Below are 72,089 nucleotides of genomic sequence, written 5' to 3'. Positions count from 1 at the left end.
ATTTGAAGAACACGTCTGGAAGATCTCCTGATGCGCATATATTTATAATAAATGTCTGGAGGACAGCCTGATGTACATGTCTGGAGGATCTCTTTATGTACATATATAAATCACATAGGAAAAAATGTATAACAGAACCATATTTACAAACCAAGTATCAAATGTTTTTATGATACAAAGAAATCACTTAATTAAAAACATATAAAAAAGTGGGAAACCACAAGATGGCACCACATTCCCACACATGAACATCATAATAGGTAACAAAATTATGAGATCATCCGGACTATTGAAGGATCACACCTATACATAATACATATGACCTGCCAATATTTTTTATTCATTAGGTATGGCAAATAGATAAATAGCTTACCATAGCATCAGTTGCATATAGCATTTGACAAAGAGAGAAACAATTGTGAGAAGAAAAGAGGTATCCATCTCTGGAGAGAAAAGCAATCGTCTTTATTTTGACATGTTTAAAATAAGAAGCTGCTTACAAATAGCCAGTGTTTACCACGGAAAAAATGCCATGAACCACTGAACTCGTGGTAGTGTTCTTAATCCTCAGTATCAAAGTGAGCAGTCTAGTTCAGAATAAAAACGTTCCTGACTGGTGAAAAATATATGTGATGATTAACTAACCAATGTTATCCAGATTGTTACCTTAACATTGATGCAGGAAACGTGAATGCAGTTTTATAGATATAGATAATGAATAACATCATAAACTATGCAAAAATACAAGAATAATATAGTGCAAAAAGAAAAGAATAATTACATCCATATACTAATAGTGCAACATGATTTCGTTTTTTAAGTTTCAGCCTAGGGGCACCCTGGTATGTAATATGTAGATCCAAAAAGCCTCCCTGTCTTGCAGTTTTTTCTCTCTGTCTCCACCGCGGACATTCCTGTGTACCTGTTCTATTGTGAAAACTTTAAGATGCGTTGTCTGTCTGTTGTGTGCATTAATGAAATGGTTAGATGCAATTGAAACATGACGGGTTAACATTATGGCAGCCGGGACCCTGGGATGGAACTCATGCTACCAACACTGAGGATTGCGGCCCCTGGTTCAATCAAGATTTACTCCACCTTCTACAGCAGTTCCTACACCTTCTCCTCCTCTGAACCGTCCACATCAGCCGCAAGCTGGAAGGAGTGCAACACTTGCCAAATGGTAACAGGCTCTGCCGAAGCTAATCTGCTTAGGGGACAAACCTCACACTGCCGTGGAGTTGTTGAAAGCCCTAACAAACCAGACTGATCTGTGGCTCTCGCCCTGAACCTACAACTAGGCATGGTTGTGAGTTACAACAGCCTGATGACCTGATGGCTTCTCTAAAGTGTGGCAACCTCGCCCACTATGCCTGGTCCACCTGCTCAAGTTAGTGGGTCAGCGGTTGTCCAAACCTAACCAGATGTGCATGAGCTACCCTTGAAAGTACGCCTTGTGTGCCCATTTCTGCAAGTCAGCTACAGGTGTCGCCCTCCTAGCAGTGCTGCTGCAGCGTTAACAACTTCCAGCTCACTGACTGGTGTGCGATGTCACCACGCATTGGAACCCAACATTACATATTTTGGCTTGGCTTTATGAGCAGCAGTGGGCAGTAACTGAATACCAGCTGCACCATGCCTGTTGATATTCTGGTCAGCCTTCATACATAAGAGCTCATGAGTAGGCATTGATATCTGAAATCTGTGCGGTTCTCCAAAACTTCAGCATCACCATCCCGCTATTCTGTCTACTGAAATGCTCGCTGCTGAAAATTAAAAAGGAGGCTTTGTGGGGGGAGCAAGTTGAGATGGAGCAAGAAAGTATACGGGGTGATGCTACAAAGCACAGCCTCATCTCATGTTCTCAACGAGAATTGGGTGATAATGAGGAGGAGGAATAAGAGCTGGTTGCCTGCGTTGCAGATGGTACTACCCACACCACCTTCATCCCATCTATTCTGAAAGGATGGCATAAATCCAATGAGAAGGTCGAGGAGGAGAGGATAGAACGTTTTTGTTTTTGTGGTTACTGGGAAGCCTTGGCTGTTGGCAGTCTGGCACACAAGGCTGAGTTTATATTCTGCTGCCTTTCCTGGGACGCTCATGTTATACGCATTTTGGCCAACACTATTTATTGATTGGTCACCCTTCTAGGCCCATGCTACAAGAAGAATTTTCCATCTCTTTTTCCCATGGCGGAGAGGTTGCAGCACCAGAAGGCCCTATTTGAAGAATTATTAAAAAAAATTCTCATCTGACAATGCTGGCAGCAGAGGTCACAGTTCATTGGACAACCAAGGAGTGGAGACAAGGAAGACACACATCAGATGCAGCAGAGGCAGGTCAAAGGTCCGGGACAGTTTTCTCAGACCCTCCCAATGACCAGGCACTGATGCCCAGGTACTCTGACAAGGAAGGAAAAGTTTTGGAAGTTACAGAAGGAGTACCTTGCCTACAGTATCAGAGTCCTCCATCAGTCCTCTGTGCCTTACAATTATTGGGTATTCAATCAAGACATGTGGCAGGAACTGCCTCTACACCTTGGAGGTCCTGGCCAGCCCTGCAGCTAAAGCTTTGTCAGAGCGGGTTTTTAGTGCTGCTGGGGGTAATGTACTGTAACTGATAGGCGCATCTGACTGTCAACTTAAAATGCTAAAAGGCTGACTCTTATCAAAATGAACAAGGGCTTGATTGGCCCAGACCTCTCAACACCACCAGATGACAGCAGTGGAACATAAAATCAAATCCAGTGTTTTTTTTCAGGTCAATTCCCATGCACCCCCTTCCCACCCAAACTCTTCAGGATTTCGTCTTCTTTGTGTCGTCCTCTTCCTCCACCACCATATCAACAGGGTGACCATGTTACCCTTGCTATAAATTTTTTAAGGGTGTTTATGATGCTTGCATTAAGAATTTTGAGAGGCCTACCTCTAACATTTCTTAATATTTACAGTGGGTATGGAAAGTATTCATACCCCTTTAAGTTTTTCACTATTTGTTTCATTGCAGCCATTTGGTACATTCAAAAAGGTTAATTTTTTCTCATTAATGTACACTCTGCACCACATCTTGAGTTAAAAAAAACAGAAATGTAGTAATTTTTGCAAATTTATTAAAAAAGAAAAACTGAAATATCACATGGTCATAACTATTCAGACCCTTTGCTCAGACATTCATATTTAAGTCACATGCTGTCCATTTCCTTGTGATCCTCCTTGAGATGGTTCTACTCCTTCATTGGAGTCCAGCTTTGTTTAATTAAACTGATAGGACTTGATTTGGAAAGGCACACAACTGTCTATATAAGACCTCACAGCTCACAGTGCATGTCAGACCAAATGAGAATCATGAAGTCAGAGGAACTGGCCTTGAAGCTCAGAGACAGAATTGTGGCAAAGCACATATCTGGCCAAGGTTACAACAAAATTTCTGCAGTACTCAAGGTTCCAAAGAGCACAGGATAGCGTATTACAAGCATCTAGTCAGGGATTATTGCCTTATAAATTATAATCTTTGCTGATGCTTTTTTTCCATACACTCACTGACAGATTCACGTTTTTTTATGCTGATCTGTACTCAGAAATCCATCAAAGATGGCAGTGTTGCTTACTTTCCTCCAGTTTGTTGCTCCCATGTACAAGAAAATATATTTTCAGGGCCTGTTCAAATCCCTTTTAAATTCTGCAATAATATTGCTCTTATCTGCAATTCGTCTAGGGAGAGGTGTCGCAGTAGGGATAGCATATGACATGCATCTAATCAGGGATTTTTGCCTTTTTAAGTCTAAGCCTTGTTGCTGCTTCATTTTCCTTGCACTGAAGCCTTGTTGCAGCTTTTTTTCATGCACTCATTCATCAATTCATATTTTTACGGTGATCTGTACTCAGAAATGCATCAAAGCTGGCAGTGCTGCTTGCATTTTTCCAGAGATTGTTGCTGCCACGTAAAATATCTTTTCAGGTTTGATTGACACGGCAAGGAAGGACCTACCGACAATCTGCAAAGACTTTGAAGAGTTGGGGAAGAAAGTAAAGGAACTGGATGCACAGGTAGTTTTTTCTTCTATCCTTCCAGTAGACGGGCATGGCACCAGGAGATGGAACAGGATCCTTGATGCAAACAACTGGCTAAGACGATGGTGCAGACAACAAGGATTCGGATTCCTGGACCACGGTGTGAATTACTTGTACGATGGACTCCTCGTCAGAGACGGACTACACCTCAACAAACCTGGGAAACACACATTCGCCAGAAGACTCGCTACACTCATCAGGAGGGCGTTAAACTAGAAGAAGAGGGGACGGGAAGAAAAACATTAGACTTGAACAAAGAAGATCCAGGAAAACAAACTCAGAAGGGAGGTAAGAACATTTCTAAAACAATCCACAGCGAGGAGATTGGAACAAAACAAAATCCTCTAAACTGCATGCTTGCAAACGCCAGAAGCCTGACAAACAAGATGGAAGAACTAGAAGCAGAAATATCTACAGGTAACTTTGACATAGTGGGAATAACCGAGACATGGTTAGATGAAAGCTATGACTGGGCAGTTAACTTACAGGGTTACAGTCTGTTTAGAAAGGATCGTAAAAATCGGAGAGGAGGAGGGGTTTGTCTCTATGTAAAGTCTTGTCTAAAGTCCACTTTAAGGGAGGATATTAGCGAAGGAAATGAGGATGTCGAGTCCATATGGGTCGAAATTCATGGAGGGAAAAATGGTAACAAAATTCTCATTGGGGTCTGTTACAAACCCCCAAATATAACAGAAACCATGGAAAGTCTACTTCTAAAGCAGATAGATGAAGCTGCAACCCATAATGAGGTCCTGGTTATGGGGGACTTTAACTACCCGGATATTAACTGGGAAACAGAAATCTGTGAAACCCATAAAGGCAACAGGTTTCTGCTAATAACCAAGAAAAATTATCTTTCACAATTGGTGCAGAATCCAACCAGAGGAGCAGCACTTTTAGACCTAATACTATCTAATAGACCTGACAGAATAACAAATCTGCAGGTGGTCGGGCATCTAGGAAATAGCGACCACAATATTGTACAGTTTCACCTGTCTTTCACTAGGGGGACTTGTCAGGGAGTCACAAAAACACTGAACTTTAGGAAGGCAAAGTTTGACCAGCTTAGAGATGCCCTTAATCTGGTAGACTGGGACAATATCCTCAGAAATAAGAATACAGATAATAAATGGGAAATGTTTAAGAACATCCTAAATAGGCAGTGTAAGCGGTTTATACCTTGTGGGAATAAAAGGACTAGAAATAGGAAAAACCCAATGTGGCTAAACAAAGAAGTAAGACAGGCAATTAACAGTAAAAAGAAAGCATTTGCACTACTAAAGCAGGATGGCACCATTGAAGCTCTAAAAAACTATAGGGAAAAAAATACTTTATCTAAAAAACTAATTAAAGCTGCCAAAAAGGAAACAGAGAAGCACATTGCTAAGGAGAGTAAAACTAATCCCAAACTGTTCTTCAACTATATCAATAGTAAAAGAATAAAAACTGAAAATGTAGGCCCCTTAAAAAATAGTGAGGAAAGAATGGTTGTAGATGACGAGGAAAAAGCTAACATATTAAACACCTTCTTCTCCACGGTATTCACGGTGGAAAATGAAATGCTAGGTGAAATCCCAAGAAACAATGAAAACCCTATATTAAGGGTCACCAATCTAACCCAAGAAGAGGTGCGAAACCGGCTAAATAAGATTAAAATAGATAAATCTCCGGGTCCGGATGGCATACACCCACGAGTACTAAGAGAACTAAGTAATGTAATAGATAAACCATTATTTCTTATTTTTAGGGACTCTATAGTGACAGGGTCTGTTCCGCAGGATTGGCGCATAGCAAATGTGGTGCCAATATTCAAAAAGGGCTCTAAAAGTGAACCTGGAAATTATAGGCCAGTAAGTCTAACCTCTATTGTTGGTAAAATATTTGAAGGGTTTCTGAGGGATGTTATTCTGGATTATCTCAATGAGAATAACTGTTTAACTCCATATCAGCATGGGTTTATGAGAAATCGCTCCTGTCAAACCAATCTAATCAGTTTTTATGAAGAGGTAAGCTATAGGCTGGACCACGGTGAGTCATTGGACGTGGTATATCTCGATTTTTCCAAAGCGTTTGATACCGTGCCGCACAAGAGGTTGGTACACAAAATGAGAATGCTTGGTCTGGGGGAAAATGTGTGTAAATGGGTTAGTAACTGGCTTAGTGATAGAAAGCAGAGGGTGGTTATAAATGGTATAGTCTCTAACTGGGTCGCTGTGACCAGTGGGGTACCGCAGGGGTCGGTATTGGGACCTGTTCTCTTCAACATATTCATTAATGATCTGGTAGAAGGTTTACACAGTAAAATATCGATATTTGCAGATGATACAAAACTATGTAAAGCAGTTAATACAAGAGAAGATAGTATTCTGCTACAGATGGATCTGGATAAGTTGGAAACTTGGGCTGAAAGGTGGCAGATGAGGTTTAACAATGATAAATGTAAGGTTATACACATGGGAAGAAGGAATCAATGTCACCATTACACACTGAATGGGAAACCACTGGGTAAATCTGACAGTGAGAAGGACTTGGGGATCCTAGTTAATGATAAACTTACCTGGAGCAGCCAGTGCCAGGCAGCAGCTGCCAAGGCAAACAGGATCATGGGGTGCATTAAAAGAGGTCTGGATACACATGATGAGAGCATTATACTGCCTCTGTACAAATCCCTAGTTAGACCGCACATGGAGTACTGTGTCCAGTTTTGGGCACCGGTGCTCAGGAAGGATATAATGGAACTAGAGAGAGTACAAAGGAGGGCAACAAAATTAATAAAGGGGATGGGAGAACTACAATACCCAGATAGATTAGCGAAATTAGGATTATTTAGTCTAGAAAAAAGACGACTGAGGGGCGATCTAATAACCATGTATAAGTATATAAGGGGACAATACAAATATCTCGCTGAGGATCTGTTTATACCAAGGAAGGTGACGGGCACAAGGGGGCATTCTTTGCGTCTGGAGGAGAGAAGGTTTTTCCACCAACATAGAAGAGGATTCTTTACTGTTAGGGCAGTGAGAATCTGGAATTGCTTGCCTGAGGAGGTGGTGATGGCGAACTCAGTCGGGGGGTTCAAGAGAGGCCTGGATGTCTTCCTGGAGCAGAACAATATTGTATCATACAATTAGGTTCTGTAGAAGGACGTAGATCTGGGGATTTATTATGATGGAATATAGGCTGAACTGGATGGACAAATGTCTTTTTTCGGCCTTACTAACTATGTTACTATGTTACTATGTTACTATGATTGAAATTCCTTCTATATTCAACAATAATACTGCTCTTATCTAAGGGATTAAGACTTCATAAAGCTAAGTTCAGTAGCAGGAAAATAAACCAAACAAAGGATTGTTTCCATTAGGTCGGGGTCACACTAGCGTATAGCACTCAGACCAGTGTTAATTTATGGGGCAGATCACATTTGCGATTATTTTCTCATGCCAAATCGGATGCGAGAACAAACGCAGCATGCTGTGATTGGCACCAAGAATCGGCCGAGTCTCGGCTCACTCGCACCCTTAATCCGAGTGCTGTGCAATATATGCCAACGCCGGCAGTGGAGGAGATGGATAAATTAGTTTCTCCGCCTCCTCTGCAGCTGTGTTCTGATTCTCTCTGTGCAAGCGGCTTGGAGCACAGTAGCATGACACGCTCCTGCTTGCAGCAGAGCAGGAACCGAGAGTCATTAGCATATCGCATCTGATGCTCTCGCATCTGATGCCATATACTAGTATGACCCCAGCCTTAGACAGATTAACACAATTCAATAGGATGCTGTATCAGTGAGCATGTAAGAGGCGACCTGACCAGCGAGTAGTGGATCACATATGAGTTGTCAAAAAGGCTTAGAAAACTAAGAAAACTGATGTGATGGAAAATGCATTTGATGAAGTGACTGATGCTTTACTGGAGACAGCGAATTTGCACACACAGTGGTCCAGCAAAGGTGGAGAAGTCATTGTGCTGCTTGCGCTAAGCTGCCTATGCATCCTTGCTCTTACACATGATCCCACTGTATCGGTGGCGTCACTTTAACGTTGATGCAGTTCAAAGTGGACAACAGGCCAGAAGTCTGAGGAATGTGCGCTGCCCTTGATCTTCGCCATTGGTGACATTAGTGCTTCTTTCTTTTTTTATTTCTTTTCCTTTTAAAATTTTTGGGCCCTAAACATTTAGCAAACTGTCCATTGATCACTCTCCACGCTACGCTACACCACCGAATAGAAGTGCTGAGAACAAGTTTTGCCATCCCCAGGTAGGTGAAGGTTAAAATCTTTCAAGGCTGTCTCTGCCTGCCTATTTACTAAGCTTCTATTTATTAGCTTGAAGTAGCATGTTACAAGATACGACATGTTACAATGCATGGAGTTATGAAATCTTATATTACCAAGCTGGCAGCTGAAAATTAGACAGGTAGACATTATGGCAACTATTTAGATTCCATAGATAAACCCTGGCCGCCAACAGCTGGATCGGTGACCCAGGGAGCAAGCTAAACTGTGAAAAGGTACAGGGAAAACAAATCTAAAGGTCCTAAAAAACAATTTCTGTGCATGTATACATCTACTGCAATAGTACAGAGTAGAACCCAAGTGGAACCCTGGGATGAAGATGCCATGCTTCCAGCTAGGGCATTGAGAAGCGGAGGCAAAGTGTGCCATCAATTCCAGGAGACTCTCTTGTACTAGCATTAGCAATTCATACCCTGAGCCAGGACAGTGTCCGCACCCAATTCTGACTGCTAATCTGCCTGTGGGCTGGTCTTTTAGGTCATAAATGGGCCACCTGGCTGGTGATGTCAGTGTATCATTGTGAAGCAGTGAGTCCTGCATTGTGTGGAATCTGAGGTTATCGGCTTATTTACTTATCTTTATGGTAGGCAAATAAATGACTGGACAACTCAGTGTTCTACACAAGTGGTCAAAATTATTAGTACCCCTCGTTTCATGACAGAAAAGCCCACAATGGTCACAGAAATAACTAGAATCTGACAAAAGTAATAATAAATGAAAAATCTATGAAAATGAACAAATGAAAGTCAGACAATTGCTTTTCAACCATGCTTCCACAGAATTAAAACAAAAATAAAACTCATGAAATAGACCTGGACAGAAATTATGGTACCCCTGAAAATAATGTGACAAAAGGGACATGTTAAATCAAGGTGTGTCCACTAATTAGCATCACAGGTGTCTACAATCTTGGAATCAGTGAGAGGGCCTGTATATAGGGCAACAGACACTCACTGTGCTGTTTGGTGAGTGTGTATCACAATCAACATGGACCAAAGGAAGCGAGGAAAAGAGTTGTCTCAGGAAATTAGAAAGAAAATTATAGACAGACATGTTAAAGGTAAAAGTTATAAGACCATCTCCAAGAAGCTTGATGTTCCAGTGACTTCACTTGCACATACAGTATTATGCAGAAATTTAAGATCCATGGGACAGTAGCCAACCTCCCTGGATGTGGCCGCAGGAGGAAAATTGATGACAAATCAAAGAGACGGATAATACGAATGGTAACAAAAGAGCCCAGAAAAACTTCTAAACAGATTAAACGTGAACTTCAAGCTCAAGGAACATCAGTGTCAGATCGCACCATCCATCGTTTTATGAGCCAAAGTGGACTTCATGGGAGTCGACCAAGGAGGGCACTATTATTGAAAAAAATTCATAAAAAAGCCAGACTGGAATTTGCCAAACTACATGTTGACAAGCCACAAAGCTTCTGGGAGAATGTCCTATGGACAGATGAGACAAAATGGAACTTTTTGGCAAGGCACATCAGCTCTATGTCCACAGACATAAAAATGAAGCATATCAAGAAAAGAACACTGTCCCTACTGTGAAACATGGAGGAGGCTCTGTTATGTTCTGGGGCTGCTTTGCTGCATCTGGCACAGGGTGTCTAGACTCTGTGCACGGTACAATGAAATATCAAGACTATGAAGGGACTCTAGAGAGAAATGTGCTGCCCAGTGTCAGAAAGCTTGGTCTCACTCGCTGGTCATGAGCCTTGCAACAGGATAATGACCCAAACACACAGCTAAAAACACCCATGAATGGCTAAGAGGAAAACATTTGACTATTCTGAAGTGGCCTTCTATGACCCCTGACCTAAATCCTATTGAGCAACATTGTAAAGAGCTGAAACATGCCGTCTCATTGACAGTTACAGGAATCGTTTGATTGCAGTGATTGCCTCAAAAGGTTGTGCAAAACAATAGTATGTTAAGGGTACCATCATCTCTGTCCAGGCCTATTTCATGAGTTATTTTTTTGCATTCGGTGGATGCATGGTTAAAAAGCAATGTCTGACTTTCATTTGCTCATTTTCATAGATCTTTTCTTTTGTATTACTTTTGTCATAGGAAAATGAGAGAAAATAAAACCAAGAGACAAACCTAAACTTTTCAGTTGCGTGTAGGCAGAATTAACTTTAACCAATGAGATGTATGTATACTAATGCCAGCACACATTTAGAGATAAGATGAGCCAATTATATTGTTATAATGCATGAATAGAATCATAGAATCCAGCTTCTGTTTGAAGACTTCCATAGAAGGAGAGCTCACCACCTCTCGTGGCAGCCTGTTCCACTCATTGATCACCCTAAGGCCGGGATCACACATGCGAGAAACAAGGCCGAGTCTCGCATGTTAATACCTGGCACTGTCGCCGGCACTCAGGAGCGGAGCGTGCGGCTCCACGTATTGCTATGCGGCTGCACGCTCCGCTCCGGAGTGCCGGCGGCAGTGCCTGGTATTAACATGCGAGACCCGACCGTGTTTCTCACATGTGTGATCCCGGCCTAACTGTCAAAAAGTTTTTTCTTATAACCTATATAAGATGATGTTATTAGGCAATATGGAGAGATCTGCTTTGATGCTTAATGTATTAGAGTGGCTGTTCCTTGCATGTATTTGAATTTTACAATTTAATTTGGAACAGGCACAATGTCTCCGAACGTGCCACATTATGTGGCGACAACAAAACCTGGCGCAAAAAACAGGGACAGGGGCTAGTTCAAAGAACCGATTCATCCAAACGTTATTTTTCTGGTGCCTAGACAAACTGACGAATCAAAGCTGCAGCAATAGTTTAGAAATGGTATTCTTCCTTACATGAATTTGTCTTTCTCTCTTGGCCTAGTGTGTTTGGGTAAGTGGATCCACAGGTCACTTGATCTGTTTACAGTAAGTGGGTCCATTATAGTTAGACAAAGAACCCTGATGAGACCTTGTGTACTGTGTTAAACTGCTATGCTGTATTTTGTATAGAGAGTGTTGATTTGGAGGGAGTGTGGATTTGGCATTTCAATGATCATCTGTACGTGGGGTTGGATTATAAAGATTAGTTGATTGTACCCGGTGGAGCCAATGATGGCGATTGTGGACAGTAGCCTCCTGTATTGCTAAGGAAACCCATATGATTTTTGGATCCTCCACGTTCAATTGTTAAGTGCTTGATCAGTATTTGTAAGCCAAAATCAGGAGTTAAACAATCTGAGGAATAGTATAATAGAAACACGTCACCACTTCTGCATTTATCACCCACTCCTGGTTTTGACTCATAAATACTGATGTACAAAACTGAACCAAATACTGAACGTGTGAATGTGGCCTTATGGTCATTCTTGCAATTACCGTAACTTAATTGCAGTCGTTAATTCACTATATAACGGTTCAGTGATGAGTCTGGGTTTAAGGTCCTTGCTAATTATGTCAGTTCTATGTGGGCGACTGAAGTATCTTATCTTTGTAGACTATTACAGGTATAACATGTGATATCATTGTGTTTTTTCTCTTCATAATGATATTTATTGCTAACAAGTATGTCTTCTTTGATTGTCGTTCAAGCATGTTCAGAATTAGGAAGTTCTGATAATTAATATATAATACCTGTGGACTCTGTTGTGCAGTTCCTCTGTTACTCCTGGAAATGTGTGTATAGCACCTGGTCTAAGCAGAGACACAACTACCTATCTTACCTGTATGGCTCCAGCTGCTGTACTATGCCGTTTACTGGAGTACAGGCAATTCTCTGAAATACAGCCGTCGCTTGGTTAAAATCAATTAGTGGAGCTGCAAAATTTACATCCCAGACCTTACTGACAACTAAAGGTACCGTCACACTGGACGATATCGCTAGCAATCCGTGACGTTGCAGCGTCCTCGCTAGCGATATCGTCCAGTGTGACACGCAGCAGCGATCAGGCCCCTGCTGTGATGTCGCTGGTCGGGGCAGAAAGTCCAGAACTTTGTTTCGTCGCTGGACATCCCGCTGACATCCCTGAATCGGCGTGTGTGACACCGATTCAGCGATGTCTTCGCTGGTAACCAGGGTAAACATCGGGTTACTAAGCGCAGCGCCGCGCTTAGTAACCCGATGTTTACCCTGGTTACCATCGTTAAAGTAAAAAAAACAACCACTACATACTTACCTACCGCTGTCTGTCCTCGGCGCTGTGCTTCTCTGCTCTGGCTGTGAGTGCCGGGCAGCCGGAAAGCAGAGCGGTGACGTCACCGCTCTGCTTTCCGGCTGCTGTGCTCACAGCCAGAGCAGAGAAGCGCCCTGCGCTTAGTAACCCGATGTTTACCCTGGTTACCGGGGACCTCGGGATCGTTGGTCGCTGGAGAGCTGTCTGTGTCACAGCTCTCCTGCGACCAAACAGCGACGCTGCAGCGATCCGGATCGTTGTCGGTATCGCTGCAGCGTCGCTTAGTGTGACGGTACCTTTAGGGTTACCTTTCTCCTTCTCCCCTACTGTCTGGTGCTGCCTGCAATGATAAGGCAAGGTTAGACTGTGTAAGGACACACAAAAGGTAGCAGCTATTTGTCATTTTATTAATATATTGCCAGGAGGAATAACAGAGCAATGCCACAGTGCAAAAAAGTAATGCTTCATAATTCTTTTATAATGAATACAAATATTCAGTAACCAAGACAAGTTCTGAGAGCAGAAAGATCCTTGTTCATTCTCTCAGGAACTGTCTGATCAGTATAGACTGGAGAGCCTGCCTGCACAGACCTACTATCTGAGCACTATATGGCTATGTTATGGGGGTAGAATGGGTTATGTTGGTGTACACTTATCTCTGACTAAAAGTACACGTGTGTGTCTGTCCTATCTGAGACATTTATGGCATATGGATGGGATATATCATCTGCGTTTGATACATACAGGTCCCGCCAGGTTCCCATTAGGCATAAATGGAGCGATATGCACATGAGCAAACACCTCTCCTTTTCTGAATGTCACCACTGGGTTCCCAATCTTTCCATTCAGCAGTGGTACCTGCATTTGTCAGACATATGGCAGATCCTTTCAATTTGAAATAAATATCTTAAATGAGGCAAACTCTCATCCCACGTGTACTGTTCCACTTGAGGTGATGGTGTGCTTTACATATTTAGAAGGGAGTCAATCACCCCCAAAATGCATATTACACTAGTTATACAGTGGACTGATACCCTATTAAAAAAAGGTCTTACTAGCACAATAGTGGTACAGTGCCTAACAAAAAAACTTTAACTTCAATTGAGGGGATTTTGGTGCACCCTTAGTGTGGGTAAGTGCTAAGTGAACCAGTACTCCAACATCAGAGAGGAGGAGAGCGCAGAAAATAAATTTTACATATGCTGCTCCAGACTTCATTCGATCACTCTCTCACTTCATTCTCTGGCCTCTCTCTTCCCGTCTTCAAACAAATCGGTAATCATGAGAAAGTGAGCAGCCAGCCGCAGTTCTGACTTCCTTTTGATTAAGGATTTGTCCAAAGGCGGGGAAGCAGAGGCCAGCTGATTCATGTGACAATGTTATATGAGCTCCAGGAGAACGAGTGCCAACACCGCTGGAATGACCCAGGACATGAGTATGTGTTCTTTTAAATGGAGAAAAACATTCTGACTGAGAAGGAGTTGTATGAGTTGAAGGAAACCCTTCAGGGGGAGTGGTGTTAACTTTTTTTTCTGATGGAGGAATGAGGAGGTGTCTGGGCTCATTTTTAGTCTCAGTCTGACCCTAAGTTCAAATGTGTGATATTTTTAGTCTCCTTCCCTGGACAGTGTGTTAAAACTATTCATCACCCATTTAGGCAAGTTATAATTGGGCAACTCCTGCTAATGCCATGTGAATGTGTAAGGAGCAAAACCAGGGCAGTAGTCATGGCCGAATACCCTGGCGCATCTGCGCCCTGGCCTCCCATTACATGAAAACATTGTCCAATAATTTGTGTACCTGTGGCTCCACTTTCTGCGCCGTCAGGGTCACCTCTATTGCGCTGTAGGCTCCCATCAGTTGATGTTATAAAGATTGAGACACAGTCCAGTTCAACATTCAAATAAACAACTTTACTGTTTCCATTACGCAGCACATCCATATTCTTCACATCATTAACATTACACATCTCTACTTCTTTCCCTGTGTTTTCTTTTCTGTCACACAGCACATACCCGGTCGGACCGTGCCTCAGGGTTCCTCAGAGTCCTCCCAATTCAGCTCTGCAACGGTTAGTACTTCCTTAGCCTGTTTCGCCCCAGACAAGAGACTTTCTGCCTCAGGAACTAGTTGCCACCTGGCGGATGACCTGCCCTTCTGTACTGTGCTTTGTGGTGACCCAGCGTACTCCTGGTCCAAGCTCACTGCATTTGGGAGTTCCCTCAGCAGCCGTTTTGCCCCGGCACTGAGGACATCTGCCCAAGCTATAAGCTGCCACATTATGGAGCTACCTGTGCCCCTGTCCTGTCACTGCTTCGGTCTTGTTTCTCTTTTCCCGATGTGGTACTGGTCTCTGCTTTTCCGGCCCAATGCTGTGGATGGCTGGGCTTCTCTGTTAATAAACATTGCGGGGTTGTTGCTCTTGTCCTGGGCACTGATGCCCGTATGGACTGTTCGAGCACCCGGGCCCTTCTGACTCTAATGAGGAAGTTCTCCCTTTCTTAGCTGCAGCTGACCCCTCCTACATTAACTAGTACCTAACTATGTGGAATTCCTATCTAGTACTATGTACACTCTTCTGAGGTACTTCATCTAGTGAGCATACTTCAGTACTACGCTTTCCCTATTTAACAGGTACACCAAATAGCAATATATATTTAGCAGATTAAATGTTAAGAAAGACAATATACAGAAGCTGCTGCCACTTTTTATAACACCACAATAACAGCAACAATCGATTCTGCCGCCCCGCTCATGCATAATAAAACTCATACATTCAACAGGCAGCCCTGGCTGACCAGCCTGACCAAAGAACTGAGATGGGCTTCCAGGATCACTGAGCGGAGATGGAAGCGATCCTGCTCCGCCGACCACTTCACTGCATACAAGAAGTCCCTCGCCTGTTTCCAGTCCACGCTCACTGCCGCAAAACAAACTTCTCATCTCTCATATCCTCCCTGTCTCACAACCCTAAACAGCTTTTCAACACTTTCAATTCTCTACTCCGACCCCCTGCACCCTCTTCCTCCCCGCTCATTTCTGCTGAAGACTCTGCCTCTTTCTTTAAACAGAAGATCGATACGATCAGAGAAAGCTTTGGCCCACAGTGCCCCAATGCCCTCTTAGCAGCTCAACCCTATTCCTCCAAAACCAGTTTCTCCACCATGGCAGAAGATCAGCTCTCCACCCTCCTGTCAAGTTTACACCTCACCACTTGCACGCATTACCCGCTCCTGTCCCACTACATCCCTAACCTTGCCACGGTCTTCATCCCAACCCTAACACACCTCTTCAACCTCTCACTCACAACAGGTGTCTTCCCCTCATCCTTCAAACATAAGTTCACACACATCCTCAAAAAGCCCTCCCTCGACCCATCATCTGTGTTTATCTATCGCCCGATATCTCTTCTCCCTTATGCCTCAAAATTACTGGAACAACATGTCCATCTTGAACTGTCCTCCCACCTCTCCTCCTGCTCCCTCTTTGACCAGTTTCAATCTGGCTTCCGACCCCATCACTCAACTGAAACTGCCTAACTAAAGTCACCAATGACCTACTAGCTACCAAGAGCAAGCAACACCATTCTGTCCTTCTCCTGGACCTGTCTTCTGCCTTTGACACTGTGGACCACTCCCTTTTGCTACAGATCCTCTCATCTCTTGGAATCACAGACTTGGCCCTATCCTGGATCTCGTCATATCTGACAGACCGAACATTCAGTGTCTTCCTCCCCCACACCAAATCCTCACTGTCGGTGTTCCTCAAGGCTCTGTTCTAGGACCCCTACTCTTCTCCATCTACACCTTCGGCCTGGGACAGCTCATAGAATCCCACGGTATGCAGTATCATCTCTACCTCGATGACACGCAGATCTACCTATCCGGACCTGACCTCACCTTCTTACTTACCAATATCCCACACTGTGTCTGCTATCTCTGCCTTCTTTTCTGCTCGTTTTCTAAAACTGAACATTTACAAAACAGAATTCATCATCTTTCCCCCATCTTACTCCACCCCTCCACCAGACCTATCCATCAATGTCAATGGCTGCTCACTTTCCCCAGTCCCACATGCCCGGTGCCTCTGGGTGATCCTCGACTCTGCCTTCTCTTTCAAGCTACATATCCAAGCCCTTGCCTCCTCCTGCCGCCTCAAACTCAAAAATATTTCCCGGATCCGTCCATTCCTTGACTGCAACACCACAAAAGCACTAGTGCATGCCCTTATCTCCCGCCTTGACTACTTCAACCTCCTACTCTCTGGCCTCCTGGCACCACTCCAATTCATCCTACACTCTGCTGCCCAGCTAATCTACCTGTCTCCCCGCTATTCCCCAGCCTCTCCCCTATGCCAAACCCTTCACTGGCTTCCTATCGCTCAGAGACGCCAGTTCAAAACCCTTACAATGACATACAGAGCCATCCACAACCTGTCTCCTCCATACATCTGTGAGATGGTCTCCCGGTACTTACCTACACGCAACCTCCGATCCTCTCAAGATCTCCTTCTCTACACCCCTCTCATCTCTTCTTCCCACAACCGCATCCAAGACTTCTCCCGTGCTTCCCCTATACTCTGGAACTCTCTACCACAACACCACTCTGGAACCCTCTACCACAACACATCAGACTCTCGCCTACCATAGAAACCTTCAAGAAGAACCTGAAAAAAAATAAAGGGAACACTAAAATCCCACATCCTAGATATCACTGCATGAAATATTCCAGTTGTAAATCTTTAGTGGAATGTGTTGAGAACAATAAAACCTAAAAATGAACAATGTTAATCACAACTAACATCTCACAGAGCTCTGGATTTTGAATGATGCTCAAAAGCAAAGTGTAAAATGATGGCTGATCCAACTTCAGTGGAAATGCCTCAAGACAAGGAAATGATGCTCAGTAGTGTGTGTGGCCCCCACGTGCCAGTATGACCTCTCTACAATGCCTGGGCATGCTCATGATGAGGCGGTGGATGGTCTCCTGAGGGATCTCCTGGACTAAAGCATGCACCAACTCCTGAACAGCCTGTGGTGCAACATGATGTTGGAGGATGGTGCGAGACATGATGTCCCAGATGTGTTCAATCAGATTCAGGTCTGGGGAATGGGCGGGCCAGTCCATAGATTCAATGCCTTCATCTTGCAGGAACTGCTGACACACTCCAGCCACATGAGGTCTGGCATTGTCCTGCATAAGGAGGAACTCGGGGCTAACCGCACCAGCATATCGTCTCACAAGGGGTCTGAGGATCTCATCTCGGTACCTAATGGCAGTCATGGAGGGCACATGGAGGGCTGTGCGGCCCTCCAAAGAAATGCCACCCCACACCATTACTGACCCACTGCCAAACCGGTCATGCTGAAGGATGTTGCAGGCAGCAGATCACTCTCCACGGCGTCTCCAGACTCTGTCACGTCTGTCACATGTGCTCAGTGTGAACCTGCTTTCATCTGTGAAGAACACAGGGTGCCAGTGGTGAATTTGCCAATCCTGGTGTTCTGTGGCAAATGCCAAGTGTCTTGCACGGCGTTGGGCTGTGAGCACAACCCCCATCTGTGGACGTCGAGGACTCAGACCATCCTCATGGAGTCAGTTTCTAACCGTTTGTGCAGACACATGCACATTTGTGGCCTGGTGGAGGTCATTTTGCAGGGCTCTGGCAGTTTTGTTGCCCTCCTACGGCGCCCTCCACGTCTCCAGGTTTACTGGCCTAAATCTGCACAGAGGAACAGCGCTCCACCGGGTGTATTGGTCCAAGAAAATCTTTATTCAGCCATATAGCATAAGCATGGTTCCCTGGATATGGAACGAGCGCCCGAATGAGTGAGTGCTGTCGGTCACTTGTATATTTCATTTGCAGGTTTACTGGCCTGTCTCCTAATAGCACCTCCAGCCTCTGGACACTACGCTGACAGACACAGCAAACCTTCTTACCACAGCTCGCATTGATGTGCCTTCCTGGATGAGCTGCACTACCTGAGCCACTTGTGTGAGTTGTAGAGTCCGCTTCATGCTACCACGAGTGTGAATGCACAACCAACATTCAAAAGTGACCAAAACATCAGCCAGAAAGCATTGGTAGTGAGATGTGGTCTGTGGTCCCCACCTGCAGAACCACTCCTTTATTGAGGGTGTCTTGATAATTGCCAATAATTTCCAGCTGTTGTCTATTCCATTTGCACAACAGCATGTGAAATTGATTGTCAAACAGTGTTGCCTCTTAAGTGGACAGTTTGATTTCACAGAAGTTTGATTTACTTGGAGTCACAGTATATTCTGTTTTAAACTGTCCCCTTTATTTTTTTTTAGCTGTGTGTGTGTGTGTGTGTGTGTGTGTGTGTGTGTGTGTGTGTGAGCAAGACACTGTAATAAACCTGATTGTGTAGCAGTACCATTATATAACAGTGGTAATGCACTAGACCGTGTAGCAATACCGCCATATGTTAGCCTATACACAAGCACTAGTAACATACGGCACCGGGACGAGATAGAAGGGCAAAGGTATAAACATATTATATCATACCCCCTACAAATGCACAGGACTGGTGGACAGGAGTAAGTGTAAGGACTGGAGGCTAAATATTTTCTTTTTAACCATTTCTCTTGGAGAGGTATCAGAAACTGGCTGAGCACTTGTATATTCATCACCAGCATTTCTCAGGCCAGGGTCACAGGAGGGATGATTCTCTCATGTGTCTCATCTGTCAGAGTTTGATCCGAATATCTGCTGAGTGTTATCCAATTCTCTTGCATGAGAAAATCACAGCATAGGTGTAGAGATGACCATAAACTTAATTTCTCCATCTCCTCATTTGTCTGATTGCACTTGGATGACATCTGACTGCAGTACGATGTTTAACATGCACCCATAGACTTGAATGGGTGCCTGTGATCTGAGTTCTGGTTCTGAAGCCACTCATAATATGCTGCAATTTTATTTCTCAAGCTGAATTGGGCACTATGCGAGCCCTCAGAAGCAAAATATAGCATTTTTTCTTTCCAGACATGATAGAAGACAAATCAACATTTTTTTTTTGCATCACACTTTATTGTATTACCTATTTCATTAGTATAGAAGCTGAACCAAAGCAAATGCCAAATTTCTTAAAAAGTGCATTCTATCACCGTGTACAAAAAACATCATACAATCAGATAGGGGAATGTATGTATATATGATATGATTAATCAGAAGCTGGAAAGTGCATTTCTGCAAGGACAGCTCCATGGTCTACTTCCATATTTTTGCTTGTAGTCTGATTAGAATATCATAATACTCCGAACTCTGAAACAAGAAAGATGGGAAAATACTTATCAATTTTACAGCTTAACCATTAATCTGTATAGTTCCTAGGGGTTCACAAATAAAATCATAACACAGAGGCATCATGTTTTTACATGGGATTCAATGGATTAGGCATAAAGAGGAGTATAACTGTGCTTTTTTATTTTAAATAAAGTCGTCTGTGTCATTATTTCAATTAAAATATTTTATTCTGGCTCTTTTTTTTTCTTTTATTAATTATGTGGTTAGCAATGGGGGCATCTTATAGACTCTTCTCCATTACTAATATTTGGGCTTGATGTCAGCCACCATAAAATAGCTGACATCAACCCCACAAATATTACCGCACTTGCCACCGCACCAGGGCAAGTGGGAAGAGCAAAGCTACTTGAGTAACTTAACTTGGACTAGATGCACACTGCACATATCCCCACCTTTGGCCACATATGCTCAGGAGACAAGTGCCCGACAGTGGCCACAGTCAGGAAGGATGCCTATACATTCGTCAACCATAATAAAATTATTGCACAAAAAAAAAAAAAAAAGTATATCACACGGTATATGTTTCGTGGCAGTGCCCCGGTTTGTTTTACTGTAGAAGAAAGTCTAACAGTATGTGCAGACAGATAGCTGTCAGATGGAGGCCAAAAAAACACTAATGAATGGAGACCTATCGAAATGTTACAGTACTGTATATGTAGCGGTAAAGGCTCCAGTCCTGACATATACGGTATAGCCTGTTCTCGTATGACATGGGGTGGCAATACTTTACTCGAGGCTTTTATTCCCAACCTTTCTCTATTTTTATAATAGAGGCATGGGTACGTGGTGAGGGCACAACACTATCCATTTATATACTTTGTCACACCTTCGTAACCATTCCTTGTCATATTATTGATATTCATGTAGACTCCAAAGTGCTAACCACATATTAAGGTACCGTCACACTAAGCGACGCTGCAGCGATACCGACAAGGATCCGGATCGCTGCAGCGTCGCTGTTTGGTCGCCGGAGAGCTGTCACACAGACAGCTCTCCAGCGACCAACGATGCCGGTAACCAGGGTAAACATCGGGTTACTAAGCGCAGGGCCGCGCTTAGTAACCCGATGTTTACCCTGGTTACCATCGTTAAAGTAAAAAAACAAACACTACATACTTACCTACCGCTGTCTGTTCTCGGCGCTCTGCTTCTCTGGTCTGGCTGTGAGTACAGCGGCCGGAAAGCAGAGCGGTGACGTCACCGCTCTGCTTTCCGGCTGCCCGGCGCTCACAGCCAGACCAGAGAAGCAGAGCACAGTGCTTGAGGACAGACAGCGGTAGGTAAGTATGTAGTGTTTGTTTTTTTACTTTAACGATGGTAACCAGGGTAAACATCGGGTTACTAAGCGCGGCCCTGCGCTTAGTTACCCGATGTTTACCCTGGTTACCAGCGAAGACATCGCTGAATCGGTGTCACACACGCCGATTCAGCGATGTCTGCGGGGAGTCCAGCGACGAAACAAAGTTCTGGACTTTCTTCCCCGACCAGCGATATCACAGCAGGGGCCTGATCGCTGCTGCCTGTCACACTGGACGATATCGCTAGCCAGGACGCTGCAACGTCACGAATCGCTAGCGATATCGTCTAGTGTGACGGTACCTTTAGTCTTACATGCTGCATCAAAAATGCCCATATACATGTATCTTTCTGTGGACTTACCCTGCCCCACTGCTTAGCAGTTCAAATGCTTCATTGATTTTGTCCAGAGTTAGCTTCTTGCTAACCAAATGTTCCAGATTGTACTTTTTGTTCATATAGTCTGAAACCAGTTTTGGGATATCAGAACCCTTGTAGCCTAGGCAAAAAGAGAGTTTTTATTTATGTTTTCTGTAATAATTAATTATTTACAGTTAAGTATTCCATTTAATCCAATATATGAATTGTGTTCTTTTCTGTATTTGATGGCTCACTTACATATGCATTAAATTCCATGCAAATGCTTATTATAGTGCATACAACTAGAATAACAAAAGCCAAATGTGACATCTTATGCCGGAGTCACACTAAACGTATGGAAAATTGGTGCGAGTCTCCCTGCTGAGAGTCGCAAAAGTGTTCTCCGTATGGTGATCCGTGTGTAAGGCGTTTGCAATGCAATGATGCAATTTTCTCGCACTTATGTATCCGTATGACATGTGTATGGCTTTTCTCACTGCTTTGGATTTTATGGCTCAATAGGCTGAAATGAGGAAAATGGTTGCATATTTCTCGCAAGCTTCACTGATGCTCCGTGTGGTGTCCAATTTTTTTCTCGCACCCATAGACTTGCCTTGGCGAGACTCGGCCATATACCTGTACAATCACAGCATGCTGCAATTTCACTCGCACGCAGAATACGCCTGAGAAGCAAAAATTGGTGATGGGAGCTGCCCCATAGATTAACCCTGGTCCGAGTGCTATGCCATGTTTTCTCGCATAGCACTCGTCCATATTCTGTGATAGTATGACCCCGGCCTTACTCTGATCCTAGCTATTTAACCCCTCAGATGCTTTGGTCAATAGTGATTTTGGCATCTAGATGATTCGACAAGAGGAGGGGGCATTATAATACCATATAGGAACCTGTGTACAAACACTCTTGGTCCAAAAATATATTTCAAAACAACCCTTTTGGCATAATTTGGGCTTTCAATAAAGCAAAGCCCCAGTAGGCCACAATGGTCCACAGAGATCTAATATATCAGCTGTCAGGTTCCCTAGTGTGAAGATACCCTATGATGGCTTTGAAATAATTTAAAGAAACCTGCAATTATATATTTAAAAATATATATGAAAAAAACACTATGAAGAACTTTTTCCCCATTAAAATACTTGTTTAGTGCATATTAATAGTATTTCTGGACCTGTAAGACTAGGACTGTTAAAATACTAAATTATTCTACCTTATTTCATCACTGCGACGTTTGTCACCTTTTTTTTAATTAAAGGAAGCACGCCAAGGTAAAAAAGGAGTTCGATTTTATGGCTGTGACTTAAACCAAGAGAGTGATTGGAACGGGGCCAAAGTGTCAATATTCCTACTGAATTAATCTAATAATAATATGGTCTATATTGATAATTATTCCATCTACAAGTTAGATGGTTGAAGTGCTGACTCACCTAAAGCAGGATTCACACATATGTGCTTTGTAGTCTGAGTACTGACAGTGATGCACACAACGGTTGTGGGTCTCCTGACTGAAATCCGCAGTCTGAAATTTGTCTATAAGGCTGACAAGTTCGCAGCTAGTTTGTGCATTGTGCACTTGGACTGCAAAACACTAATGTGTGAATCCAAACTTAAGACTCATTTTAGTAATATAACATAGTTAGCAAGACCGAAAAAAGACATTTGTCCATCCAGTTCAGCCTATATTCCGTCAGAATAAATTGCCCTAAGCCTCCCCGACATGTTTCGCCAGAGTGACTGGCATCATCAGGGGATTGAGGCTATTTTACATTGGGCAGTGTAGGTTGATATGGCGATGAATATGGTATATAGATAGCGGCCGCACCTGAATCCATATGCCTTCTATTGAATAGATTAATGGGTCAAAGAGTATCTTTAGGACGTGAGCTCAATTCACAATTAACCATTGATGTATTGGTGTCCCCTATACCACACCGTCTAATGCGAGTTTTTACGTTTTCCTTGATTAGCTTACATAGTAACATAGTAACATAGTTAGTAAGGCCGAAAAAATTTGTCCATCCAGTTCAGCCTATATTCCATCATAATAAATCCCCAGATCTACGTCCTTCTACAGAACCTAATTGTATGATACAATATTGTTCTGCTCCAGGAAGACATCCAGGCCTCTCTTGAACCCCTCGACTGAGTTCGCCATCACCACCTCCTCAGGCAAGCAATTCCAGCTTAATAAAGTACAATTATTTTTAGGTCTTTAGTCAGGGATATTTGCCTTTGGCAATGTGTAACTTAGTGTTGTTACCCTATGCTGGCTTAAACAAAACACTAGGACCTGAGCAGCCAAAACACAAAGTACTGGAGCAACCAGGGGAAGTGAGCGCTGTTATTTTAGGTATTCATTACACAAATTGGAGCCTACTTTCTTGAAAGTGAACAACCCCTTTAAGTCATTTGACACAAATCTTTCTGTGAAATGTGCAATCTCTCCTACAGGCTGGGAAGCCCCTGGCCATGTTCATTTGGCATCTTTTGGTATTACATGAAATGGGGTATGGGATTCTAATAAAAATGTCATGTTCTAGTTATCATGAAGTGTTTTAGCATGATTTGGTGTTTTTACATTTTCAAACATCATACCTCCAAATATAGATCCTTTCAAGGAACGCCCTGTGACAAGTAAACCTGGATGCAAACTTAGTGTGTCCTTGGGAGATGCCACCCCCAACACAACAGCCACGCCATTTCCGCAGTAAGTACTCTGGAGAGCAGTCAGCTAATAAGAAATTGTAGACTATGTTAGTATATCTGTAAGGTGGTAATAGGAAGAATAGATTTGATCTTATAGAAATGTTCATATGTTGCATTAATGTATAGGAAAGGAGCAGGAATTAGAAATATTCCACAATTTTTCCTCATCACAAAATGTTATTTTCCTCTTACCATGGTTTCAGTGCGTCCTGCACATTCAATGGCAAAATCCACTCCTCCATTAGTCAGCTCATTAATGACCTCATGAATGGGTTTATCGTAATCCTTTGGATTTAGGCACTCAGTGGCTCCCAGTTGTAGGGCTTTTGGATACTTCTCCTTATGTGAACCTACACCAATGATTCGTGTAGCGCCTGCATCCTTGCATCCTGCAATTGCAGAAAACCCAACTCCTCCCAAGCCAAAAACAGCACAGCTAGATCCCTTGGTCACCTGAGAAGGGAAAAATTAGCTGATTAATTTAAACATGTATTACAAATATATATTTATGAAGGACTAGAAAGAATAACTTTGCCTTGTGCATATTTCACTTTCAATTTCTCGCTACTATCTGAGTGAATTAAAAAGGAATCTGTCACCAGTTTTTGACAACTAATCTGAGAGCAGAATAATGTAGAGACAGAGACACTGATTCAGGCGATGTCTCAATCCGTTGGCTGATTGCTGTAGATGTGAGGTGAGGAGGAATATGCCGCTGACCGTTACCTACCATTAACCGTTTGCATGTAATCTGCAGATGCTGTTTTATTTTGTTAGCAATGTATATATTAACATTGAGAATATTATTGCCTGCAGTGCCAATCACCAGCCACAGGAGGCCACTGTTTCCCCTGTAACTGCTTAATGACTCTGTATCTTAAAATGGCTTGTGTAAGATTTTTATTCAGACAGTTAACCAGTTCTGTGAGGAGAAATAGGAACCACTATTTTGGTGACAGACTGGTGTTATGTTAAATGAACTCTGCTCTGCTGAACTGCCATTTGGCCAGAACCAGACAGAGCCCCATGCCAGGGGGCAGTGCAAGCAATTGGGAGGAAGTGCCTGACAGGAAGGGGGTTGATTCAGCGGCCATCTTAGGAGAGCGAGGAGAGAGCTGGAGGGAGGAGGACGTGTGAGGTTTCTGTCAAGCACCATCCGTGATGCAACTGTAGGGCCCTCTAGCAAGTCATCTGTGGTGCGACACTGGTTACTAACTCATCATCCCTTGGTCAAACAGCCGTCGTCCAGGAGGGCTCATCTCTGCAATGACACAGCGACCAGGTCGGCAAGTCCTGAGCTCAGGCCCACCTTGAGGATTATGGTTGGAGCGAGCACGTATACTTAGTTTTGTGCCAAACTCAGGCAGATACAGACACTTGAATGCATCAGTACCCATCAGACTCAGCTTGTTGAACCACTATTAACTTAAGTAGACTACAGCATTAAAAGTAAACAGAGGTTTTCGGAGGAGCGGCTCATTGCACTCACATGGCACTTGAAGTGAACTTGACAGCATATATTTCAATAACTGGGTTCTACCTAGTGGGTTTAGAGTCGTTTTGTTGAGTTTGTAGACTGCTGTGCTGCATCACCAATGAGCCACCCCTGCCTTTCTCATAATTGTTCTAGTTTTCCAGGTAAATACTCAGTAGCCGCACTAGGTGAGTGCACAACTAGCCAAATTATGGTAAGGTAGTCAACATTTCCATGTCTACTGAGTGACCCAGCACAGTGGTCCCTGTCAGTTCGGACCATGTGTAAATTAATAGGTTACATTTTGTTGGTTGGTGGAAGAATACGAATACACCTGCTTTCATGTAGTTCTCCATATTCATGAGCTCTATATACCCTTACACTATCACTGAGTGTCATCTTTCTGCCTCTACACAGTGCATACAGAAAGCTGCCAATCATTGGTGTGGGCGGGGTTATACAAGGCTCAGCATTTAGAGAACTGCTAAATCGACAGCAGAGAAACAGGGATTTTATCAAAACTGCAGCAAGCAGTAATACCTCGTTAGAATTGGGGTCTCTGCCCTTATATCATGCTGCTCTCAGATAGGGCAGCAAAAACTTGATGACAGATATCCTTAACGTTTTTCTCAGTCACTTATCCCTGCTAGAATTGCGAACACCTCAGGGTCTTTGAATGCAGCATTCTAAAGTATTTTATGAACTAAGAATTTTACATGAAAATTCTAACCTTACCTTAGCAGTGTTGACAGCTGCACCATATCCAGTTGCAAATCCACAGCCTATAAGACAAACTTCAACAGGGGCACGGGCATCCACTTTGGCAACACAAATGTCAGACACCACAGTGTATTCAGTAAATGTGCTTGTGCTTGCGTACTGATAAATCGCTTTTCCTTTACAGGTAAATCTGCTTGTACCGTCAGCCATCAGTCCTGATTGAGCTCCAAATGCAAACCTTTTAGTATGAAAATTAGAAAAAATAGCTAATAATTATCAAAGTAATTATTTAACTGTTATAATTATTTTTAGCAAAAAAGATTGTATAATAAACAATGAAAGATGCAATTTTTTTTACATTTCCAATTATACTTTTTTTAATTAATCACAAATTCTAAGGACTCTACTTGCAGATAGAAGTAATGAAACGCATTGAATTTCTAAATATAGAACAGAAATAATATAGAAATTGTACAATGAAATAAACTTTATTAGCTTCATAACTAATACAGTTCTAAAATTTAAAAATTAGATGCAACTTCAAAAATCATGCAAAAAATTTTGCAGTTGTAAAATAATAATGATTCCATATTCACGGCATCATTTTTTTTGTTTGTTATGAATCACCACCTTAAACAGATAGTTTTCCTTTAAAATAGGATAGTATTTCTAAAACAAACTTCATACATGCTCAATTCATCAGTGCATTTTCACCAGTGTTTTGGCATGAATACCTCTCTTTTATTGACTTTTTGATTTGAAACAAATTCAAACTATTTTTGCCTTATCTAAAAGTTTATTTTGCTTTTTTCAGATTTTTACTGATTCATCAAATGCGACTTTTTAAAAAAGTTTCAAAATGTGGCGCAAATATACTGCAGTTCTCGTCTGAATGATTTTATGTAAACCAGTTATTTTGGTGACATTTTTGCCCCAGTTAGGAAAACGTGCAACTTTTTTTTTTTCAGTAATCACTAACAAAACGAGTCAAAAATAGGAAAAAAATAACTTTAAATTTGTGCAAAATTCAAGAATTATGTGCAAGTGAATTTGTGGCAAAAAAAAGCAGCAATAAAAAAAAAAAAAAAAAAAAAAAAAGGGAAAAGAAAAGTGACTTGGAAAATAAATAAATAAAAAAAACAGGCAAATGATGAATCCAGGAAATGGCATCTTATATGCAGGCAGCATGGTATAGAGCGGCAGTAGCTAGGCAGCTTATATGTTATATATTTATTGGAATATATTCAATATTTTGCTTATTAAAATCTATGCTAGGGGCCCACTGGGAAGTCCTAATTCATTGATTGACAGCCATTTTTATATGTACGTTTACACATGGGAGACTGTCAATCAATGATTAGGACCACCCCCTTCACTATTAAGCCGAGAATGAGAAGATATTGCCATGAATAAGTTACACTGAATTTTTTCCCATATCTCTATATATGTAGTCTTTCTCAATGCTTATGGTATACACAGCTCTGGCAAAAATTAACGGACCATCACATCAAAACCCTGTCATGGGCAGCCCAATCTCCAGACCTGAACCCCATTGAAAACCTCTGGAGTGTAATCAAGAGGATAATGGATAGTCACAAGCCATCAAACAAAGAAGAACTGCTTAAATAGTATTGTTGTTTCTAAATGATTATGAACTTGTTTTCTTTGCATTATTTGAGGTCTAAAAGCACTGGGGCTTTTTTTTTTTTTTTTAATTTTGACCATTTTTCTTTTTCAGAAAAAAAAAATACAGAATTTGCCTGGAAATTCGGAGACATGTTGTCAGAAGTTTATAGAACAAAAGAACAATTTACTCAAAAATATACCTATAAAGAGAAAAATCAGACAAACTGAACATTTTGCAGTGGACTCTTAATTTTTGCTAGAGCTGTATTTATAAAAAAAACCCACAAACACACATACATCCGTGTGCTTAGCCTCTTTTGCTCTACACATTCCCCATGTATTGCACAGCTGACAGGTTTCCTTTTGTCACAATGGATCCAAGTCGCATAATCGGTGGTTCCACTTTTGTGACTTGTGAACACATAAGACAATGGACTATTTGCACGTCATGGTTCATTAGAGGTAACTATTTGAATCTTTTGTTTTATTTATTTAAAGTCAACCTGATACATGCTGCCCAATCTTTGAGCAGCATGCATCAGGCACTGGCTGAGACCTGTCAGTCACAGGGGGCAGCCAGGGAGAACCGGCCTTGGACCCGCCTGTCTGACTAGTCTGCCACACAGCTCATACCCGGCGGCTAATAAAAGTAAGTTATTCTCTGAAACGACACGGAATTTCAGACAAAACCCATATGGCTATGTTCACACTACAGTCAGTGTCTGATACTTGCTGCACACATTGGGCAGCATGTATCAGATATCAGGTTCCTTATAAGAAAGAAGAAGGCTTACCATCAACTGGTTGTATTGAACATAAAAGATCTTATTTTTGCATTTGTGGTTGAAATATTGGAACTTAGAACTATTTCTCCAGTACATTTAATTATAGTGCCTTTCCTTTAGTACACGGTAAACAAACAGTAAATTTTATTCATATTTTTTCCCCTCAATTTAGGGCCACAGCTACAGGATAGTTTTTTTGAATTACAGTATGTGTTTCTGAAATTACTTGATCTGGATGAAAACAGGAAATAGTATATATTAAAGTAATATTAAATTACTTTTCAGTAGGTTAATGTCAGTTGATAGCTGTATAAACACTTTACTTACTCAAATTTTTTGCAGATGTTACTGTGTGGGCCATCGCAAGCTCTGCATGATCCACACTGTGGGACAAACAGTGGGATGACTTTGTCACCTATGAAGAAAGTAGAAGACAGTTTTAGTATAATAGTGATTAATGGTTTTAAAAAGTGTTGCAATGATTTTGATCTGCTTTCAGGTTGCTTTATGTTATTTAGCATAAATGATCCCATTTTCACTATCAGTCTGCTCAATAAATTCCGGCCACCCTTAGCCCCGTGATTAGGCTGGATTAGATACTTTGCTTATTTATTCACTGATGTACTATAGGATGTATTGCAGTTCATCTAAAGCCTTTGTCAACAGCCATTTGAGAAAATGTTGGACAGGCTGAGACTGATGCTGCTGTACTTGCTAAATGAGTGAATAAATAATAATCTATAATAATAATCTTTATAACCAACTTAACTATAACTTAATAATCCATAACCTTTGCCTACAATGGTGAACATAAAAACTATACAATACTGAGGAAAGAATAGATCTTCACAAACTGATATTCATTAGAGATGGGGGAGTGGAGAAGTGTACTTGTCCCCAGGAAACACATCCTGAGTTGAATCTTGGAGCTAGCCGTGACCGTACTGAGGTGTGTGTGTGTTCCATGTGTTGGAATTGGAGGCGTACATGTCAAACGCTTACTGTTAGTTGTCCAATAACCAGCCTAATAATTGTGGTAAACAGTTGCAGCCTCATCCATTAATCATCGGTCAATTGTGTAATTGTCCTGCAAATAGGAGCAGAAGACTGTTCGCAACAAAAAGATAACGGTGTGGTGGCTGACCCTGCACCCCGAGTCCTAGACTACGCCTGTATTTTTTGGTCCCTTAAAAATGGTGTCTAATCCTCAGGTCTGCAACTGTATTCTGCTCCAGATCTGAATTCTATTTCTGGACCTGTAACTTTGAACCCGTTGTTGTGAGCCCATGCCTTTGAATCTTGAAGATGTCTACTGAGAGTTTTCTGACAAACACTAGTTTTCCTTGTTTTATTCTTGGTGATTGCTCTTGTGCTGCAGATTTCATCAACCCTTTATCCAGTATATATGAACCTATGGAAACTTTTTTCTATTCCAGCAAAGATTTGAGTGTTGTTAATATATTTGTACCTGCTAACTTCGCTAACTGTTTGTAATAGCTTGAGCTATTGTCTTACAATATAAATGTATTATTATGATCACTATTATAACCCATAACATCAGCAACTTTCTTCAAAATACCCTCCTGTGTTCTGATAGTGGAGTGTAGCTATTGTAAGGTGTTTTCATTTAGCCATTTACCAGCTGATCATTGGGAGGCCTAAGGGATCATACAGATGACCATAAAAATCCAACAAGTGCTATCTATGGTTTTGATTGATAGCACTCGCCCTTATGTTATTCAATGAGGCAGTGCACATATTACAGTTCTACATGGTCTGAGGAAAAAAAGGAATTGCAGCAAGCACGACTCGCCTTTGATAATCATAAAGCAGTCGACTATTTAAGACTAGGGGTCCATGAAAAAAAATGGATGGCACTCGAATGTAATCCAACTGGAGTTCCACATTCACTGAATGGAGAATTTTTATTTATTTTTTTATCCTCCACATCAGAGACACTCTGTCCACCATAATCAAACCAAATTTCTCGGATGAGAGAAAAAGTCGAGTGACCCGAGTCATCAATATCTGGTTACCAGATGACCTCTTTAATGAGCTTTTTGCACTTACATATGCATAAATCCTTCATAAAACACTTGATTGCTTTTGACTCACCTGGTTTAACGTTGGTGACTCCCTCACCTATGCTCTCAACCACTCCAATGGCTTCATGACCCAAAATCACTGGAAAATTTGTTTGTATTATTTGATTAAGTGCGCTCTTATCAGATCCGCAAATTCCAGAAGAAATAATCTGCGTAAAGTGAGAAATATACAAAATATTTAGCATTTTTACAGGTTTCTGAGTAGGTGAAATCAGAATTGTCTCTCAGATGTTTGCTGGACAACCAACTTTCTTATACCAGACTTATTTGTATCAGTTTACATTGAATAATTTTCATCCATCATGAGACAAGCCCTTTTGACTTGGAACCCCTCCGGAAATTAGCTGATTGCTGCTGATCTGGTTCCCGACACTAGGCAAATGCCAAAGAATACCATGCTTGCCCATGGGATATATGAACATTGATTGCTTTCATGAGACAACCACTTCAACCTCAGATTGGTCACAATTATGTGCTTATTGGTTTCTGAATCTTTACAAAGATTAGAGATCTCCCAATGATGACATTCTGGTTCCTTCAGCCACTACTAGAGGGAGCCTAAAAGCTTACCACATAGCCTGAACTGTAGAAGTAGAATAAACTCCCAATCTCCTTGTAATGCTTGAAAATTATTTAGAAGTACATTACAATACAAAGTGGTTTAAAGGTTACATTTTACAATTGAGTATGCCTTATGGATTGTGGGCTAGTTTTGAATTATTAACTTATTGACTTCTAAATTTTAATGGTTGACACTGAAAATAAAGATTTACCTGTACCCTGTTAAATAGATTATTGAGTAGCTTAGGTGTAACAACATAAAGGTCACTTTTTCATCATGTACTGTTCACTGCTAACATTAACAAGACCAACATTTTATACTAACTTTATTTAGTTTCAGAGTCATAAGGCTGAAGGTAGACAAGTCAATCGAGTTCCACCTATAGACTAACATGTTGATCAAGAAAGGCAAAAATCCTCCCTCAAACTAGTTAAATACAGTTAAAATGCTATATAGTTAATCGGGTGAAATAGATATGATTTCATGACTTCATTAAAACTATCAAAATTAGTGCAAAGGAAGTAAATCTAAATAGTTACAGAGTTACTGACCATTAAATGCTTATTGCCAGAAATTGTTGAGGGTCCAACTTATGTGATTATTAGTAATGAGTGTGCTTTAAAGTCACTTTATCTTGGATATAGCCAAGCGCACCATCATTTTCATAAATCCTATAAACAGGAACAAGGAGGATGCCACTTTATTGAAAAAAGGGTTACAGGATCCTCCGTGCTTTTGATCGGTGGGGTTTCATCAGTGGAACCCTCAGCAATTTTTGGGCTTTCAAGCGGCACATAAGCATATCAGATACACATCTGTAAGTTACATAGTGCCAAAAAGAATCAACCCTGTCATCCTTGACTCCATGCTTCTGTGTTCTACGGTCACAGATCCTACATTGATGTGTTATGTCACATGAGGCCCCTCTACAATAGTTGATCTGTCACAGGAGCACTTCTGAAATGTTTTTTCTGTGGGAACCTCAGACTAAGGCCAGAGTCGCACAAATGTTCTCTGTATGGTCATCCGTGTGTAATGGGATGATGAGATTTTCTTGCACCTATGTATCTGTATGACATCCGTATGGCTTTACATTTCTCACTGCTTTTCTACAGCAATTTAATGGCTCAATGGGCAGAAATGAAGAAAACACTTGTCAGAGTGGTAAGTGATGTTTTCTCGCATAGCACTCGTCAGTATTGTACGCTAGTGTGACTCTGGCCTAACTAGGATAATGCCTGGACCACACCAGACAGATCTGCTTGGGCCTCAACATCGGAGGTGAAAATCTTTGAATTGCCCTTTTTGTCTTCTGAATCCACTAGAAAAAAAAAGTTCAAAATAAGTCAATTGTCACTAAACTAAAAATTACTGGAGCCATCCAAAGGAATGTGTAGAATATCTTTTCTGCTGCACCTCATCAAAAGCTAGGGGCACCTCACAGTTTAAGAATCATTGGCCTACAGCAATATGGCATCAGTACTAGTGATGAGCGAGTATACTCATTACTCGAGATTTCCCGAGCATGCTCAGGTGTCCTCCGAGTATTCTTTAGTGCTTGGAGATTTAGTTTTCATCGCTGCAGCTGAATGATTTACATCTGTTAGCCAGCATAAGTACATGTGGGGATTCCCTAGCAACCAGGCAACCTCCACATGTACGTATGCTGGCTATCAGCTGTAAATCATGCAGCTGCATCAACAAAAACTAAATCTCCGAGCACTTACAAATACTTGGAGACCTCCCGAGCGTGCTCAGGAAATCTCGAGCAACGAGTATACTCACTCATCCCTAATCAGTACTAGTTCTTTCAGATGCCATAAATAATAATGTCACAGCTATTACTATAACATGAATTCAATGTCATTTTTCATATTTGCAAAATTTTGTATACATCTCTGAGCTACAATACCATTTGTAACTAACGAAAAAATAATTCATAAATAGAATCATCTTGGTTATGTGGCGCCTTCTGTGACCCTTAGGTTAAAGTTCCCATGATGAGCTTTTGGTGAGATTTCAATCATAGCATCTTACGATTTCAGGCAAGTGAATGGGATTTATAGAAATCTCATGCACACTGTGCTTTTTTTATTAGTCAACCCAAGATAAAAAACATAATAAGCAAATACTGTGCAGTAAATTAATAGTAATAGTACATGAAAATAATATATAGGGTGCCAAGTTGATATAATTTTGATTAAAAAAAGTATAAGTTATACAACTACGTCATGGTGACCCTATTTGGGATGGTCCTAACCTCTAGTATTAAAACCTTACCATTTGTCAAGTGATGTAATGTGAATAAGGGCATGAATATAATGTCCAGCTCAAAGGAAAGGGAGGCAATACATTTATTTGCAGAGTGCAAAAAACAAACAAAACTGAAGGAAGAAACCTATACATGGTGAAATGGCTTATACAATCTATACTGTTATTATGATTTATTTATTATTATAGTGCCATATATTCCATGGGGCTTTACATGTGAGGAGGGTAGACATAATAAAAAACAAGTACAGTAATCTTAAATAATACAAGTCACGACTAGTACGGAAAGCGAGAAGACCCTGCCCACGAGTGCTCACAATCTATATTTTTATACTTTTTTTTGGGTCAAAAATTATGTTAACTAAGCACCCGATATTATTTTAATTCCCTATAGTTATTTGTTTACTGCAGCGTGTTTGCTTATTTTGTTTTTATCCTGGGTTTCTGTTTAGTGGCCAGTGTGAACATGTGCCTACATGCAGCTTGCACACCAATTTGTATTCCAGGTCATCTCTTTAGGTTTTTTGGTTTCAGTTTTTTTTTTACTCTGACATGTTGTGGATTTGAAAAACATACCACAATTTCTCTTACAAGAACCTTGGGTATCATGTGCGGATTTTTCCCTTAGATTTGCATTAGATGCAGATAATCCACAGGTAAGAAACGCATGTGAATTTTTAGTACATTTTCGCCGCAGACACTCATCAAAATGCATGTAATCCGCACATGACGGCGTCAATAAAGTTGACAGATCCAAGCACCAGGAAATATCAAATACATAGCAACTTAGGTTTTAAATTTGACATACCAAGAAGAGACAAAAATTGCAGTGTCAAAAATGTGATAAAAACACACGTAATAAAATGCAATGAAAAATGCAACTAACCTAATTTAGCAAATAAGTGCAAAAAATCTGCAACATCAAAAACTCACCAAATACTCAGTGTGAACCTAGTTCTTTCAAGTGAAGAGACACCCATACAGAATTCAGCCATTGGAGTAACAAATACGATAAATAATATCCAATTATCTTGATACATAAAAACAACATCTCAAACAAAAATGTGTAAGAGCTCAGTATCAGTTATTAAAGAAAATTGTACTGTAAGTTTGGTGGTTACCTCACCCCTGCTGTGTGCAAACACTAGAATAACAGTGTGCATCAGCTTCCCTCCACCTCAGCATTCTGCCAACACAATATTTACTGCTGATTGTATAACTGTACTATGGCTGTCAAAGATGTGCAGATGGACGACACACCTCATCCTTTAGAAGATCTCTCAGTCAACTGCCAACAAACCTGTTGGGGCAGGGATTGTAGAGCAAATATCAGCATACAAAGATGAACGATTTGGGTAAAGGCAAAGTTAGGACTCATGTGCACAGTTGGGTTTTGTGCAAAGAGCATGTACAACTATCTGTATGGTCATCTCTAATTAAGAGATGAGTTGTACAGCAAATGTGCAAATACAGACATGCTATAAGGTGCTTAAAAATAAGGATGAGTTCACATGAGCATTATGAAGTCCATTCGGTTGCATATTAGAAAAATTATGAACGGAAGTGATCCTTTTTATGACATTATGGTTTCCATAATGGTGTCCTCTATTTTACCATAATAGTTTTGCATTTGGTACATATGATAAAATGTGCGATGAAAGCTCATAATATATTCTCCAACACAAATTTCAATCTAGCCTATAGCACAATTATTCATGTGGTTTAGCACGTACCTATGTAACATTTCAAATTGTCATCAGGCCTACCTGGGGGCTTAACTATAATGGGTGGACAGGCTTCAGTCGCACCCAATCCCTGGAAGCTAGGAGGGTCTGAAAGGTTCACTTTACACATATGACAGAACTAATACTATTAAGGACCTATGATAGCATTGAGGCCCACAAGCTTTTGTTATTATACTAGCTAGAATGGGTGGTCACATGACCACAAGTATGTGATTTGCATACTTCCATCCACATTCCAACTACAACTGCTTGTCCTCATCCAATACAAGTGAACTAAAAGAGGCCGAGCAGGAAATATGAAAATTGCAAATGTATTAAAGGGAACCTGTCACCTGAATTTGGCGGGACTGGTTTTGGGTCATATGGGCGGAGTTTTCGGGTGTTTGATTCACCCTTTCTTTACCCGCTGGCTGCATGCTGGCTGCAATATTGGATTGAAGTTCATTCTCTGTCCTCCGTAGTACATGCCTGCACAAGGCAAGATTGCTTTGCGCAGGCGTGTACTATGGAGGACAGAGAATGAACTTCAATCCAATATTGCAGCCAACATGCAGCCAGCGGGTAAAGAAAGGGTGAATCAAACACCCGAAAACTTCGCCCATATGACCCAAAACCAGTCCCGCCAAATTCAGGTGACAGAGTCCCTTTAAGTGAGGCTGGACATGTCTAGCCAGAATATGGTCAGAAGTTTGCAAATTGAATACTTACGGTAACATGACCGCCCACTTTCGGTGGGATCAAATGTTAAAAATAATTAAAAAATCATTATATACTCACCTTCCGCCGCCTCTCCCGCTCCTCGCGACGCTCCGGTAACTGCTCCATGCAAGCGGCAGGTTCCAGTGGCAAGGATGGTATGCGACAAGGACCTGCCATGACATCACGGTCATGTGACCACGACCTCATCACAGGTCCTGCATGCCTGCGCAAGAAGGACCTGCCATGAGGTCACGGTCATGTGACCGCGACATCATCACGGGTCCTGGGCTACCAACCCTGGGACCGGAAGCTGCCGAGTGCACCGCACACAGGCAACATGACTACAAGGGCTCCCTCGGAAGGCGAGTATATGTTTATTTTTTATTTTTTAACCTGTGACATATGTGGCTGGGCAATATACTACGTGGCTCTGTGCTGTATACTACGTCGCTGTGCCATATGCTACGTGGCTCTGTGCTGTATACTACATAACTGGGCAACATACTGCGTGACTGGGCAACATACTACGTGACTGGGCAACATACTACGTGACTGGGCAACATACTACGTGACTGGGCAACATACTACGTGACTGGGCAACATACTACGTGACTGGGCAACATACTACGTGACTGGGCAACATACTACGTGACTGGGCAACATACTACGTGACTGGGCAACATACTACGTGACTGGGCAACATACTACGTGACTGGGCAACATACTACGTGACTGGGCAACATACTACGTGACTGGGCAACATACTACGTGACTGGGCAACATACTACGTGACTGGGCAACATACTACGTGGCTGGGCAACATACTACGTGGCTGGGCAACATACTACGTGGCTGGGCAACATACTACGTGGCTGGGCAACATACTACGTGGCTGGGCAACATACTACGTGGCTGGGCAACATACTACGTGGCTGGGCAACATACTACGTGGCTGGGCAACATACTACGTGGCTGGGCAACATACTACGTGGCTGGGCAACATACTACGTGGCTGGGCAATATACTACGTGGCTGGGCAATATACTACGTGGGCTGTGCAATATACTACGTGGGCTGTGCAATATACTACGTGGGCATGCATATTCTAGAATATCCAATGCGTTAGAATCGGGCCACCATCTAGTGTAAAATAAAACACTAGACAGATTTATGATGACTGCCATATCATATTGCAGTGTAAGAAAAAAGTTTTAACCCTTAAAGTTCAGTGATGGATATATCCGACATTGGACGCTCCCCCTGTTTGGTGTGGGCTCTGGGAATGAGCCTGCACCTTTTCCGGCACATGACAACTGATCTGATCAGCTGTCATATGCTCCTAACAGCCGCAGATGGAATCATGATCCACATGCCACTATTAACATGTTAAATGCCTCTGTTAAACTCTGACAGCGGCATTTAACATGCACACGCAGGAAGCATGTCATTAACCCCGCCCATGGGCGACCGTGTCACATGACCTCGGCTCACCGATGGGTTGGCATGACAACCAAAGGCTTGCAGGAGACCCCTGTGGTTGTTATACCCAGAAAGCTATGAGCGCCGTCCAGTGGTTGGCACTCATAGCAAGTGAGCATTTCTACTGCATGGACAGGGCTGCAGCCCTGCTCTATGTAGCTCAAGCGGTCAGATGATCGCAGCTTCTAGTCTCCTGCGGAAACGATTGAGGTAAATATATTAGTTCAAATCATCCCCCATTCAAAATTTAAACAAAAAAAAAACCAACTATACGCATATTTGGTATCGCCATGTTCAGAATTACCCGATCAATATATAAAAAGAATTAATCCATTCGGTAAATGGTGTAGCGAGAAAAAAAAAAAGAAATCAAAGCACCAGAATTATGTTTTTTTTGGTCGCTGCAGCATTGCAATAAAATGCAATAACAGACGATCAAAAGATTGTATCTGCACCAAAATGGTATCAAGAAAAACATCAGATTGGTGTGCAAAAAAATTTGCAAAATGCATGCCCATTGTGGCTATATTGACTGAAAAATGAACTTGTTTCTTTTACAAGAAGATAAAAAAAGGTACAAAAGTAAAATTGTCTCCAAGGGCAAGGGGTTAATGTAACATTGAGACGCCCAAGAAAAAATTATGAAAATCCAGTTAGACTGAATTACAAGGTGAATTTTTGTGGTAGTTTTTCTTTTGTGCTTTTCAATTATGGCATCTAAATTTCAATAACAGCATTTGTAATTTCAGCCTCAAATATGCCTTGAACAATGGAGTGAAGTTTTTCCTAAAACCACTGTGTGTGAAACCAGCCAGAGGGTCTTTTTTCACACAAAGTAAAACAATGAAGACATACAATGAAAGGAAGCCCTGTGAGAGACTGGTTATATGTGAAAAATGAGATACAGAAAAACCATTTTGAGACAGCCACTCAAATTGCAATGAAAAGTGATTTTTTTTTTTTTTAGGGGGAGATTGAGTGTTTTGGTCTGTTAAAAAAAGCTGGCCAGGATCATCCTGGATGTATAATTTATGATAGAACTGAAAATTAATCTGGTCTGGATAAATGGTGGTCTTCTGAGGCTGCCGTCACACTAGCAATATTTAGTCAGTATTTTACATCAGTATTTCTCAGCCAAAACCAGGAGTGGGTGATAAATACAGAAATGGTGCATATGTTTCTATTATACTTTCCCTCTATTTGTTTCACTCCTGGTTTTGGCTTACAAATACTGATGTAAAATACTGACCAAATACTGATAGTGTGACGGCAGCCTGAAAGAAGCGGTCTTTTGGAGAAGTGTACTTTATTTCAGGTGAAGTAGAAGGTCCCTGTGCAGAAATGGCTTATGAGCCATTGCTGTTCAGCTGCTAATTTAGTAAGCATGATAAAGCTCTATTATTAGGACTCTCTGGTTCACAGAAAATGAAGGCCCCAATTCCTTAAGATTGGTATTTCATATGCCAGTGTAATTGAGGAGTGTGCAGAAATAAGGTGTGCTAAATTCATTTAGAGGCCCACGCCACCAAGTAAATTTGCCGCTTCTTTTCAGTGGCGTGCTCCTCGGAGCACCTTGCCAGATTTGTTATTTCATTTGGGAACTATTTCACCATTTCTGGCATAACGTATATGCCACTTCAGCATACAGCTTGCCATGCGTGCCAGCCTGACAGTGGGACCTGTTTGTTTTTTTTCAACATCACACTGTGACAGTTGCTGCTCATCATGTGCAGCATCATCAATCTTGTCACCATCTTTATTCTGACTGTCAGCCTTGTCATCTTCTGCCTGGGATAAGGCAATGTCCCCTTCCACATCCACTGCTCCTCCTCCTTCACCTCCCCAGCATGCTTCTGCATGTAGCATTGACCTTGAGGGTCTCCAACAGCCACAAGGCTCAGATATACATGTACAAGGTGCTGTTCTTTCCCAGAATTCATCAATAACATCGAGTTAGTGCTCACTTTTTTTTTTCTTTTATGGGGCCCCTTGCGGTTCTGACAGGTTTATTCTTGCTTTGCGCAAAAATTCATGTCAAAGCATTTGTGAAATAATGTTTATTACATAATTTTCTCAGCAAGTCAAACCTGTTCCATTATATTTGATTGCTGTTATCTTACCTTTATTCTGACTTCATGAGCCTTTGGTGGAGCTACTTCAATCTCTTCAATGCTGAGGGGCTTGAATGGTTCCCAGGCAACAGCGGCCTTGCATTTAATGACCTTAAACAGAAAACCATTGCTTTGGGTAAGGTTTCATATAATTATCTAACAAGATTATTGTGAACATGGGAAAACGCCCATGGATTTATGACTAGTCATGTCAGCACAGAAATCTTACATAATAGTTTGCCCTGTGGACATTTAAAAGAGAAATGCAGCTGTAACTACTTATAAGATGGTATTCACCAGCTGCAACTCTGAGCAAGCAGCCATTGCTATCCAAGAAAATTGGATGTGTAGTTTTATAAAGCTTAATATTATTGCTGTTTCTGATTACTTTTGTAAGCATTTTTTTAATATAAAATATACAATAAAAAAGTAAAGTCCAGTTATAGGTCACTTTATTACAGTGCATTTATAAATATATTGTGGATATAGAGGAAAAAACTCTTATTTGTATTTATTCACATTAGGCCACTTTCAGACGGCATTCTGTTTTCAGTATTTTACATCGATATTTGACTAAGTTCACACGAGCATTTAAAAAATCATCTGAATTTCATTCAGGGAAAAAAAAAAAACGATGATTTTTTTTTTATATCTATTGTCATCTGTATGCCATGCATTTTTATATATCAGCAGTTAATAAAAATTTACAAGACCAAGTTCACGATACTATGTTAATAATTTAAATTTCTCCATAAAAATTGGTTGCTGTACTGATAATCTCTATGAAACACTTATTTTTCACACACACAGCCTTGAATAAGCCAGACTCTTCCAAAGTATGGCCGGGGTCACACTTGCAACTGCAATGCGAGAAACTTGCCTCAATATCCGATACTGCCGCCGGCGGTCTGGACCGGAGCGTTTCGCTGCATAGAAATACATGCAGATGCGCATTCCGGTTCCGAGTACCAGCGGCAGTGCCGGATATTGAGGCAAGTTTCTCGCATTGCAGTTGCAAGTGTGACCCCGGCCTATGGAAGAGACCTGTGCATGCGGTTAATTAATATGCAAAAAAGAGAGAAAATATACATCCGCACTGCTGTTATTAGTTAGACCCTTATGCCATTTTTAAGTTGTAAAAATGCAGCACTTATAGTTATGTCCGAATAAATCTGTGAGTTTATCACCGGTGAGTGCGCTTTATCTTCTTTTTTCTTCACTTTTTGAGGTTAATATCATTGCAGGTGATTGATTTAGTTCAGAGGAAGGTTTTTAAAAGCAGCATTGCGATTTTTCGGATCAGACTTGCCAATTAAACTCAGTGGGTGCATGGAAAAAAAATGGATTCCATAAAGACACCGTGTGTATATCATCAATCACAATTATTAACAGAAAAATATATATTTGGCCCTGTATGTTTCTATAATGGTTAATATTTAAAAACACAGGACATATGAATGTCATACAGTTGTCAAAAAGACAGATGGACCAATATGCATAATACCGGCCTCAATACCGTTTAAAGGCAGTAAATAATAAAGCTTATGTCACATGTGCAGTTTTTTTTAAGCCAATAAAAGAAGCAGATATAAAAAAAAACGTAGAAGTACTCGTTATTACGTTTTACTTGTTTTTAGACCTATACATATGCTTATTTTTACATCTTTATACTTGTTTTGGGGTCAATAAATAGCCACAAAAATTCATTATCTTTCCAACCTTAAAGAGTCACTTAACCTTTTTTTTTTGCTGTGTTTTATATCTTTGTGTCATTTTAATTGCAAGCAGATCGGTGGGATTTGGGGTCTTTTCAGTAGGTTTTGGCCCTCCAATTTCTTGAATCCTTCCCATTCAGAAGTACACAGCTCATGAGACTGGAGCACCTTAGCTGCGTACCTGTCTGGGGGAGGGGAGGGGTGGATGATCAGTAGGGGGTGGAGGGGTCACAAGACCCAGATCTTCATGGATCAGTTTGTAAATAAAATGCCAAAAAGATATAAAACTGTAAAAGGTTTAGTTCCTCTGTAAGGAACTGCACACACTCCATTATTGGCACAATGTTATGTCTTACGTCAGGGGTAGTACTTTTCCTTTCAGACTTATAAACAGCTCACTGTACGCAAGCATAGCATTCACAAAACTTTTTATAGATTTTTTTTCTAAGATACAAATCTGCCAAGTTTCAAACATCAGCATCATTAAATCATTGCATAAATGTAGGAAATAACCCAAACGCTACATATTTTCCTACAAAGAATGCAAAAGTAACACACAAAAACAATAAAACATTGTTTCCGAAAGGCTTTTAACTAAGAAAAAAGCAACATGCCAGCACAGCAGAGTAGTAATAGTAATGGTATATTACCTTTCCTACAGTGCTCATGTTGGTGCCGGTTACAGTTCTGAACACTGTTTCAGCTTTAAGTATCTTGTGTTTATCGTGTCCTGTGTGAGTATTTGCCACTCCCTGAGCTCTTTCCTCAGCCCCGAGCACTGAGTCCTAGACAGGCTTATAAACTCTGCCGGCCTGACATTTTGGCAATGTTACAGTCCACTGTACACAATGACTGCATCGTTTTGGGTTGTACGTTGACAATGATGTGTTTGCTTTACAGTTAATATTTCATCAAATGCTTTATTATTTGGAGAGTAAAGTAGTTCAGATAACATTAGTCACATTCCATAATCTATAACTTAATATGATGTGGGTCACGTAGCAAATCGGCAACTCTGGACTTTATTTCCCGCCCAAAAATCTAGTAGTAAAATCAACTTATGAGAGCCAAATGACTAGGTTCAGATAACCGGGCATTTTGTGAGGAATAACAGATAAGCAATAGCTAGAGGTTATAATAAAAAATCCATTAAAACTTCAGAAGAAGAAACAAATCATAAATATGAGCAGAAGTTCGCTTCTATATAAAAGCAAAAATAAAAAAAAGGTGTAGCTAAATTTGCTATTAGCACACCTTATAGTAAGCAACTCAATCAAATAGAATCCATTATATGCAAATATTTACCTATTCTGAGTTAGGATTAGTGAACGTACTCAGATAAGGTGATCTCCGAACATGCTCGCGTGTTATCCGAGTGTCTTAGGCGTGCTCGAATAATATGTTTGAGCCCACATGCCTGCATGTCTGGCAACAGTTAGGCCGGCGTCACACACAGCGTAAAACAATACGGTCCGTATATTACGGCCGTAATACGCTGAAAAGTCCCGAAAAAAGTGGTCCGTAGCTCCTCCGTAGGCAGGGTGTGTCAGCGTTTTTTGCGCATGGCATCCTCCGTATGTAATCCGTATGGCATCCGTACTGCGTGGTTTTCTCGCAGGCTAGCAAAACCAACATACCGCTATAGAAGTGATCCATGTGTCCCAAAAAGAAAAGAAAATATATATATACTGTCTATATATATATATATATATGTGTGTCAGTAGACACATATATTAGAGAGAAAAGCCGGTAATTCAGTGCGGTGTACAGTAAAATCACACTGACAGCTTACAGTAGAATAGGTAGAATAAATGTGTACACATAGAATAGGTATATATATATATATATATGTCAGTGAGACACATATATGTATATATATTAATATTTATTCCAGCGCTAGACAGCTTGAAAGCCGGTAATTCAATTACCGGCTTTTTCCTTCTCCTTCCTAAAACCCGACATGATTTGAGACATGGTTTACATACAGTAAACCATGTCTTCTCTCCATTTTTTTTGCAGATTCCACACTACTAATGTCAGTAGTGTGTATCTGCAAAATTTGGCCGTTCTAGCTCTTAAAATAAAGGGTTAAATGGCGGAAAAAATTGGCGTGGGCTCCCGCGCAATTTTCTCCGCCAGAGTAGTAAAGCCAGTGACTGAGGGCAGATATTAATAGCCTGGAGAGGGTCCACGGTTATTGGCCCCCCCCTGGCTAAAAATATCTGCCCCCAGCCATCCCAGAAAAGGCACATCTGGAAGATGCGCCTATTCTGGCACTTGGCCACTCTCTTCCCATTCCCGTGTAGCGGTGGGATATGGGGTAATGAAGGGTTAATGCCACCTTGCTATTGTAAGGTGACATTAAGCCTAATTAATAATGGAGAGGCGTCAATTATGACACCTATCCATTATTAATCCAATACTAGTAAAGGGTTAAATAAAACACAAACACATTTTTTAAAATTATTTTAATGAAATAAAAACAATGGTTGTTGCAGTATTTTATTCAACGCCCAATCCAGTCACTGAAGACCCTCGTTCTGTGAGTAAAAAAACATAATAAACCAACAATATACTTACCCTCCGCAGATCTGTAACGTCCAACGATGTAAATCCTTCTGAAGGGGTTAAAACATTTTGCAGCAAGGAGCTGTGCTAATGCAGGCTGCTCCTCGCTGCAAAACCCCAGGGAATGAGGCTAAAAATAGATCAATGATACTCGGATAACATCTTATCCCAGCACTTTCGCTCAATACTAATTAGGATATGAAATTTCAGAGAATTATCAAAGAAAATTGACTTCAGTCTGGGCTGAGGAAAGGTAGAACATTTCATGATCTCTTATTCCCACATTTATGTATGTAGAAAAAAAAATCACTACAACATGGCTAACTCTAAAAGGTTTTTATAAATGTGCTAAATAAAGATACAATGTGTGCATTAGGCCGGTTTCACACGTCAGTGGCTCCGGTACGTGAGGTGACAGTTTCCTCATGTACCGGAGACACTGACTCATGTAGACACATTGAAATCAATGTGTCTCTGCACAATGGGTCTGTGTAAAACACGTACCGCACACGGACGCCATCCGTGTGCAGTCCTTGTTCCGTGCAGGAGACAGCGCTACAGTAAGCGCTGTCCCCCCCACGTGGTGCTGAAGCCGCCATTCATATCTTCTCTCCAGCAGTGTTCGCTGGAAAGAAGATATGAAAAATCCTTTTTTTTTTTTCGTGTTTTAAATAAAGATCCCTGTCCCCACCCCCCTCCTACCCACTGTCCGCCCGGCCGCTGTTAGTAAAATACTCACCTGGCTCCCTCGCAGCGTCCAATCCTTGCCGCAGCTTCTCCTGTATGAGGGGTCACGTGGTGCCGCCCATTACAGTAATGAAGATGCGGCTCCACCTCCCACACGGATGGCCTACATGAGCTCACGGACACAGATAACTCCGGTACAGATTTTTTCGGTACCGGAATTATCTGGACGTGTGGGACAGGCCTCAGGGTAGAGTGAGCTGCAGTATTGGCTCTTATTAACCCCTTCATGACCTTGGGATTTTCCGTTTTTCCGTGTTCGTTTTTTGCTCCCCTCCTTCCCAGAGCCATAACTTTTTTATTTTTCCGTCAATTTGGCCATGTGAGGGCTTATTTTTTGCGGGAGGAGTTGTACTTTTGAACAACATCATTGGTTTTACCATGTTGTGTACTAGAAAACGGGAAATTGCGGTGAAATTGCAAAAAAGTGCAATCCCACACTTGTTTTTTGCTTGGCTTTTTTGCTAGGTTCACTAAATGCTAAAACTGATCTGCCATTATGATTCTCCAGGTCATTAAGAGTCCATAGACACCTAACATGACTAGGTTATTTTTTATATAAGTGGTGAAAAAAAATTCCAAACTTTGATAAAAAAAAAAAAAAATTGTGCCATTTTCCGATTCTCGTAGCGTCTCCATTTTTCATGATCTGGGGTCGTGTGAGGGCTTATTTTTTGCGTGCCAAGCTGGCGTTTTTAATGACCGCATTTTGGTGCAGATACGCTCTTTTGATCGCCCGTTATTGCATTTTAATTCAATGTCGTGGCGACCAAAAAACGTAATTCTGGCATTTTGAATTTTTTTCTCGCTATGCCGTTTAGCGATCAGGTTAATGCTTTTTTTATTGATAGATCGGGCGATTCTGAACACGGTGATACCAAATATGTGTAGGTTCGATTTTTTTTTTATTGATTTATTTTGAATGGGGCGAAAGGGGGGTGATTTAAACTTTTATATTTTTTTTATTTTTTTCACATTTTTTTTACTTTTTTTAACTTTTGCCATGCTTCAATAGCCTCCATGGGAGGCTAGAAGCAGGCACAATGCGATCGCCTCTGCTACATAGCAGCGATCTTATGTTCGCTGCTATGTAGCAGAAAATCAGGTGTGCTGTGAGCGCCGTCCACAGGGTGGCGCTCACAGCTACCGGCGATCAGTAACCATAGAGGTCTCAAGGACCTCAATGGTTACTATTCAGAAGCATCGCCGACCTCCGATCATGTGACGGGGGTCGGCGATGCAATCATTTCCAGCCGCCCGGCCGGAAGCGGTATTTGAATGCCGCTGTCTGCGTTTGACAGCGGCATTTAACTAGTTAATAGGCGCGGGCACATCGCGATTCTGCCCGCGCCTATTATGGGCACATGTCAGCTGTTCAAAACAGCTGACATGTCCCGGCTTTGATGCGGGCTCACCGCCAGAGCCCGTATCAAAGCGGGGCTTCTGACCTCGGACGTACTATCCCGTCCGAGGTCAGAAAGGGGTTAACTGTGACATTGACGATATCTTCTTCATGTGGCAGGGCACTCCAGCCGACCTTCAGCAGCTGATCCATACCCTAAATGGTAATGATCTCAATATTCATCTAACATTTGTATATAGTGGAAAGTCTTTGGATTTTCTTGATGTGACAATAAGGAGGGACTCTACTGGTATCCTACAAACCGATATTTATTGTAAAGAAACATCGACAAATACATCACTACACGCTTCTTCGGGTCATCCACGCCACATGATTAGATCGGTGCCGGTTGGACAATTTCTCTGCCTTCGTCAAATATGCTCCTCTGAGGCAGACTTTTTGGCATGGGCGGATGACCTGAAGGAACATTTTAAATCTCATGGATATAGCAATAGGTCCATCAAACATGCATTCAATTGAGCTAAGCATGCTACTCGCCACTCCCTCCCATATGGCAATGAACCCCCACCCGACTCTGCTGACTCTTCTAAACTGAGATTTATCACCACTTTCAGTTCCCAGTCTGATTGGATTAGATCAATTCTCCAAGGAGGGTGGGGGACGGTGTAGTGCATCACTCATCGCTCATCACCACATGGTATGTTATTAGATATGTTTTCTGAATGTCTGGCTGATATCGATCTGTCCCTATGGGCCCCTTTCCACTTGTGAGAAAAACAGACGAGTGCAATCCGATAAAAAATCGGATTGCACTCGGACCAATGTTTTTCAATAGGTGACATTCCATTAGCGATTTTTTTCCCAGCCGAAATCGGACTGAGAAAAATCTGTGTCGGCTGAGAAAAAAATCGCAACATGCTGCGTATTGCTGAGATTCTCGGACGAGACTCGCCAATGCAAGTCAATGGGTGCGAGAAAAAAAATGCACAGCACTCGCACCATGCGAGTGCTGTCCGATTTTTACACACCCGTGTCCTTAGAAAAGCCGGCAATTCAGCGCAGAGTACAGTAAAATCACACTGACAGGTTAGATCAGAGTAGATATATACACATAGAATAGGTATATATACATATATATATGTCAGGGAGACACCTATATATATATATATTTATATTTAATGCAGCGCGAGACAGCTTTAAAGCTGGTAATTCAATTACCGGCTTTTGCTTTCTCCTTCCTAAACCCGACATGATATGAGACCTGGTTTACATACAGTAAACCATCTCGTATCACCATTTTTTTTTTGCATATTCCACACTACTAATGTCAGTAGTGTGTATATGCAAAATTTGGCCGTTCTAGCTATTATATTTAAGGGTTAAATGGCGGAAAAAATTGGCGTGGGCTCCCGTGCAATTTTCTCCGCCAGAGTAGTAAAGCCAGTGACTGAGGGCAGATATTAATAGCCTGGAGAGGGTCCACGGTTATTGCCCCCCCCCCTGGCTAAAACACCTGCCCCCAGCCACCCCAGAAAAGGCACATCTGTAAGATGCGCCTATTCTGGCACTTGGCCACTCTCTTCCCATTCCCGTGTAGCGGTGGGATATGGGGTAATGAAGGCTTAATGCCACCTTGCTATTGTAAGGTGACATTAAGCCTAATTAATAATGGAGAGGCGTCAATTATGACACCTATCCATTATTAATCCAATTGAATGAAAGGGTTAAAAAAAACACAAACACATTATTAAAAATTATTTTAATGAAATAAAAACAAAGGTTGTTGTAATATTTTATTTAACGCCCAATCCAATCACTGAAGTGTTATGGCTGGCAATCAGGCAACACAGCGTGCAGTAATCAGCGCACATACAGAGATCTGGCAATAACCAAAAAACAATAGGACGAGCTCTGAGACGTGGAATCTCTGTAGACTGCAGTACCTAATCTATCCTCACACAACTATAAGCAGCAGTGGATTGCGCCTAACAACTACCTATGCAACTCGGCACTGCCTGAGGAGCTGACTAGCCTGAAGATAGAAATACAAGCCTGACTTACCTCAGAGAAATACCCCAAAGGAATAGGCAGCCCCCCACATATAATGACTGTTAGCAAGATGAAAAGACAAACGTAGGAATGAAATAGATTCAGCAAAGTGAGGCCCGATATTCTAGACAGAGCGAGGATAGCAAAGAGAACTATGCAGTCTACAAAAAACCCTAAAACGAAAACCACGCAAAGGGGCAAAAAGACCCACCGTGCCGAACTAACAGCACGGCGGTGCACCCCTTTGCTTCTCAGAGCTTCCAGCAAAAGTTAATAGCAAGCTGGACAGAAAAAACAGAAAACAAACTAGAAGCACTTATCTAGCAGAACAGCAGGCCCAAGGAAAGATGCAGTAGCTCAGATCCAACACTGGAACATTGACAAGGAGCAAGGAAGACAGACTCAGGTGGAGCTAAATAGCAAGGCAGCCAACGAGCTCACCAAAACACCTGAGGGAGGAAGCCCAGAGACTGCAATACCACTTGTGACCACAGAAGTGAACTCAGCCACAGAATTCACAACAGTACCCCCCCCTTGAGGAGGGGTCACCGAACCCTCACCAGAACCCCCAGGCTGACCAGGATGAGCCACATGAAAGGCACGAACAAGATCTGGGGCATGGACATCAGAGGCAAAAACCCAGGAATTATCTTCCTGAGCATAACCCTTCCATTTGACCAGATACTGGAGTTTCCGTCTAGAGACACGAGAATCCAAAATCTTCTCCACAATATACTCCAATTCCCCCTCCACCAAAACAGGGGCAGGAGGCTCCACAGATGGAACCATAGGTGCCACGTATCTCCTCAACAACGACCTATGGAATACATTATGTATGGAAAAGGAGTCTGGGAGGGTCAGACGAAAAGACACCGGATTGAGAATCTCAGAAATCCTATACGGACCAATAAAACGAGGTTTAAATTTAGGAGAGGAAACCTTCATAGGAATATGACGAGAAGATAACCAAACCAAATCCCCAACACGAAGTCGGGGTCCCACACGGCGTCTGCGATTAGCGAAAAGCTGAGCCTTCTCCTGGGACAAGGTCAAATTGTCCACTACCTGAGTCCAGATCTGCTGCAACCTGTCCACCACAGAATCCACACCAGGACAGTCCGAAGACTCAACCTGTCCTGAAGAGAAACGAGGATGGAACCCAGAATTGCAGAAAAATGGAGAGACCAAGGTAGCCGAGCTGGCCCGATTATTAAGGGCGAACTCAGCCAACGGCAAAAATGACACCCAATCATCCTGGTCAGCGGAAACAAAACATCTCAGATATGTTTCCAAGGTCTGATTGGTTCGTTCGGTCTGGCCATTAGTCTGAGGATGGAAGGCCGAGGAGAAAGATAGGTCAATGCCCATCCTACCACAAAAGGCTCGCCAGAACCTCGAGACAAACTGGGAACCTCTGTCAGAAACAATATTCTCAGGAATGCCATGTAAACGAACCACATGCTGGAAGAACAAAGGCACCAAATCAGAGGAGGAAGGCAATTTAACCAAGGGCACCAGATGGACCATTTTAGAAAAGCGATCACAGACCACCCAAATGACCGACATTTTTTGAGAAACGGGAAGGTCAGAAATGAAATCCATCGAAATATGTGTCCAAGGCCTCTTCGGGACCGGCAAGGGCAAAAGCAACCCACTGGCACGTGAACAGCAGGGCTTAGCCCTAGCACAAATTCCACAGGACTGCACAAAAGCACGCACATCCCGTGACAGAGATGGCCACCAGAAGGATCTAGCAACCAACTCCCTGGTACCAAAGATTCCTGGATGACCGGCCAGCACCGAACAATGAAGTTCAGAGATAACTTTACTAGTCCACCTATCAGGGACGAACAGTTTCTCGGCCGGACAACGATCAGGTTTATTAGCCTGAAATTTCTGCAACACTCTCCGCAAATCAGGGGAGATGGCAGACACAATGACTCCTTCCTTGAGGATACTCGCCGGCTCAGATAACCCCGGAGAGTCGGGCACAAAACTCCTAGACAGAGCATCCGCCTTCACATTTTTAGAGCCCGGAAGGTATGAAATCACAAAATCAAAACGAGCAAAAAATAACGACCAACGGGCCTGTCTAGGATTCAAGCGCTTGGCAGACTCGAGATAAGTCAAGTTCTTATGATCAGTAAATACCACCACGCGATGCTTAGCACCCTCAAGCCAATGACGCCACTCCTCGAATGCCCACTTCATGGCCAGCAACTCTCGGTTGCCCACATCATAATTACGCTCAGCAGCAGAAAATTTCCTGGAAAAGAAAGCACATGGTTTCAACACTGAGCAACCAGAACCTCTCTGTGACAAAACCGCCCCTGCACCAATCTCAGAAGCATCAACCTCGACCTGGAACGGAAGAGAAACATCAGGTTGACACAACACAGGGGCACAGCAAAAACGACGCTTCAACTCCTGAAAAGCTTCCACGGCAGCAGAAGACCAATTAACCAAATCAGCACCCTTCTTGGTCAAATCGGTCAATGGTCTGGCAATGCTAGAAAAATTACAGATGAAGCGACGATAAAAATTAGCAAAGCCCAGGAATTTCTGCAGACTTTTTAGAGATGTCGGCTGAGTCCAATCCTGGATGGCCTGAACCTTAACCGGATCCATCTCGATAGTAGAAGGGGAAAAGATGAACCCCAAAAATGAAACTTTCTGCACACCGAAGAGACACTTTGATCCCTTCACGAACAAGGAATTAGCACGCAGTACCTGGAAAACCATTCTGACTTGCTTCACATGAGACTCCCAATCATCTGAGAAGATCAAAATGTCATCCAAGTAAACAATCAAGAATTTATCCAGATACTCACGGAAAATGTCATGCATAAAAGACTGAAAAACAGATGGAGCATTGGCAAGTCCGAACGGCATCACCAGATACTCAAAATGACCCTCGGGCGTATTAAATGCCGTTTTCCATTCATCTCCCTGCCTGATTCTCACCAGATTATACGCACCATGAAGATCAATCTTAGTAAACCAACTAGCCCCCTTAATCCGAGCAAACAAGTCAGAAATCAATGGCAAGGGATACTGAAATTTAACAGTGATCTTATTAAGAAGGCGGTAATCAATACACGGTCTTAGCGAACCATCCTTCTTGGCTACAAAAAAGAACCCTGCTCCCAATGGTGACGACGATGGGCGAATATGTCCCTTCTCCAGGGACTCCTTCACATAACTGCGCATAGCGGTGTGTTCAGGTACGGACAAATTAAATAAACGACCCTTAGGGAATTTACTACCAGGAATCAAATCGATAGCACAATCACAATTCCTATGCGGAGGTAGGGCATCAGACTTGGACTCTTCAAATACATCCTGAAAGTCCGACAAGAACTCTGGGATGTCAGAAGGAATGGATGATGAAATAGACAAAAATGGAACATCACCATGTACTCCCTGACAACCCCAGCTGGTTACCGACATAGAGTTCCAATCCAATACTGGATTATGGGTTTGTAGCCATGGCAACCCCAACACGACCACATCATGCAAATTATGCAGTACCAGAAAGCGAATAACTTCCTGATGTGCAGGAGCCATGCACATGGTCAGCTGGGCCCAGTACTGAGGCTTATTCTTGGCCAAAGGTGTAGCATCAATTCCTCTCAACGGAATAGGACACCGCAAAGGCTCCAAGAAAAATCCACAACGTTTAGCATAATCCAAATCCATCAGATTCAGGGCAGCGCCTGAATCCACAAACGCCATGACAGAATACGATGACAAAGAGCACATTAAGGTAATGGACAAAAGGAATTTGGACTGTACAGTACCAATAACGGCAGAGCTATCGAACCGCCTAGTGTGTTTAGGACAATTAGAAATAGCATGAGTAGAATCACCACAATAGAAACACAGTCTGTTCAGACGTCTGTGTTCTTGCCGTTCTACTTTAGTCATAGTCCTGTCGCACTGCATAGGCTCAGGTTTACTCTCAGGCAGTACCGCCAGATGGTGCACAGATTTACGCTCGCGCAAGCGACGACCGATCTGAATGGCCAAGGACATAGACTCATTCAAACCAGCAGGCATAGGAAATCCCACCATTACATCCTTAAGAGCTTCAGAGAGACCCTTTCTGAACAAAGCCGCTAGTGCAGATTCATTCCACAGAGTGAGTACTGACCATTTCCTAAATTTCTGACAATATACTTCTACATCATCCTGACCCTGGCATAAAGCCAGCAGATTTTTCTCAGCCTGATCCACTGAATTAGGCTCATCGTAAAGCAATCCGAGCGCCAGGAAAAATGCATCAACATTACTCAATGCAGAATCTCCTGGTGCAAGAGAAAACGCCCAGTCCTGTGGGTCGCCGCGCAAAAAAGAAATAATAATCAAAACCTGTTGAATAGGATTACCAGAAGAATGAGGTTTCAAGGCCAAAAATAGCTTACAATTATTTCTGAAGCTCAGGAACTTAGTTCTGTCACCAAAAAACAAATCAGGAATCGGAATTCTTGGTTCTAGCATCGATTTCTGATCAATAGTATCTTGAATCTTTTGTACATTTACAACGAGATTATCCATTGAGGAGCACAGAGCCTGAATATCCATGTCCACAGCTGTGTCCTGAAGCACTCTAATGTCTAGGGGAAAAAAAAGACTGAAGACAGAGCTAAGAAAAAAAAATGATGTCAGGATTTCTTTTTTCCCTCTATTGGGAATCATTGGTGTGGCTCCTTGTACTGTTATGGCTGGCAATCAGGCAACACAGCGTGCAGTAATCAGCGCACATACAGAGATCTGGCAATAACCAAAAAACAATAGGACGAGCTCTGAGACGTGGAATCTCTGTAGACTGCAGTACCTAATCTATCCTCACACAACTATAAGCAGCAGTGGATTGCGCCTAACAACTACCTATGCAACTCGGCACTGCCTGAGGAGCTGACTAGCCTGAAGATAGAAATACAAGCCTGACTTACCTCAGAGAAATACCCCAAAGGAATAGGCAGCCCCCCACATATAATGACTGTTAGCAAGATGAAAAGACAAACGTAGGAATGAAATAGATTCAGCAAAGTGAGGCCCGATATTCTAGACAGAGCGAGGATAGCAAAGAGAACTATGCAGTCTACAAAAAACCCTAAAACGAAAACCACGCAAAGGGGCAAAAAGACCCACCGTGCCGAACTAACAGCACGGCGGTGCACCCCTTTGCTTCTCAGAGCTTCCAGCAAAAGTTAATAGCAAGCTGGACAGAAAAAACAGAAAACAAACTAGAAGCACTTATCTAGCAGAACAGCAGGCCCAAGGAAAGATGCAGTAGCTCAGATCCAACACTGGAACATTGACAAGGAGCAAGGAAGACAGACTCAGGTGGAGCTAAATAGCAAGGCAGCCAACGAGCTCACCAAAACACCTGAGGGAGGAAGCCCAGAGACTGCAATACCACTTGTGACCACAGAAGTGAACTCAGCCACAGAATTCACAACACTGAAGACCCTCGTTCTGTAACCAAAAAAACATAATAAACCAACAATATACATACCTTCCGCAGATCTTTAAAGTCCAACGATGTAAATCCTTCTGAAGGGGTTAAAATATTTTGCAGCCAGGAGTTCTGCTAATGCAATGCTACTCCTCGCTGCAAAACCCCAGGGAATGAAGGTAAAGTAGGTCAATGACCTATATTTACCTGCATTTGCGGTGACGGTAAGGAAACACGGCACTCAGTAGATATGAGGGTTGGCGGTGCTCAAGTAGGGTGTCCACCCCGTAAATTAAAGATGAATGAAACTTGGCACTCAATTTTTGAGAAGAAAAGCTTCTTAGTTTATTGATGCATCCAGACAAACAAAACCGCTAAACGTTTTCGGTCCACACCGGACCTTCGTCAGAGCGTTTCTTAGACATTGACTGGATGAGGAAGCTAATAAGCCTGAATGAGCGTCAGCCAGAGCACGGGATATAGGAGCTGCAGTCTGCTGCAGGATCACAAAGGAAGGTGAAGCGCCAGAGGAGAGGCACAAAGCCTGGAGGGAGTAACGGCGCTGGATCCTGAGCGCTAGTAGTGCAGAGCAGAGGAGAGCGACGCTGGAAAGCTCCCACGATCTATGAACAGCCAGCAGAGGGCGCCTCACCGCAAATGAAGGTAAATATAGGTCATTGACCTACTTTACCTTCATTCCCTGGGGTTTTGCAGCGAGGAGTAGCGTTGCATTAGCAGAACTCCTGGCTGCAAAATATTTTAACCCCTTCAGAAGGATTTACATCGTTGGACTTTACAGATCTGCGGAAGGTATGTATATTGTTGGTTTATTATGTTTTTTTGGTTACAGAACGAGGGTCTTCAGTGATTGGATTGGGCGTTAAATAAAATATTACAACAACCTTTGTTTTTATTTCATTAAAATAATTTTTAATAATGTGTGTGTTTTTTTTAACCCTTTCATTCAATTGGATTAATAATGGATAGGTGTCATAATTGACGCCTCTCCATTATTAATTAGGCTTAATGTCACCTTACAATAGCAAGGTGGCATGAACCCTTCATTATCCCATATCCCACCGCTACACGGGAATGGGAAGAGAGTGGCCAAGTGCCAGAATAGGCGCATCTTCCAGATGTGCCTTTTCTGGGGTGGCTGGGGGCAGGTATTTTCAGCCAGGGGGGGCCAATAACCATGGACCGTCTCCAGGCTATTAATATCTGCCCTCAGTCACTGGCTTTACTACTCTGGCGGAGAAAATTGTGCGGGAGCCCACGCCAATTTTTTCCGCCATTTAACCCTTAAATATAATAGCTAGAACGGCCAAATTTTGCATATACACACTACTGACATTAGTAGTGTGGAATATGCAAAAAAAATGGTAATATGAGATGGTTTACTGTATGTAAACCATGTCTCATATCATGTCGGGTTTAGGAAGGAGAAAGCAAAAGCCGGTAATTGAATTCCCAGCTTTAAAGCTGTCTCGCGCTGCATTAAATATAAATATATATATATATATATATATATATATATATATAGGTGTCTCCCTGACATATATATATGTATATATACCTATTCTATGTGTATATATCTACTCTAATCTAACCTGTCAGTGTGATTTTACTGTACTCTGCGCTGAATTACCGGCTTTTCAAAGGAGACCCGTGCGTAAAAATCGGACAGCAATACGGATGTCATACGGATGTTGCGATAAAAAAAAATAAATAAAAAAATCGCATGACACTCGCATGTCACTCGCATGGCACTCGCAGACGTTACATCAGTTTTTTCGGTCCGTAAATTGGACCGTTTTTTTCTCACACTAGTGGAAATGAGCCCTATTTGTTGGATACCATACATATGAGTGTTTGGCGTTTCAGATTGAGCCCTAAATTATGTCTGATTTAGACTGTTTGAGTGTATGTACCGCTCTGTCCCCCTATCATGTTGTTGCAGATGTTTTGCCAATTTTAGCCTTTTACTGTCACTTATGACCTGGTGTATTTGTATTCTAATAAAATTTATATTTGCATTATTTTGGACTAGTACACTGTTTGTTTTTGTGGTAATGTGTGCATTAGGGTAGAGAAAAGACGGTCTGTGGCTTTGCCACATGGAGTGAGCTGCAGTATTGGCTCTTATTAACTGTGACACACATTATGTGGTTTATTTTATTGAATGCAAAAATGTAGTGTTAAATACATATGATGTACAAATAGAAATTTTAAAAAGAAAATTAGCGAACACATTTCCAATATTTATAGTTAAAACGCATCTTATTCAGGAACATTTAACACTTTGTAGAACAGCCCGGTGCTAGCGTGGCATATTTTATGATTTATGGCATAAAAAAAATCAATTGTCCATCAAGAGGCAGAGATTGGCGCAGACAGGTTATTATGTGGAAAACATTATGCATTTTGAAACTAAACACCAGATATCCTAATAGTATGAAATATAAACAAGATTTGTCATTCATCTATTGACCTTGATTATGAAAGTGTTATTTTTCTTAGTAATTTGGATATGTAACCTGATGAGCTTTGTTCATACGTCTGTGGTTTTGGTCAGGTTTTTGTTGGTGTTTGTGTACTGGGGCACAGAGTCAGTTTCTCCAGGACACAGGGCAGGTTTGCTCTCTCTGTGGGTTTAACTCCTAGTTTTGACATGCAGACACTGGTTAGGCCAGCGTCACACTCAGCGTAGGGAAATACGGTCCGTATTTTACATGCGCAATACGCAGAAATGTTCCCGAAACAGTGTTCCATAGGTAATCCGTTGGCAAGGTGTGGCAGCGTATTTTGTGCATGTAATTCTGAGTATGTAATCCGTATGACATCCGTAATGCGTTTTTTTCTCGCAACCTTACAAAATAGACATTTAACGGTTTTCTGGCCTGAAATTAATTTAAATCATCATCACCAACCCTATTTAAATCCTCTACAACAGGTGGCACCCTCCCATCTGGCCATTTTGTTGTTGTGCATCGGTTGGTGTATTGTTGTTGCGTTGCCACCATGTCTGAGCTGCTGCATTTCACCCCAACTCAGTGGGTGTTATTTAACTGGGTCTTGTCTCGTCGCTTTGGCCAGCCATACCCCGTGATAGTGGATCCGCGAAGGAGGAGTAGAATGTGGGTGCATCAACTTTTGAGAAAACGCGTCACTAAAGGCCATTTTCAGAGGCTCTATACAGCTCTGCGGGCACATCCTGAAAAATGTTATCTATACTGTCGAATGACAGTACCAACCTTTGACATCTTGTTGGAGACAGTACGTCCAGGAATAACGTTTCAGAACACGAGGATGCGAAAATGCATATCCGCAGAGGAGCGTCTTCTCCTTACCTTACGGTATCTATTCACCATCCTCACATACTGTATGTTGATGGGTTTTTTTATGTTGTTTCTTAGAATTTACACATATAATTTAAATAAGCTGCTAACAAAAGCTGATACAAAATATGTAGTTAAAATGGTCAATTTACATGCTCAGTGTAGATTTTTAAAGTTACACTGTTAATCATGCCTTTTTACATCTACAAATTACTTGTGTTTACTCTGGTTTTTGTGAAGTTTTTTTACCTAGCTAATATTATTTGTTCTGTGCTTTCAGCTTCCTGTCAACTGGATTGTCTTATGCCAGACTACAGCTGGAGTTTTTCATTAGGTGATCCACTATTTCTGGCATTGTGCGGGCAACATGTATGGAAATATGGGCTAAGCTCCACGAATTTAAAGGATTTGAATGCACCCTCTCACACGTAGCCTCACCTCACGGGGAATGGGACGGAGATACCAGGTCAGGCTCCTCGCATAGGCCTCCTCACCCTCATCCTGAGTAGCCTTGGCCAAATAATTTAAGACACCACTGTCCACATTCCTTTGGCTTGGAGTAATCTCTCTCTTTCTGCTGCCACGGCGTGAGGTCATAGCAGGCTGTGGGGAAGCCTCAAGCAGAACAGTGGGGCTTCTGCTGTGGCCAGTTTCTTCGGGCATCAGTGAAGCTGGGGCATCTGTGGGTGGGGCTGCAGCATCTGGATCAGGTGGTTGTGAAACATGAGGGCCAGCCGAAGATGGATCCGGAGGGAGAAACATGGAAGGATCCGTAGATGGGCCAGCCACCACTTCTCCTTCACCAACAGGATCTATCAATGGCTCTAATTCAGTCCCTGCTGTCTCCCTCTCAGTGAGTTTGGATTGAGTTCTGTTCAGAAAAATTTTAAAATTAATTGTGAAAAATCATTTATGAGCATTTCTAACATGTGTAATGTGGTGTGATGTTTGTACTTACGGTCTGAGATCCATACTGGGATCAAGAAAGGACAGCAGGTCAAAGTATATATACTTTCTTTTTGCTGGAGCAGATGACCCACTCCTGGCCCGCTACTGCCTTTCTCTTCTGGTACTGGTCCCGAATGCTTCTCCAACATCTCATAACATCTTCCACTGTAATGACAGAGAAGAAAATTGTCACGATCAGCTGCAGCCGCAGATGCGGCCCAGCCCATAGACACCCCCAAGCCGACCAACCTCAGAAGGCGTGGGGCGTGCGTCCCCGGGGACGAAATATGGACCCTTTAAACTGCAGAGGGGGACCCGGCCTACCCGAACTAGGGGAGGGCAGCGACCGGGGTTCTGTGGCAGCTGAGCATGTGGACAAGGAAAGAGACACGTAGGAGGTGATTACACCGATACTTCAGGTATAGGAAAAGTAAAGTTTACTAAAGTAAAGTTAAACAGTACATAAACAAAACATGACGATGTCAGGCTCCCGATTCCACACCTCAGAAGGGTACCACCCAGTGGACCCAGAGTCACCGGCAGACATCAGACAGTAGTCGTTTGGTTCCGGACACGACCTACAGGCACCACCAGAGACATCAGGCTCCAAGCAGCGCCTCCAGGACAGGTGCCAGAACAGGACAAAACAGGAATCAAGGCAAGGACTTTGGTACCAAACCATAGACAGGAGAGGTGCAGGAACAAAAACACACATAGCAAAGTTCAAGAGCTTTGTGAGTGTAGCTCCGGCCCCACCCATAGGGCAGGGGAGCTTTATATATGAGCTGCCCCTCAGCAATTGGCTGGGGACAGCATTTGAAGTACACACCCTAACCCTGATAAAAGCAGGGGAGGTGTGGCCGCGCACACACTAAGCAAACACAGAAGCCATTACAGCACCATCAGTGCAGGATCTGTGACTCAGGGTACCTGGCTGAGACTGCATGCACTGAGCCACATGGAAAGTCATGCACCAGCCGCAAATGACCTCACAACCCATGGACAGCTTCACAGCAGCAACCAGGGACCGCATATGAGGAAGGTATGCAGCAGGGCAAATACCTAAATGCCCATGTACGACTGTGCAGCAGAGCAGGGCACTGAGAAGGCTCCATTCAGGTAAAAGCCAACAATATCGTAGCTCACATTGGGGGGAAAAGAGTAAAGGGTTAAAGCAAACATATGCATTGTCATGCCAAAAAACAGAAACAGACAGAATGGCATGACAAAAATAATGTATAAGGCCATTGTGCACATTGGTAACATAAGGTGTCACTGAGTAAACATATTTTAATATGCCCTAGTAAGCTGCATCTATATATATAACTAGACTGTGGCCCGATTCTAACGCATCGGGTATTCTAGAATATGCATGTCCCCGTAGTATATGGACAATGATGATTCCAGAATTCGCGGCAGACTGTGCCCATCGCTGATTGGTCGAGGCAACCTGATGATAATGTCATAATGGTTGCCATGGTGATGATGATGTCATAATGGTTGCCATGGCGATGATGATGTCATAATGGTTGCCAAGGCGTTGATGATGTCATAATAGGTTGCAATGGTGACAGTTATGTCATAATGGTTGTCATGTCGAAAATGTCATAATGATTGCCATGGCGATGATGTTATAATGGTTGCCATGGTGATGATGATGTCATAAAGGTTGCCATGGTGATGATGATGGCATAATGGTTGCCATGGTGATAATGATGTCATAATGGTTGCCATAGTGATGATGATGTCATAATGGTTGTGATGGTGATGATGTCATAATGGTTGCCATGGCGATGATGTCATTATGGTTGCAATTGTGATGATGTCATAATGGTTGCCATGGCGATGATGATGTCATAATGGTTGCCATGGTGATGATGTCATAAAGGTTGCCATGGTGATGATGATGTCATAATGGTTGCCATGGTGATGATGATGTCATAATGGGTGCCATGGTGATGATGATGTCATATTGGTTGCCATGGCGACGATGTCATAATGGTTGCCATGGCGATGATGATGTTATAATGGTTGTCATGGCGATGATGATCTCACAATGGTTGCCATGGTGCTGATTATGTCATAATGGTTGCCATGACGATGATGATGTCATAACGGTTGCCATGGGGATGATGATGTCATAATGGTTGCCATGGTGAGGATGATGTCATAATGGTTGCCATGGTGACGATGGCCTCGACCAATCAGAGACGTGGGATTTCCAGGACAGACAGACAGACAGACAGACAGACGGAAAAACCCTTAGGCAATTATATATATAGATGGTTGCGATGGCGAAGATGTCATAATGGTTGCCATGGCGATGATGTCATTATGGTTGCAATTGTGATGATGTCATAATGGTTGCCATGACAATGATGATGTCATAATGGTTGCCATGCTGATGATGTCATAAAGGTTGCCATGGTGATGATGATGTCATAATGGTTGCCATGGTGATGATGATGTCATAATGGTTGCCATGGTGATGATGATGTCATATTGGTTGCCATGGTGATGATGTCATAATGGTTGCCATGGCGATGATGTCATTATGGTTGCAATTGTGATGATGTCATAATGGTTGCCATGGCGATGATGATGTCATAATGGTTGCCATGCTGATGATGTCATAATGGTTGCCATGGTGATGATGATGTCATAATGGTTGCCATGGTGATGATGATGTCATATTGGTTGCCATGGTGATGATGTCATAATGGTTGCCATGGCGATGGTGTCATAATAGGTTGCCATGGCGACGATGATGTCATAATGGTTGCCATGGCGATGATGATGTCATAATGGTTGTCATGGCGATGATGATCTCACAATGGTTGCCATGGTGCTGATGATATCATAATGGTTGCCATGGCGATGATGATGTCATAACAGTTGCCATGGTGATGATGATGTCATAATGGTTGCCATGGTGACGATGACCTCGACCAATCAGAGACGCGGGATTTCCAAGACAGACAGACAGACAGACAGACAGACAGAAAGACAGACAGACAGACAGACAGAAAGACAGACAGACAGACAGATGGAAAAACCCTTAGGCAATCTCTATATATAATTGCCTAAGGGTTTTTCCGTCTGTCTGTCTGTCTTTCTGTCTGTCTGTCTTTCTGTCTGTCTGTCCTGGAAATCCCGCGTCTCTGATTGGTCGAGGCCATCGTCACCATGGCAACCATTATGACATCATCATCACCATGGCAACCGTTATGACATCATCAGCACCATGGCAACCACGTAGTATACAGCACAGAGCCACGTAGTATATTGCACAGCGACGTAGTATACAACACGTGACAGACAGAAAGACAGAAGGACAGACAGCCTGGGAGCTTTCTAGGAAATTTCCCACGATCTATGAACATCCAGCAGAGGGCGCCTCACCGCAAATGAAGCTAAATATAGCTCATTGATCTATATTTAGACTCATTCTCCGGGGTTTTGCAGCGAGGAGTAGCATTGCTTTAGCAAAGCTCCTTGCTGCAAAATGTTTTAACCCCTTCAGAAGGATTTACATCGTTGGACGTTACAGATCTGCGGAGGGTAAGTATATTGTTGGTTTATTATGTTTTTTCTTTCACAGAACGAGGGTCTTCAGTGATTGGATTGGGCGTAGAATAAAATACTCCAACAACCATTGTTTTTATTTCATTAAAATAATTTTAAATAATGTGTTTGTGTTTTATTTAACCCTTTCATTCAATTGGATTAATAATGGATAGGTGTCATAATTGACGCCTCTCCATTATTAATTAGGCTTAATGTCACCTTACAATAGCAAGGTGGCATTAACCCTTCATTACCCCATATCCCACCGCTACACGGGAATGGGAAGAGAGTGGCCAAGTGCCAGAATAGGCGCATCTTCCAGATGTGCCTTTTCTGGGGTGGCTGGGGGCAGATATTTTTAGCCAGGGGGGGCCAATAACCATGGACCCTCTCCAGGCTATTAATATCTGCCCTCAGTCACTGGCTTTACTGCTCTGGCGGAGAAAATTGCGCGGGAGCCCACGCCAATTTTTTCCGCCATTTAACCCTTTATTTTAAGAGCTAGAACGGCCAAATTTTGCAGATACACACTACTGACATTAGTAGTGTGGAATCTGCAAAAAAAATGGAGAGAAGACATGGTTTACTGTATGTAAACCATGTCTCAAATCATGTCGGGTTTTAAGAAGGAGAAAGAAAAAGCCGGTAATTGAACTACCGGCTTTCAAGCTGTATAGCGCTGGAATAAATATTAATATATATACATATATGTGTCTAATGACATATATATATATATATATATATATATATATATATATAGACAGTATATATATTTTTTTTTTTCTTTTTGGGACACATGGATCATTTCTATAGCGGTATGTTGGTTTTGCAAGCCTGCGAGAAAACCACGCAGAACGGATGCCATACGGATTACATACGGAGGATGCCATGCGCAAAAAACGCTGACACACCCTGCCTACGGAGGAGCTACGGACCACTATTTTCGGGACATTTCAGCGTATTACGGCCGTAATATACGGACCGTATTTTCATACGCTGAGTGTGAAGCCGGCCTTATTCACAAAACCAGTTTTTTTTTTGTGCAAGCATGTCACACCTGGTATTATTGGTTAGAGGACAGCCATAAATCTCAGAAAAGAATGATGGGAAGAGCTGATTCTAACTTTTCTACTGCCTGAGGCAAGCATTTAAAAAGCGACCTTTCCCGCAGTACAATATAAGCCAGCAGTGAGCAAATGCAATTCTGATGTTGTTTTGGGGTTTTGCTTTTACAGTATTTATTCATTATTTTTTGTCCTCTTAGAGGGCTTGAACCTGTGGAGAAGATAAACCATTTTTACCATAAGAACGATTATTATGTGGGATATTCTACTGCAAAAGCTGATTACAGTTGGAACCAATAATGGTTTAAAGAAAAGTTCATATTCTTTTTTTCGAAGACAAAAACATAAATAATTATGTACATTTGTAAAGTTCTTTTTTGACTTTTTTAATCCATTTGTTCAACAATTGGAATCAGGAGTAGCAAGCGTGCTCGTCACTGCTCTTTACTCGCTGGAGCATCAGTGTGCTTGAGATGCTCGTTAGTCAGCGAGTATTTTTGAATACGTGCGAACAAGCTCAAATTCCCAACCAACATTTTTGCCGCTTTTTAGACACCCAATAAACATGTGGGGATTGCCTACCAGTCACTGTAATGCTGTAGCCGTCTTGGTGGTGGCATTACTGTATTCGGCTGGCCGCATAATGTAATCGGGTCTATATAAGACCCGTGACGCCATGCTCGGTACATTATACCAATAGACACAGGGAAAACAGGGAGAGGTGCTGCGCTGCTGAGCTAGGGACAGAGTTTTAGCTGCATATAGGCAGGGATTAGACACCTGTAATATTTATTACAACTGCAACAGCCCTTATTAGGGCTAATTATAAATAACTAGATGGTGGCCCGATTCTAACGCATCGGGTATTCTAGAATATGCATGTCCATGTAGTATATTGCCCAGCCACGTAGTATATTGCCCAGCCCATGTAGTATATTGCCCAGTCACGTAGTATATTGCCCAGCCACATAGTATATTGCCCAGCTACGTAGTATATTGCCCAGTCACGTAGTATATTGCCCAGCCACGTAGTATATTGCCCAGTCACGTAGTATATTGCCCAGCCACGTAGTATATTGCCCAGCTACGTAGTATATTGCCCAATCACGTAGTATATTGCCCAGCCACGTAGTATTTGCTCAGGCACGTAGTATATTGCCCAGTCATGTAGTATATTGCCCAGCCACATAGTATATTGCCCAGCCACGTAGTATATTGCCCAATCACGTAGTATATTGCCCAGCCACGTAGTATAGTGCCCAGCCATGTAGTATATTGCCCAGCCACGTAGTATATTGCCCAGCCACGTAGTATATTGCCCAGTGACGTAGTATATTGCCCAGCCACGTAGTACCCAGTTACGTAGTATATTGCCCAGTGATGTAGTATACAGCACAGAGCCACGTAGTATATTGCCCAGTTACTAGTATATTGCCCAGTGACGTAGTATACAGCACAGAGCCACGTAGTATATTGCACAGCGACGTAGTATACAACACGTGACAGACAGAAAGACAGAAGGACAGAAAGACGGAAGTGACCCTTAGACAATTATATAGTAGATATTGGTCACTAGGTAGGTTTCTATTAGTCCTGAGTTAATGATTGGATTCCAAAAGGGAATCCTTTTAAATGTCCCTTTGTTGGTTCATTATTAGGATAATTTATTTAAAATAAGTTGAATGGTCTACCGAACGGTTTCCTCCAGATTCATACCTATAATATTGTAATGCAACAAATTCAATTAGATCCACTAAGAGTGTGGTATTGGCTGATATTATTATTCTCACTGGCAACTTATTGTCCTACACTCTGGCTGTAAACCTTTTGCACATTCTCATCTTGACTGTTTAGTATCCCCTAAGTGGGATTTCCTGATCTAATTTCCCCCTCTATCTCAAGTCAATAACCTAATGCGACAACTATTACATAGCCATTAGGGCTACAGATTAATTCTCATATCTCTTTGCATAGTGTGGCCGTGAACCACCACTTATTGCTTATCATGAGTTGATTAGATAGGTGAGAAAATTTTAGAATATAATTAATTTAATGAGGTAAACATAATGACTGATTATCAATCAGATATGCTCCTCTGTTTATCAGAAATGTTTTAGGATTGGCTAATCTATCAAATTCATTCAGTGGTTGACCTCACTTATATAAGTTGGCCACCTTATATAAGTTGGAGGGTTCCATCCGGTGGCCATTGCAGCTTCATTTCCCTAAAGACACAAGTAATGGTGAAATATGTTGGGGATGCAGCTGGTTACATATTTCAAAAGCAATTGTTTATAGTTCCATGGCCACACAATGCAAGAAAGTGTGAGAATGAATCTGAAGTCCTGAGGGCTATATACTAGTTGTCACATTAGGATATTGAGATAGAGGGGGAAATTAGATCAGTAAATCCAACTGAGGCTACTTTCACACTAGCGTCGGCATAGGCCCGTCGCAGTGCATCGGGCCGACGTAGTGACGCATCCTGTGACAACGCAGCACAACGGGGGCAGCGGATGCATTATTACAACGCATCCGCTGCCCCATTGTGAGTTGCAGGGAGGAGAGGGCAGAGTTCCGGCCACGCATGCGCGGTCGGAAATGGCGGACACGACGCACAAAACAAGTTACATGTAACTTTTTTGTTCCGACGGTCTGCCACAACACGACGCAACCATCGCACGACGATTGCGACGTGTGGCAATGCGTCGCAATGCGTCGCTAATGTTAGTCTATGGGGAAAAAACGCATCCTGCAGCCAACTTTGCAAGATGCGCTTTTTCACCAAAACGACGCATTGCGACGTGCGTCATACAATGCTAGTGTGAAAGTAGCCTTAGGGGATACTAAACCGTTGAGATGAGAATGTGCAAAAGGTTGACAACTAAAGTTTAGGACAATAAGTAGCCACTGGGAATAACAAGATCTGGGAAAAATAAGATCAGTCAATACCACACCTCCTAGTGGATCTAATTGAATTTGTTACATTACAATATTATATTTATGAATCTGAAGGAAACTTTGTCCACACATATTTGGTACCGCCACGTTCAGAATCACCCTATCTATCAATAAAAAAGGATTAACCTGATCGCTAAAAGATTTAGCAAGAAAAAAATCAAAACGCCCAAATTACGTTTTTTTTTGTTCGCCGTGACATAGCATTAAAATGCAATAATGGGCGATCAGAAGAATGTATCTGCACAAAAGTGGTATAACTAAAAACGTCAGCTCGGCACGCAAAACTAAGCCCTCACCCAACCCCAAATCACGAAAAATGGTGACGCTATCGGTATTGCAAAATTGCGCAATATTTTTTTTTAGCAAACTTTGGATTTTTTTTTACCACTTAGATTAAAGAGATTTGGTGTCTGTGAACTCGTAATGACCTGGAGAATCATAATGGCTTATCAGTTTTAGCATTTAGTGAACCTAGCAACAAAGCCAAACAAAAAACTTTTTTTCCAATTCCATTGCACTTGGAATTTTCTTACCCACTTTCTGTTACATGACATGGTAAAACCAATGATATCGTTCAAAAGTACAACTTGTCTCGCAAATAATAAGCCCTCAAATGGCCATATTGATGGAAAAATAAAAAAGTTATGGCTCTGGAAAAAAGGGGAGTGAAAAACGAAAAAAAAAAAAAATGAAAAAAGCTCCGGGGGTTAAGGGGTTAAAGGGGTCTAAATACTTTCTGTACCCACTGTATGTGTACATATTTCTGCTAGCCATTCAGGGCACATGAAACATCCACATTGTCCTGACTAGGGTTGAGCGAAACGAGTTGGTCATTTTCATAAGTCGCTGACTTTTGGCACAGTCGGGTTTCATGAAACCCGACCCGATCCCTGTGTGGGCTCGGCCATGCGGTACGCAACTTTCGCGCCAAAGTCGCGTTTCAATGACGCGAAAAGCGCCATTTCCCAGCCAATGAAGGTGGACGCAGAGTGTGGGCAGCGTGATGACATAGGTCTCAGTCCCCACCATCTTAGAGAAGGGCATTGCAGTGATTGGCTTGCTGTCTGCGGCGTCACAGGGGCTATAAAGGGGCGTTCCCGCCGACCGCCATCTTACTGCTGCTGATCTGAGCATAGGGAGAGGTTGCTGCCGCTTCGTCAGAAGCAGAGATAGCGTTAGGCAGGGTCCATTAACCCCCAAACCGCTTGTGCTGTAGCGATTCAAGCTTGAAAAACCAGGGATTCAAGCTTGAAGAGGCTAATTTGCATATTCCAGGTGCCTTCTGGGAAGAGCGAAGAGTCTCCCTAAGCTAGAAGATCGTTGGGTACAGCCGGGACCAGCTGCTTGGAAAGCATCACCAAACCAGGGATTCAAGCTTGAAGAGGCTAATTTGCATATTCCAGGTGCCTTCTGGGAAGAGCGAAGAGTCTCCCTAAGCTAGAAGATCGTTGGGTACAGCCGGGACCAGCTGCTTGGAAAGCACCACCAAACCAGGGATTCAAGCTTGAAGAGGCTAATTTGCATATTCCAGGTGCCTTCTGGGAAGAGCGAAGAGTCTCCCTAAGCTAGAAGATCGTTGGGTACAGCCGGGACCAGCTGCTTGGAAAGCATCACCAAACCAGGGATTCAAGCTTGAAGAGGCTAATTTGCATATTCCAGGTGCCTTCTGGGAAGAGCGAAGAGTCTCCCTAAGCTAGAAGATCGTTGGGTACAGCCGGGACCAGCTGCTTGGAAAGCATCACCAAACCAGGGATTCAAGCTTGAAGAGGCTAATTTGCATATTCCACGTGCCTTCTGGGAAGAGCGAAGAGTCTCCCTAAGCTAAAAGATCGTTGGGTACAGCCGGGACCAGCTGCTTGGAAAGCATCACCAAACCAGGGATTCAAGCTTGAAGAGGCTAATTTGCATATTCCAGGTGCCTTCTGGGAAGAGCGAAGAGTCTCCCTAAGCTAGAAGATCGTTGGGTACAGCCGGGACCAGCTGCTTGGAAAGCATCACCAAACCAGAGATTCAAGCTTGAAGAGGCTAATTTGCATATTCCTGGTGCCTTCTGGGAAGAGCGAAGAGTCTCCCTAAGCTAGAAGATCGTTGGGTACAGCCGGGACCAGCTGCTTGGAAAGCATCACCAAACCAGGGATTCAAGCTTGAAGAGGCTAATTTGCATATTCCAGGTGCCTTCTGGGAAGAGCAAAGAGTCTCCCTAAGCTAGAAGATCGTTGGGTACAGCCGGGACCAGCTGCTTGGAAAGCATCACCAAACCAGGGATTCAAGCTTGAAGAGGCTAATTTGCATATTCCAGGTGCCTTCTGGGAAGAGCGAAGAGTCTCCCTAAGCTAGAAGATCGTTGGGTACAGCCGGGACCAGCTGCTTGGAAAGCATCACCAAACCAGGGATTCAAGCTTGAAGAGGCTAATTTGCATATTCCAGGTGCCTTCTGGGAAGAGCGAAGAGTCTCCCTAAGCTAGAAGATCGTTGGGTACAGCCGGGACCAGCTGCTTGGAAAGCATCACCAAACCAGGGATTCAAGCTTGAAGAGGCTAATTTGCATATTCCAGGTGCCTTCTGGGAAGAGCGAAGAGTCTCCCTAAGCTAGAAGATCGTTGGGTACAGCCGGGACCAGCTGCTTGGAAAGCATCACCAAACCAGGGATTCAAGCTTGAAGAGGCTAATTTGCATATTCCAGGTGCCTTCTGGGAAGAACGAAGAGTCTCCCTAAGCTAGAAGATCGTTGGGTACAGCCGGGACCAGCTGCTTGGAAAGCATCACCAAACCAGGGATTCAAGCTTGAAGAGGCTAATTTGCATATTCCAGGTGCCTTCTGGGAAGAGCGAAGAGTCTCCCTAAGCTAGAAGATCGTTGGGTACAGCCGGGACCAGCTGCTTGGAAAGCATCACCAAACCAGGGATTCAAGCTTGAAGAGGCTAATTTGCATATTCCAGGTGCCTTCTGGGAAGAGCGAAGAGTCTCCCTAAGCTAGAAGATCGTTGGGTACAGCCGGGACCAGCTGCTTGGAAAGCATCACCAAACCAGGGATTCAAGCTTGAAGAGGCTAATTTGCATATTCCAGGTGCCTTCTGGGAAGAGCGAAGAGTCTCCCTAAGCTAGAAGATCGTTGGGTACAGCCGGGACCAGCTGCTTGGAAAGCATCACCAAACCAGGGATTCAAGCTTGAAGAGGCTAATTTGCATATTCGCGCAAATTTTTGCCTGTAGGACATTATTGCAAGAGAGCTTGGCTGAGTAGATTACACAAGAAGGATAACACACAGCAAGTCAGCAGGATCTAGGAGCAACATGGCAGATGTGACAACCTACATGGTGAGCTGCAGCATGTGCTACATGTTCACAGATCGACCAGAAGAAGAATCAAATTTCACCTGTCAGAAGTGTAGACTAGTGGCCCTTTTAGAAGAAAAGGTGCGGGGTCTGGAAGAAAGAATAGCAACTTTGAAACTCATCAAAGAGAATGAAGACTTTCTAGACAGAACAGAAGCATCTCTACTGGTCACAGAAGGTGAAACAGTGTCAGAGAACCTCCAAAAGCAGATGAGTGGAAGCATGTGACCAAAAGAAGCAAGAAGACCATGGAGAAATCACCAACCACACAACTGAAGAACCGATATCAAATCTTTGTAGAGGATGAAGATGGCACACCTAAGGATGAAGCAATACCAGCAAGCAAAAAAGAAAAGGGCACACAGCAACAAGTGACAGCAAAAAGTACAGCCAAGAAGCAACGAAGAGTGGTGGTGGTGGGAGACTCACTACTGAGAGGCACAGAAGCAGCCATCTGCAGACCGGACATAACTGCAAGAGAAGTATGCTGCCTTCCAGGTGCGATGATCAAGGATGTGACCGATAGGATACCAAAGCTCTTCAGCTCCAAGGACGTCCACCCATTTCTTCTGATACATATTGGCACCAATGACACGGCAAGGAAGGACCTACCAACAATCTGCAAAGACTTTGAAGAGTTGGGGAAGAAAGTAAAGGAACTGGATGCACAGGTAGTTTTTTCTTCTATCCTTCCAGTAGACGGGCATGGCACCAGGAGATGGGACAGGATCCTTGATGCAAACAACTGGCTAAGACGATGGTGCAGACAACAAGGATTCGGATTCCTGGACCACGGTGTGAATTACTTGTACGATGGACTCCTCGCCAGAGACGGACTACACCTCAACAAACCTGGGAAACACACATTCGCCAGAAGACTCGCTACACTCATCAGGAGGGCGTTAAACTAGAAGAAGAGGGGACGGGAAGAAAAACATTAGACGCGAACAAAGAAGACCCAGGAAAACATACTCAGAAGGGAGGTAAGATCATTTCTAAAACAATCCACAGCGAGGAGATTGGAACAAAACAAAATCCTCTAAACTGCATGCTCGCAAACGCCAGAAGCCTGACAAACAAGATGGAAGAACTAGAAGCAGAAATATCTACAGGTAACTTTGACATAGTGGGAATAACCGAGACATGGTTAGATGAAAGCTATGACTGGGCAGTTAACTTACAGGGTTACAGTCTGTTTAGAAAGGATCGTAAAAATCGGAGAGGAGGAGGGGTTTGTCTCTATGTAAAGTCTTGTCTAAAGTCCACTTTAAGGGAGGATATTAGCGAAGGAAATGAGGATGTCGAGTCCATATGGGTCGAAATTCATGGAGGGAAAAATGGTAACAAAATTCTCATTGGGGTCTGTTACAAACCCCCAAATATAACAGAAACCATGGAAAATCTACTTCTAAAGCAGATAGATGAAGCTGCAACCCATAATGAGGTCCTGGTTATGGGGGACTTTAACTACCCGGATATTAACTGGGAAACAGAAACCTGTGAAACCCATAAAGGCAACAGGTTTCTGCTAATAACCAAGAAAAATTATCTTTCACAATTGGTGCAGAATCCAACCAGAGGAGCAGCACTTTTAGACCTAATACTATCTAATAGACCTGACAGAATAACAAATCTGCAGGTGGTCGGGCATCTAGGAAATAGCGACCACAATATTGTACAGTTTCACCTGTCTTTCACTAGGGGGACTTTTCAGGGAGTCACAAAAACACTGAACTTTAGGAAGGCAAAGTTTGACCAGCTTAGAGATGCCCTTAATCTGGTAGACTGGGACAATATCCTCAGAAATAAGAATACAGATAATAAATGGGAAATGTTTAAGAACATCCTAAATAGGCAGTGTAAGCGGTTTATACCTTGTGGGAATAAAAGGACTAGAAATAGGAAAAACCCAATGTGGCTAAACAAAGAAGTAAGACAGGCAATTAACAGTAAAAAGAAAGCATTTGCACTACTAAAGCAGGATGGCACCATTGAAGCTCTAAAAACTATAGGGAGAAAAATACTTTATCTAAAAAACTAATTAAAGCTGCCAAAAAGGAAACAGAGAAGCACATTGCTAAGGAGAGTAAAACTAATCCCAAACTGTTCTTCAACTATATCAATAGTAAAAGAATAAAAACTGAAAATGTAGGCCCCTTAAAAAATAGCGAGGAAAGAATGGTTGTAGATGACGAGGAAAAAGCTAACATATTAAACACCTTCTTCTCCACGGTATTCACGGTGGAAAATGAAATGCTAGGTGAAATCCCAAGAAACAATGAAAACCCTATATTAAGGGTCACCAATCTAACCCAAGAAGAGGTGCGAAACCGGCTAAATAAGATTAAAATAGATAAATCTCCGGGTCCGGATGGCATACACCCACGAGTACTAAGAGAACTAAGTAATGTAATAGATAAACCATTATTTCTTATTTTTAGGGACTCTATAGCGACAGGGTCTGTTCCCCAGGATTGGCGCAAAGCAAATGTGGTGCCAATATTCAAAAAGGGCTCTAAAAGTGAACCTGGAAATTATAGGCCAGTAAGTCTAACCTCTATTGTTGGTAAAATATTTGAAGGGTTTCTGAGGGATGTTATTCTGGATTATCTCAATGAGAATAACTGTTTAACTCCATATCAACATGGGTTTATGAGAAATCGCTCCTGTCAAACCAATCTAATCAGTTTTTATGAAGAGGTAAGCTATAGGCTGGACCACGGTGAGTCATTGGACGTGGTATATCTCGATTTTTCCAAAGCGTTTGATACCGTGCCGCACAAGAGGTTGGTACACAAAATGAGAATGCTTGGTCTGGGGGAAAATGTGTGTAAATGGGTTAGTAACTGGCTTAGTGATAGAAAGCAGAGGGTGGTTATAAATGGTATAGTCTCTAACTGGGTCGCTGTGACCAGTGGGGTACCGCAGGGGTCAGTATTGGGACCTGTTCTCTTCAACATATTCATTAATGATCTGGTAGAAGGTTTACACAGTAAAATATCGATATTTGCAGATGATACAAAACTATGTAAAGCAGTTAATACAAGAGAAGATAGTATTCTGCTACAGATGGATCTGGATAAGTTGGAAACTTGGGCTGAAAGGTGGCAGATGAGGTTTAACAATGATAAATGTAAGGTTATACACATGGGAAGAAGGAATCAATATCACCATTAC

The 72,089-nt window shown here is 42.4% G+C and overlaps 1 protein-coding gene and 1 long non-coding RNA gene across 2 annotated transcripts; both read right to left on the bottom strand.

Annotated features, from left to right (window-relative positions):
• Positions 1 to 19,556: 19,556 nt before the first annotated feature.
• On the bottom strand, positions 19,557 to 42,318 carry LOC138655828 (NADP-dependent alcohol dehydrogenase-like). Its single transcript, XM_069743624.1, has 9 exons — positions 42,165 to 42,318; positions 39,809 to 39,910; positions 30,943 to 31,081; positions 29,155 to 29,242; positions 26,432 to 26,654; positions 24,415 to 24,675; positions 24,112 to 24,247; positions 21,504 to 21,639; positions 19,557 to 19,802 (listed from the first exon to the last, which is right to left on the bottom strand). The coding sequence occupies exons 1-9, from the start codon at positions 42,180 to 42,182 to the stop codon at positions 19,778 to 19,780; spliced, it is 1,128 nt and encodes a 375-aa protein (XP_069599725.1). The 5' UTR covers positions 42,183 to 42,318; the 3' UTR covers positions 19,557 to 19,777.
• Positions 42,319 to 56,002: 13,684 nt separating this feature from the next.
• LOC138658226 (uncharacterized) lies at positions 56,003 to 59,310 on the bottom strand. The gene is made up of 3 exons (XR_011317400.1): positions 58,235 to 59,310; positions 57,996 to 58,150; positions 56,003 to 57,908 (listed from the first exon to the last, which is right to left on the bottom strand). It is a non-coding gene; the product is annotated as an uncharacterized lncRNA (long non-coding RNA).
• Between the last annotated feature and the right edge of the window lie 12,779 nt (positions 59,311 to 72,089).

Source organism: Ranitomeya imitator, chromosome 1 (assembly GCF_032444005.1).
Source record: "Ranitomeya imitator isolate aRanImi1 chromosome 1, aRanImi1.pri, whole genome shotgun sequence".
Lineage (NCBI taxonomy): Eukaryota > Metazoa > Chordata > Amphibia > Anura > Dendrobatidae > Ranitomeya > Ranitomeya imitator.
This window is presented reverse-complemented; position numbering and strand designations above follow the sequence as displayed.

Coding starts and splice junctions, on each gene's coding strand:
- LOC138655828 (XM_069743624.1), bottom strand. Junction 24,248..24,414: donor CAGGACGCACTGAAACCATG/GTAAGAGGAAAA, acceptor ATTTCTTATTAG/CTGACTGCTCTCCAGAGTAC. Junction 19,803..21,503: donor CTGCTAAGCAGTGGGGCAGG/GTAAGTCCACAG, acceptor TTCTTGTTTCAG/AGTTCGGAGTATTATGATAT.